The sequence below is a fragment of the Gadus chalcogrammus genome, chromosome 8, assembly GCF_026213295.1.
Source record: "Gadus chalcogrammus isolate NIFS_2021 chromosome 8, NIFS_Gcha_1.0, whole genome shotgun sequence".
Classification (NCBI taxonomy): Eukaryota; Metazoa; Chordata; class Actinopteri; order Gadiformes; family Gadidae; genus Gadus; species Gadus chalcogrammus.
Window position 1 is genome coordinate 26,427,620 of NC_079419.1, and position 71,259 is coordinate 26,498,878.

At 44.4% G+C, this 71,259-nt stretch overlaps 4 protein-coding genes and 1 long non-coding RNA gene across 11 annotated transcripts; 3 read left to right on the plus strand and 2 right to left on the minus strand.

Annotated features, from left to right (window-relative positions):
* The first annotated feature begins 6,094 nt into the window (after positions 1 to 6,094).
* On the plus strand, positions 6,095 to 12,219 carry LOC130387044 (uncharacterized). 5 transcript variants are annotated; one of them, XM_056595982.1, is made up of 4 exons: positions 8,943 to 9,037; positions 9,904 to 10,104; positions 10,188 to 10,273; positions 10,378 to 12,219. In XM_056595982.1, the coding sequence occupies exons 3-4, from the start codon at positions 10,215 to 10,217 to the stop codon at positions 11,330 to 11,332; spliced, it is 1,014 nt and encodes a 337-aa protein (XP_056451957.1). In that variant the 5' UTR covers positions 8,943 to 9,037; positions 9,904 to 10,104; positions 10,188 to 10,214; the 3' UTR covers positions 11,333 to 12,219. The 5 variants fall into 5 exon arrangements, with proteins under 5 accessions (XP_056451953.1, XP_056451954.1, XP_056451955.1 ...); XM_056595978.1 differs by having other exon boundaries at positions 6,095 to 10,104; XM_056595979.1 differs by having other exon boundaries at positions 6,095 to 9,037; positions 9,236 to 10,273.
* Positions 6,472 to 8,411, minus strand: LOC130387046 (E3 SUMO-protein ligase ZBED1-like). Its single transcript, XM_056595984.1, has 2 exons — positions 7,726 to 8,411; positions 6,472 to 7,128 (listed from the first exon to the last, which is right to left on the minus strand). Exons 1-2 carry the CDS (start codon positions 8,173 to 8,175, stop codon positions 6,697 to 6,699), a joined length of 882 nt encoding a protein of 293 aa, XP_056451959.1. The 5' UTR covers positions 8,176 to 8,411; the 3' UTR covers positions 6,472 to 6,696.
* Positions 12,220 to 26,104: 13,885 nt separating the features above from the next.
* Positions 26,105 to 37,354, minus strand: nudt12 (nudix (nucleoside diphosphate linked moiety X)-type motif 12). Of its 3 annotated transcripts, none has more exons than XM_056595974.1 (8): positions 36,977 to 37,354; positions 35,310 to 35,514; positions 34,800 to 35,100; positions 34,443 to 34,701; positions 33,893 to 34,060; positions 33,563 to 33,676; positions 29,386 to 29,585; positions 26,105 to 29,301 (listed from the first exon to the last, which is right to left on the minus strand). In XM_056595974.1, the coding sequence occupies exons 2-8, from the start codon at positions 35,498 to 35,500 to the stop codon at positions 29,191 to 29,193; spliced, it is 1,344 nt and encodes a 447-aa protein (XP_056451949.1). In that variant the 5' UTR covers positions 35,501 to 35,514; positions 36,977 to 37,354; the 3' UTR covers positions 26,105 to 29,190. The 3 variants fall into 3 exon arrangements, with proteins under 3 accessions (XP_056451949.1, XP_056451948.1, XP_056451947.1); XM_056595973.1 differs by having other exon boundaries at positions 26,106 to 29,301; positions 36,748 to 37,354; XM_056595972.1 differs by having other exon boundaries at positions 26,106 to 29,301; positions 35,310 to 35,517; positions 36,748 to 37,353.
* On the plus strand, positions 30,432 to 31,886 carry LOC130387050 (uncharacterized). The gene is made up of 3 exons (XR_008896279.1): positions 30,432 to 30,567; positions 31,211 to 31,248; positions 31,444 to 31,886. It is a non-coding gene; the product is annotated as an uncharacterized LOC130387050 (long non-coding RNA).
* A 25,978-nt stretch (positions 37,355 to 63,332) lies between the features above and the next one.
* Positions 63,333 to 65,765, plus strand: LOC130388318 (general transcription factor II-I repeat domain-containing protein 2-like). Its single transcript, XM_056597778.1, has 2 exons — positions 63,333 to 64,146; positions 64,278 to 65,765. Exon 2 carries the CDS (start codon positions 64,658 to 64,660, stop codon positions 65,513 to 65,515), a length of 858 nt encoding a protein of 285 aa, XP_056453753.1. The 5' UTR covers positions 63,333 to 64,146; positions 64,278 to 64,657; the 3' UTR covers positions 65,516 to 65,765.
* The last annotated feature ends 5,494 nt before the right edge of the window (positions 65,766 to 71,259 follow it).

Here is a 71,259-nt window from a genome sequence, read left to right on the forward strand (position 1 = left end):
GGCTCTTTCCCGGTGGGGCAAAGATTGACAGTTGGAAGCAGCTAGGTGCCTAGCTTCCCCGCTGACAACGCCGGTGAGTCTTAGGATCAATGTCCCGTAAAATGGGTAGGGCTAGTAAAAATGGCTTGTTAAAAAAATGTAAATAATAAAAGTGTAAAATCAGAGGAAAAACTATTTTAACAGTCACAAAATTTAAAAAAAGATCGTGGGCAGAGAAGCGGCGACAAAACAACGCCAGTGTCCTCTCTGGTAGCCATGAAAAAAAATAAAATATATATATATATACTATATAATATACTATACTTTATGCCATTACAATACTTATAATAGCCCTGAGCAAATTCAAAATTGGTTTAGATCAATGGTCATACCATGGTTGGCTGGGCAGCGTTTGGATGCTCCAATCGGTCCGAGAAGGGTTACCACATGTATGGCTTCCCCAAGAACCAAGAGCGCAGGAAGAAATGGATGGCAATGGTCAGCCGTCAAAACTTACAAGTGACAGGGGTCAGCAACAGTCAAAAACTATTGGCGCGTTTCCACTGCAGGGTGCGGAACGGATCGAATCGCAAAGGTGCGGATCGGGTCGCGTTTCCACCGCCAAAAGTGGGCGTGACCCGGACTTTGCCGTACCCGTTCCGGCCTCGTTCTCGGGACTCCTCCGTTGGGGTACCGAAAACGAGACGAGACGCCTGAAAGGGTCCCGGGAAATTCTAGCTACACACCCCCTCCGTTGATTGGTCGACAGAATCATCACTTCCGGGTGACGCAGGGATAAAAACAAACAAACTAGCCTCGAGGTATTATTCTTTACAATTAACATGTCGCGTAAAACGCTTGCTTGGGCGAACAAGGAGGTGGAGACGTTCGTCTGCATTCTTGGGGAGGAAGACGTTGTTTACGATGTTTACGTAGCTGCCGCGGCGATCGACATCCGGCCTACCACAAAGGGTACTGTCGGCAGTGGAAACGCGACCTCGGAACAGAGCTGGGCTATACCGCCCCCTCCCTGCCGCACATGTAACGCGGCATATGTAATGTAAGTAATGTTCACAACACTTGATTGCATTTCAAAGGGCATAATAATTCTAAGTGTAGAGAATTATGACTTTTCAATGATATTTGAAGTGCAATGGAAACTGATGTTACAAGCCTACCTACAGGTACACTTTGAACTAATTCACTGCCACAAAAAGAGAAGGGATGTTGAAGCTGAGGCCCGATGCAGTACCAACAGTTTTCATTCATCGCCCTAAGCCGAAGAGGAGGAAACCCCCTTCTGTGAGGGTGCCTCCAGAACCAAGTGCAACGGACCACACATATTTCACCAAATTAAACTTTGGTATGATCCATGCAGCTAACAATATTCCCCATTTCATGCAATTCAAGGATAGACTACACTCCTAATGCGATTGCATAATTCATATTTGTACATTCAGTTTAAGAAACAACCAGAGGTCAGGGATTCTCTGAGGATTTGCACACAATGTGGATAATCGACACATTTTTCTACCCAATTAACAATTGCCGGTAGATCCATTTATACATTTTATTGGTTTCTGATTGTGGCAGATGATTTAATTCACATTACAGAAATGATTCGCTTTAATTAATTTTCTTACATTGGAGATAGTAACAGACAGTAGTTGCATATGCAAAGGCAAAATACATATAACAGCAACATTACCTTGTAATTATTACAGAGATTGAGGGAGAAATTTAGGTGGATTTCAAGAGCGATGAAAAGGTCATGATAGGAGACAGCGAGAGCAATCAAGTGGGCCACTTTGCCAGGGGCAGGTGATTCAGGGGCAGGTGATTCAGGGGCAGGTGATCCAGGGGCAGCTGCTCCAGGGACCAGACTGCCAGGGACTGATGGGGCGACTATGGAGGACCTAATAAGGCAACTAGAAAAGGAAAAATTAATGAGAAGGAGAGCAGAGAGGGCTCTTGTAAAACAAAAAAGAATAAATTTGGCACCAAGAAAGAGAAACAATTCAGTCAACAAGAAGTTAAAACGAAAAAGCCACACAGGTTAAATTCACCGCCCATCATAATCAGCATTGTTGAAGCGGCGGCATCTGTAGGGCTTCATGTGCTGAACATATATCCCTTCCAGGATATAATTAAACAAACTGTTATTCCTACTAGCTATCGCATCATAAAACCCGTCCTTAAATCAACCTAAATGATCATAGTAATCCAACATAAATAACTAACTAAATAAAAGTTAGATTCACTACTGAACTTCGTAATTGTTGTTGTAGATACCTTCACATAGCGAAGTCGAGCTCACAAACTAGCAGGCAATCGGTCGTCTACCAAGACAAATATATATATAATTACGCTGTGCATATTCAAATAAATATCAGTATATGCATCATAAAAGGACCTCTAATACAATAGACAGTTGACAATTCAAAAGAGGTAGCTATTTAAAGGCCCACTATGCAACTTCGAGCATTTCTTCGCTGTTTTCTTGGTTTTGGCACGCACATTTCTCTACACAGCGCCCCCTACAGCTTCGTAGTAGATATTTCACAACACTGTCATAACAACTCGTTGACGACCCTTCCCCATGCACTTCTACGCAAGCCATGTGCATTTGTTTTCAAAGAAGCCGGAGAATGCGTGGAGCCATGTCCGAAGTAGATGTTCATAAAGTGTAGGCAAGGTTATACATTTTTAAAATGGTGTATTTTTATTGCAATAAACATAAATCCATCCTTTTTTATAGTTGACGGGGAGAATTTATATCCTAGATTATAATTGTTTTATCTTAGGTTGAACAGAACAATCAGTGTAAGAGGTTTGGCCAACATAATAATCTAAATAAACAAGAACCTGGATTCGGGGATTCAGTCTGTATCTGGGGGACGAGACAGACGAACAGCAAAACACCCATGGAAACAAAGGTGTTTATATGGTTGCAACCAAGCAAGCTAGAAACATACAGGGCTCACAACAAAACGGTCGAGAAAACAATTTTTACAGGGCTCACAACAAAAGCATACACATTTGTACAGAGACTATCAACATCAACAATACCACGAAGACATAGTTCACCCAAGGGTACTTTCAATTTCAAAAGGAACACAGCCGAGTCGGCGTCTGATTTGCAGTCTTCTTTTCCTTTCAGTTCACGCTATTCCTGAAAAGCTTGCCCAACGTTTACTCGTGTCTGGCCTCTCTGTCGGTCAGTCTCCCTTTTCTCTTCTTCTGTTCCTCCGACATTGGGTTTCTCTGTGTCTTTTTAGTCGGCTGATCTATGATGAATATAATAATCCCTTTAGTTACTTGTGTTTATATCGAGCCGGTTCCGTGTTTGGGGGTCTGTGCCGTAAAGCAATTCGTTACTTTGCGAGACCCGAGACTCCCGTGAGAGTGGGCGGCGGGTCGCCGGCAGAAACATATTCCTTTTCTCCGCCAAGATGCGCAAGGGGGAGTCGAAACAACGAACAATCGAACAAAAATGTATAATAAAACCATCGCAATGACTCTTAGCCTGTTATATTAAGGTAAATCAAGCCAAAAAAGTTGCATAGTTCCCCTTACACTCATGTCTGATCTCTTTTCTGGTCCATTCTTCTCTTGTTCCACCGACAGTCGCCTCTTGAGTCCCTTATCAGTCGATTGATCCATGATGAATGCAACAATTGCCTCGCAACTGGCTGTTTATATCTAGCCGGTGCCATGTTTGGGTGTGTGTCTGTGCCGTAAAGCATTTTCGAAACTACAATCTGACTACATTTTCGAGGATACTTCCGCTGCGTCACATCCGGATTGTCTCGGTCCGAACAGATCAAGTTGCATGTGCGCTTTTTCACTGGAGAGGCGACATGGGTAAATGACACACCCACCAATCGACCCAGAAATGGATGCAGAACCATCAGCATAACTCTCAACCTGCATACTTAATGAAATTTTGGCTAAAAAAGTTGCATAGTGGGCCTTTAATCAATTTACCTCAGAAGTTCCATTGCTGGAAATCATTCATTTCCAGCAATGGAAATGAATGATCTCCTACGCCGTAAAATGGTTGTTTGGAACTATTCGAGGCTCCATACCCTGGAAGTAGGCGCTACAACGGAGTCCAATGGAAGTGTTGCCACTCTGTTATATCTACCACTCTGGGTTTTTGCGCGAATCAGACGCCTGTAAGGTCACACCCACTCAGAGGAGGACTTTCCTCCTCTCCCCCATTGAAACCGATGTTATTCACCGGCCGCCAGTACTTTCTTGGAAATGAATGGGAGTCAACGGAGGCTGAGGGAGGACCTTCCTCCCTGAAGTAATTGTCAAAAGGCGATAGGGGGTGCTAATGTCCCTTTACCCAGGGAAACAAACATTATATATTCAAAGGCATTAAAGTAGTCATATTTAAGGGCATTAATTCATTACAGTAGTCTGGGCAATCTACATTTTTTATTCTCAACAATGTTAAGGAGGATCTTCCTCCCTCTCCTCAATGGAGAAGCCTCCACTGATGTACACCTAGAGTGTGCATATATTTCTTGATATGTAGCCCCTACGATAACCTTTCCCTCAAAATAGCCTCACCCAATCGCACCACTGAACTTGGCCATAGGCTCATCCAATCAATGACTTGCATGCAGGTGCCCTGGCGAATGGGAGGAGAGGAGAGGGCGGGACAAGAAGGAGATCGGCGGGAAACACGGAGAGGAAGACGGCAGCTCGGAGCGGTGCCACTGCCATGGCGGACGGAGATTTCGATATGATAGATCAGTTAAGAACAGTTTAGTTGTTGCGTGTGCTACATGTTTTAATCTGAGCTACGGAGCAGTTACGGCTTGAGTGGCGAATGGAAGAGTGGAAGACTCCACGCCATCAGTGCTGAAGATTCATCCGGTGTCAACCAGTATAGTTCGCATAGTGCGAGGCGACCGTCCTTGCTAGGTAGTGCAAAGTGTTTATTCAGCTATATTACTAGCCCGTCGCCAACGTTGGAAGCCTTGTCACGCCAGAGAACGAAGAGCCAGCCAGTTCATTGCTGCAGCCCGGGACGTGGCTCATGATCTCACCCGCTCTCTCCCTCCACCTCCCTCTCAAAAGCCATTGATACACGGTGCGTTGGGTGAGTAAATAGGCTACCCTGCCACACGGGACTCTACCATTCTCCACGGACAGCAACGCGCTCGCGATGGACATGTTCAATTGGTCAACGGTCGAGTTGGGTCTGTCTGCGTCCTGCAAGACGGGGGCGTAACTTGTAGTCGTAGGAGGCGTAACTTGCACTAGGAGGCGTAACATGTAGTCGGAGGCGTAACTTGTAGTCGGAGGCGTGTCTAGTACTTTTCTATATCGCGGAAGTGATCTGTATGTAGCAGTGGTGCGCGGGTACATAAATGACCGCAACTCGGACCTCAAATATTAGGCCTTAAATGTACTTACCGTCATGAATATCGGAAGACCCGACTTCAATGAAGATCTCGTGTGAACCGTGATTTACAACGCTTTTTGTTTACCGCGAAAAGAGAAAGATCTCGTATGGACCGCGATTTAGAAAAGAACAAGTTACGCCTCCTAGTACAAGTTACGCCTCCTACTACAAGTTACGCCTCCGTCTTGCAGGACGCAGACAGATACTATTGGAACGGTCGGCACATACATGACGTGGACAATCCGAACCAAAAGGAACATTGAACTAAGAGTGGACATTGAGTGTGGTTATGTGTATTGTGCAAAAACGTTTCTGAGGTTATAATTATATAGTAGTAGTCATACTTATGTTACTATTGTGTGAATTGTATTAATGAATATATGCTGTTGCTATTTACATGTGAGGTTCATCTGCAGTGTATGGTATTAGAGGTAGTGTTGTTGATCCAAATTGAAAGTGTTATTGAGTAGGGGTGGGAATCTCTTGGCACCTCACGATTCGATTCGAAATCGATTCAGAGGTCAACGATTATCGATTTTAAATCGATTATCGATTTAAAATCGATTTTGTAATAAAAAAAAATATTTTTTTATAATATATATATTTTTTTTAACCCATCCATTTTATGTTGAAATGCAAGCTGCATCGATTATTGCATTGCTCAAAAAAATTAATAGATGAATTACCTTTTTATAAAAGAAAAAATATCTTTGTCACAAATATGAATTTCTATCGACAACACAATAACCAATGCAGCTTGCATTTCAACACAATATGGAAGTAGCCTAGTTAAAATGTAAATACATTAATTTTTCTTTTAAATTATTAAAGAAAAAGCTGCTCTTAGTCAATGATAAGAATAAGACTTCAAACACAAAATGCCACTTTTATTTTTGATCATAAGCAGCATGTCCCTGAGAAAGAAAATAATGCTACACAATAATATGCTACTTTATGGCGCTTGCATTTTAAAGGTGCTTCATTTCCAGTTAATAACTGGTGGATGCTCATGGAATATGCAAGTTCTCATATTCATGTGACTAACATAAAATTTAAGGCAATATTCCTACCCAATCATTAGGCTAACGTAGAGCTAACTGCATCTCACACTGTATAAATAGCAAAACACAACTTGGACCAACAAAATAACATATATACATAGTTCTCAAAGCACAGAAACAAGGCAGTGTCTCTGCATCTTTAGTACACAAAAAAAAAGTTGCCAGAGAAAAGGGGGTGAAATGTGTTAACATATCTAAGTAATGAAGTGTTGTGATCTGACAAAGAAAACAAGCTCATGGCATATGCAAGTTCTTGTGTAAAAACAGGAGCTGGTCTACATGCTCTGGTGTGAGTGTGCTCCGCTGGGCAGTCACAATATCTCCTGCAGTAGAGAACACTCTTTCTGCAGAGACACTGGTGGCCGGAATACAAAAGTATCGCTTGCCCAACTTGGAGAGCAGGGGATACATGATCTCATTTTTCCTCCACCAGCTGAGAGGGTCCTCAGAGAGAGGAACTGGTGGAGCACCACGGAACTTGTTAACCTCCTCCTCAGCTTGAGCATAGGCAGAGATGGGCTGAGTTGCACTAGAGAAGGTATTCCCCAGCAGATTCTCCAACAAAGAGGATGGTGCTCTTCTCTTGGCAGGGGGGGAGCTTTGGTTCTGCTCCTCTGTAGGTTGGGTGCCCTCTGTGACTTCATGTTCTTCCACTCTTACCTGTTGCTGTAGGTAAACACAATAAGAACAGATCACCACAGTAGCCTAATTTTACATTGCCATATAATGTAAATATCTCCAATCCTAACCATATAAGAAATAAATAAAATAAAATTAAAAACGAAATAAAACAAGTCAAACCATAAATTAGGTATTAGGTTACTGTTCAATATCTATTCAATATTGTGTTTTGTGTCTCTAATTCACATATTTCATATAATTCCGAAAGTGGTACGGTCATTTAACGTAACAGACTCATTGTAATTTGAAGTCAGCAAGTAATGGCTTTCTTCGCAACGCCTGGAACTTAAAAGTTCTATTTGCTTGAAGAACTATTTATTTCTTAGCGGAAATCACAAAACGGCAACTAAATCAATTAGGTATTTTGGAGGAATGTCTTTTATCGTTTTGGCAAGTAACCGTAGGCTATAATGTTCGGGATAATGTATTGTCCGTCGTATGCTGCGCGTCGGGGTGCTGTTCGCCCCGTCGGGACTTATTTTTGGATAATAACCTCCGGACAATACATGAGCCCATATTATGCATTAAGTAGGCCAGCCTAAAATCTTACAATAATGCTACATACAATAAAATGAAATTTACCTCAAGTGATGCAGCTTCAGCAACAACTCTTCCAAATGTTTCCGCTACATCATCTTCAGAAAGGAAAGGCAGTCCCTTGAATCTCGGGTCCAGAGCAGAAGCTGAACGAAGTGTTCTTCTCTCTAGGTCAGACGTGTACCTTTTGCTGAGGTCCTCATTGATCGCCTTCTTTATATCGCGGGTAATTGATGACTCTGCAATGTTGCCCGTCGTTTCCTGGCAGAGTTGAGCTTGCAGTGGGGCAATCAAACACACAGTGGGGCTACTCTCCTCTGATATAAGCGTAGTAGCATCCTTCATTGGCTTGAGGGCCTTAACTAAATGCTCTGCATTGGCGACATCGGTCTCATTGAGAGTGCAGAGAGCAGATTGTGATTGTCCTTTCCTCACCTGGGGAGAGAGTAAAGTGGCGCAGATAGCAGGCTGCTGTTCCAAAAAGCGATCCCCCATTTCAAAGGCACTGTTCCATCTGGTGCTGACGTCTGTTTTGAGTTTGTGGCATGGCAGACCCAGCAGCTTCTGCTTTTCTCCTAACTCGTATGCGCCGACGGTGCTCCGGTGGAAAAACGAAACAATTCTCCTAATCCTGGCCAGGAGCCTGGACACAGACGGCAGCTTGAGCGCTCGCTGACAAGCCAGGTTTAAGGTGTGGGCGTAACACCTCACGTGCAGAAGCCCACCAAGTTGGGCTGCAACAACCATATTAGCGGCATTGTCTGTCACTAAAACTAAATCTTTGTCATTGAGATGCCATTCATCTGCTACCCTCTTTAACAATTCAGCCACGTTTGCGCCAGAGTGACTCTCATGCATTGCTCTTGTTTGGAGCACCAGTGACACGAGCTGCCAATCTTTGTCTACGAAATGCGCAGTAATGGTAACGTAGGACACCGTGGCAATTGATGTCCATGCGTCGCAAGTTAAAGCTACCCTACCTGCTTCCACCAAAGTCCAAAACTCTGGATTTGGTTTCACTGTACAGCGTGGGTACTGCTGTGTCAGTAAAGAATCGCCGAGAACGTAGTTTGTATCTAGGCTCCAGTGTTTTAACCATTTCCCGAAAACCCATGTTCTCCACCACTGAATTCGCTCGGTGCAAGAAGCTACTTCCGTTCTACTTCCGCTCCCTCGATTGTGATGCTCAGTACTTCCGGCACGATGGCGATGTTTTTCACCAGATGTCTACAAGACCTGCCCAAACTGACCATATCAGACGTCCACAGACTTGTCCAAAAAGGATGCGTTGCCCCCCGGAGTAAACGGGAAAAGGGGTACAAGATGTACCTCTCGAGTTATATTGACAATTTTGAAGGTAAGTTCCAAACTGACATCAGAATACGTTCACATTGTGCCATCGCTAGGTAGCTAGCTTGGTTCAGAAAACTAGAGACAAATCGCGCAGTTACTAGTTACTTTTCGAGCATCAGGTTGTTTGATCAACTGTACTGTGTTGAAAAGAAGTCCAGTGTGTTTTGATTCACATTACATGAATGACGTTGAATTCCCACAGTGTCAAATAAAGACCCGGCTGCGGGGAGGGTGACCGTCAGGGCCGTCTGCTATAGGTCCATGCGCAAACATGAGAAGCCTCACGACGTCAGAGTAGGGTGGAATACATGTGTTTAATCAGTTCAAGTTCAAGATTCTGGGGTGTTTTTGTGGCTATAGTTGGCGATGTGGATGTAGAACAACAATAATTCATCTCGAGTCTGTTTATTTTACTTAAACCTGAACTATACTTGGACATGGACACCCCAGAAACCGGTTGTTATTGCTCCTGTTCTTTGGAGCATACGTTTAAGTATGCCTTTTCATGGTGGGAACATTTGTCAGTGTGAGGTAAGAGCTGATTTTGTACCCTCAGTCTAGGCTATCGTAAATCCTCAAGTAAAGACAGAGATTCAATTAGAAAACAGGCTGTGCAGCCTAAATAAATAAAACCCTCTGGCCACAATTGAGGATTTACGGTATACTAACCTGTTCAATTCTGTACTGCTCCTGTTCTTTGGAGTACAAGTTTAAGTAGGCCTTTACATGGGTACATTAGTCAGTGAGAGGTAAGAGCTGACTTTGTATCCTCAATCTAGGCCATACTAACCAGTTCAATGCTCTATTAATACTAAACTGTATTATTTAAATAATAATAATTATAATACTAAAATCATGTTTTATCCATAGATCACTTTTGAGGACAGCACTCAGCCACAGATTCAAATAGCTGCGGCTGAGTGTTCTTGTGTGGCTGGAACTGCTCTCTGCAATCACAGTGTTGCACTGCTGTACCAGAGCACGAAATACTCTGCATTGCAACTGAAAGCAGTTCCGCCAGTCCTCAGCTGCACTGAAACTGAGCAGCAGTGGCATAAGCCCCGAAAACTGGTTAGTACTTAAGAACTAAGCAGATTGTTAATGTTATATGGATTTTTGAAATTTGATTGAAACTTTACCTGCTTTCTTGATAGGGTGTGAAACCTGGCAGAGTGAGTAATATGGTATTTGTCTCAACCAAACCAAAGTCGAGACAGTACACAGCTGCTGATGGTGTGAGGTAATATTCATTGTTAAGTACAAATATATTCTGCAGTCATTGTCAGATTGTTTTGTTATAAGAGTTATTGTTTTTTTTTAATTATGATGTAACTGTTTCAAAAGGAGCAAGCGCTACAAAGCAGTGCGGGGGGACTTGCCAGACCCAGATGTCCTGAAGGTCGACGAGGCATACCAGGACTTCATGGCAGACCTTGCACCATTAATCACCACGCTCTCCATAAGTCCTGGTGTCCCCCTCGTCAATTCCACTTTTGGGAGCGTTCAAGATGGAAGCCCTATTTCTTATCAGCACCCTGTGCCAGTGAGTAGGGTCATCATCCACCACCCAGACGCACCCTCTCCACCCCCACTGCCGTTACATGGTCACAGGCTGGACCCAAGCACATGTTCCTTTGTGTGCACTCACCAACAACAATGTAATGCAATGGCGCTTACCATCAATTTCGACATGGCAAGATCCATTGAGAGGGCCACAAGGGAACAGAGTGGTAGCGCAGAATGGCACAGCCTGAGGAAGATGAGGCTCACCTCCTCAAGGTTCCGGGAGGTGTGCCATGTCAGAGGTCACAGCTCTGCTGAGAACCTTGCCGAACGTATCCGCAAAGGTGGGGTTCAGACAGCTCTGATGAAGAGGGGGCTTGCACTGGAGCCAGTAGCTATTCAGGAGTATGCCCACATTAAAAACATCAGCTACTGGCCATCAGGATTTGTCATCCATCCAGATGCTCCCTGGCTCGGTTCTTCTCCAGATGGGGTCGTTTTTGATCCCACGGAGGCACCACCATTTGGGCTGGTGGAGGTGAAGTGTCCTAACGTGAAGAGCTACGTGGACTGCGGGTACCTGCGCATGCAGAATGGCGCCCTCCGTCTGAAGCCAAGCCACAGCTACTACTGGCAGGTGCAAGGCCAGCTGCTTATAACAGGGATGCAGTGGTGTGATTTTGTGGTTTTTGCAGAGGATGATGTTCTTGTGCAAAGAATTTATAAGGATGCTGAGGTTGCCAGGGTCATAAGGGAGAGGGGGGATTATTTCTTTTTCTATCATTTCTTAATCTGATCTTTTTTAAATGAATGTTTCATTCAAAGACCATACCTTTCGAACTGATTGAAATGAGTGTAAAACTATGTGGATTGTTGATATAGGATCATTGAAAAAGTGTTGTTCAATCTTTCCTTATTAAATTCTACATATTCTAGTGTCATCTATGATGCATCTGGTTTTCATTTCAAGTCCTTTAAAACCCAAAGCTAATGTACATACAGTGGCAAACACAGTGACAGCAAATGCAAAACACAAAATTGGCCTGTCTCAGTTTAAAGCTCACCCACCGCGACAAGGTGCAGACCATTCGGGTGAGAACACGGGACAATAAAACAGACGTAACGCAGCACAAAATAAAACATTTACTTTATTTACTAGTTGCCCATGCCTTCTAAAGGCCCATTCTGGTAGTTGACCAGGAAGCAGGCCACACTGAACAGTTCATCGATGTTCCCACATATAGATAGTGGTATGGCCTTGTCAAACAGTTTGTTCTCTTTTACTCTCCTGATACACCTCTCCACATGCACTCTCAGACGTGCAATCGCCTGTGTCTGTCTAACATCCTCACGACTCATTTGTTGTTTGTTCCTGAGAAATGCAGGCCGGTAAACCTTACAAGGAACAAGGTCGTCCACACAAAACCCTTTGTCCACCATGATTGCCATACCTGGCTTCAACAGCTTCACAATCCCAGACAACTTGAAAATCTCCCGGTCACTCATAGAGCCTGCATACAGTCCAGACACAAAGGTGACAGCACCGTGGGGTGCCATGCCAACCATGGCCTTGAATGTGGCATGAGATTTGTAGGTTGAGAAAACCTCACTCTGAAGGAGCAGAGAGGATGGTGTCTGACAAAATATTTCTGTACAATCAAGGACTACCTGTGTATCTGCAAAAGCTGCAAACTCTTTGGCAGGTGAGCTCTCACTACCTCTGGAGGAACCCAAAGGCGCTTGCTTCCCAGCAGGCAGTACAGGAAGTGGGTCCATGTAGTGATGATACGACCTGCTGTTGTGCGGTGGATGTTCTACCTCTCTGCAAGGTCCCTCAGAGGAAAACCCACTGACAGGTACATCAGGAACAGCAGAAACTCGTCAATGGGTCTCAGTTTCTGTTGAGACATATCAACAAAAACATAAAACATAAAACTAAAAACATATCAACAAAAACATACCAACAATAAACCTACCGTTGTCCTGATGCTGGCAGAGGCTGTCTTGGCGCTGGTTGTGCGAATCATTTTGTGGGTCACAGCAGGTTCAATTAGTCTCCAAAATGCCATGAAACTTCTGTAGGAGGCAAACCTGGTGTAAAAGCGCACGTCCTCATCTGATGCAGACAGACGCTCTATTCCAAAACGCTGACGAAGATTGAGATCCTCCACCTGCTGTTGAAGCTCCCTGATCTGACGACGTAGAGCTTCGTTTTCGTCTGACAAATTACTTGCCCTCGCTCCTGTTTGGGGGACGACACAGTAATCATGATCTGGAGCCATTCCAGTCTCCATCTCCGAGTCCGAGTCTGGCTCTGGGGGGGGACTCTCGGCCCGCGGACGCCGTTCCCACACACTCGGTCTGGGCGCAGGTAGCTGGTATCCGTTCCAAGAAAATAAAACTGGTATGGCTCCCTTCTTCACCCTCCTTCGTCCACCGACAGTCACATCAATATCAGTCTGCTTAAAATGTCGACTACAGACCCGGGTGTGCTTGGTCGGCATGAAGTCATCCCTACGGATTTTCTGCTTCCACTCAGCCCGTACCGCAGCGTCAACGGGGAATGAATGGAAGCTAACTGTTTTGTTGTACTTCGATGAACAGGTACACAACGGCACACAGCAATGACGTACAGTGTTTCCCACCTGTTGAAAGCTAAGTCGCTTCCCTTGGCTCATTGTGAAACTGATAAACTAACTAATTCGCTCTCTGGCTGTTTTCGTGGTCGCTGTCAAATCTGGATGTTTAGACCGGAAGACCGGAAGTGCTCAGCATCCTATACAGATCATTTCCGCCAACGGTCGCCATATTGTGCACAGAGCGAATACGGCCTTAAATCCACTGCAATAAACTTTGCAATGGATTTAGTTATCCGTTGTGCCCTCTCCGAATTCGGTGGCAGCTGTCCCAGTGCCTGTTCTATAGTCACCTGGCTGCTGGGTCTGCCATCAGGAACGGGTCCCTTTTTACCTCCCAACTCTGGGTGGTGTCGCGAACTGTGATTGTACAGGTTGGTGGTATTTCCGAAGTATTTAATCTGACTTCTACAGACCTTACATATTGTGTAGGTCTTGTCCAACTTGCCATTATTCTCATAGAATCCAAAATGCTGCCATACGGCAGTTTTCAAAGAAGCCGGTGCAGGACGTATAGGTCTAGGGCTTTCCATGGCAGACATTTTGGTGCCGCTTAAACTTTGTTTATAAACATTCAACATGTGCGTTTAGTGCGCTTGGCGCGCATGCGTGTATAGCGGAGCAGAGAGGAGAGTTTTCTGTTGCGTTCTGCAGCGGGCGAACAGAATGTTGCAGCAGGCGAACTAATTTCATTTTAAAAATTCTGATTATGAACCTTTCTGAATCGAGAACGAATCGTTCTAGAGAGAATCGATTAAAATCTGAAAATCGATTTTTTTCCCCCACCCCTATTATTGAGCCAGTAGCCACTCTGGTGAAGTGGATGTTGATGTACAATTTTGGGCGTTATATGGTGGTTACATACATTTGATTTATAAATGTATTCTTTTATTTCATTTTATTTATTTTCCTATTTTACCTAATATCAGAAGACTAGTACTTAGTATAATAAATAACCACTCGTTTTTCAACTGTTACACTATTGCTTTTATTTTTCCATCTTCACTGAAGTAGGGGCGTCTCATCCTCTGTCCTTAAAGTATAGTGGTTAGGGGGAATACAGGGTAAGACACACCGATACTTTCTGATATTCCGTCCTTTAGGTCTTCAAGTTCAAGTTCAAGTTCAAGTTTATTATAGCCATTTCAACAGTATATAAAATACAGTTGATAGGAATTTGTTTTGGTGTGCTCACATGTATTACACAGCAACATAACAACACAACATTACAAGACAGAAAGCCAAAACGGCACATAAATAACAACAAGAGTACAACACTTAACACACATGAAAAACACACAATGCATGGTTCACGGGGAATGACAGCAGTAAAGTACCGTACAGTGGTGCAAAAACTGCAAGTGAGGTAGACCATGAAGATCTTAAAGACCTTAAAGTGCTTAGTGCTTGTTCAAGTGGCGTATAGCTTGTAGATAGGTACTATCCCTAAAGCGTGTTGTTTTGCTTGTGATGCTTCTGTACCTCCTCCCTGATGGTAAGAGTGTGAATAAGTGGTGTGCTGGATGAGAGGGGTCAGAGATGATCTTCCTAGTTTTCCTGGAAATTCTGGTGTCATAGTGCGAGCCTATGGCAGGCAGACTACAACCAATGATTTTAGAGGCCCTGCGTACTACCCTCTCAAGCAGTTGTTTATCCTGGCTGGTAGCACTACCATACCAGACCAGGAGGGAGAAGGTGAGCACGCTTTCGATGGCTGCACGATAAAAATGGGTCATGCCTGCCTGACTTACCCCAAACTTCCTCAGCTGACGGAGGAAGTATAACCTCTGATGGGATTTGGAAATAATAAGACTAATGTTGAGGTTCCATGATAGGGACTGGTGGATAGTGGTGCCTAAGAAGCGGAAGGAGGAGACCCACTCCACAACTTGGCCATTAATGGAGATGGGAAGATGCTGGCCTGCCTTTTTCCTATAGTCAATAATGATTTCTTTGGATTTGGTTGTATTTAGTATAAGGTTATTGTCTTCACACCACTGCACCAGCTGTTCAACCTCACTCCGGTAGGTAGATCCCTCCCCATCAGATATGAGGCCTATGACAGTGGTGTCATCTGCAAACTTTAACATTTTAATAGATGCAGAGTTTAATGTACAATTATTAGTGTACAGTGAAAATAATAGAGGTGACAAGACACACCCCTGTGGGGCGCCAGTGTTCAGAATCCTTGGTGATGACACATTATTCTTGATTTTAACACACTGTTTCCTACTGGACAGGAAGTTTAAGATCCACTGACAAAGTAGAGCATCAACTCCTGCAGCCAGGAGAAAATTGTACAGTCTGACAGGAATGATGGTATTGAAAGCCGAGCTAAAATCAATGAACAGTACACGAGCATAGGTGGACTTAGTGTTCAGATGTTGCAGAATGAAATGTGTGCAAAGTGAAACTGCATCGTCCACTCCCCTATTAGCCCTGTAGGCAAATTGGTGAGGGTCTAGCGTGATGTACGTCAAGTACCTACAAACTAGGCACTCAAGTACCTTCATAACGACAGAAGTAAGTGCCACAGGCCTATAGTCATTAAGACAGGTTATGTTTCTTTTCTTGGGCACTGGAATGATCATAGCGGATTTAAAACATGCAGGTACCGTTGCTGTGTTAAGAGACCAGTTGAAAATGTAAGTGAGTATGGAGGCAAGCTGGTCTGCACAGCTCTTTAGAGTAGCTGGTGTCACACCATCAGGCCCTGCTGCTTTATTGATTTTCTGATGCCGTAGCAGTCTACGGACATCATGCTCTGGGATGGAAAAGGTAGAGTGCCCATCCAACAGAGATTGTGGGAGAGAACAAGTCTGGGCACCATTGTTCTCAAAACGGCAGAAAAAGTCATTAAGTCGCTCTGGCAGGGAGGAGTCACAGTCAAGAACGTGATGTTTTGTCTTGTAGTCAGTGATCGCCTGTAGGCCTTGCCAGACACCCTTAATGTTGTGATCTTGGAGTTTGTTTTCAAGTTTGAGTCTGTAGTTGGCTTTAGCTGTATTAACTGCTTTCCGGAGTTTGTATTTAAGTAGTATGTATTGCTCTTTGACCCCACATTTAAAAGCGTCATTTTTCTCCTTACACAGGCGCTTAACTTCCTTAAACCAAGGCTTGGTGTTGCTGTAGATAGTAACAGACTTGGTGGGGATGCACACAGACTCGCAGAAACAGATATAGGACATTACGCAGTCAGTGAAAGTATCTATATCATCCTGATTCTCAGGTTTAAAAACATCCCAGTCAGTGATGTCAAAACAGTCCTGCAACATATCTATAGCCCCAGGGGAGCTCCTCTTAACCCACTTAGTCATTGGCTTAGATGTCTTAAGTCTCTGTCTGTATTTAGGAACAAGAAATATGGTGTTGTGGTCAGACTCACCGATAGGGGCTCTGACTAGAGCCTGATACGCCTCCGGTATGGAGGAGTAGCACTGGTCTAAGGTTTTGTCCAGCCTGGTGGGGACGCGAATCTGAGGCTTGTATCTGGGGAGAGTTTACTGCATGGAGACGTGATTGAAGTCACCAAGCACCAGGACGGTCGAGTCTGGGTTGGAGTTTTCCACAGTGTGAATGTGGTCGGCTAATTGTTGAGTGGCAGAGGCTGCCGCTGCGCTCGGTGGGATGTAGACCGCACAAAGGATGATGGAGGAGATTTCCCTTGGCGAGTAGAAGGGGATGCACTTCACTGTGAGATGCTCCAGATCAGGCGAGCAGCTGGACGATAGAGTTTTGGTGTCTGTACACCAATTCTGGTTGATGTAGACGCCAACACCACCGCCGCGCTGCTTCAGCGAGTCACTGGTGCGATCCGCCCGATGAAACGTAAAGCCCTCCTGTTGTTACGCCGAGTCCGGGATGTTAGTATGCAGCCAGGTTTCTGTCAGGCAAATGGCAGCACAGTCTCTAAAATCCCGTTGGAAGAGGATGAGGGAGGTGAGCTCGTCCTTCTTGTTTGCTAACGAGCGAACGCTGGATAGAATGAGGCTCGGCAGGGCTAGTCGGTGACCCCGATGTCTTAGCCGAGCTAGTGCTCCACCTCTCTTGCCCCTCTTCCTCGGCTGGTGTTTTGGTCGTCCTCGAGGGAAATTAGGTGGTAAATCCAGAACGGGAGAATGTGAGAGCGGCAGGTTGTCCCTTATGCGAATGAGTTCGGATCTGTCATACCGAATAAGCCCATTGCATGATTCCATAAGTACACAAAACAGTATATAAACAAAACAAACAAAGAGCAACACCGAGTCGCCATAGTACGGCGCCATCTTGCGCATGCGTATCAGAGACATTGACCGTGACAGGTTAAAATCCTAAAGCCTAAGCTATTGTACAACTGAGCAGGTAGAGCAGAGAGGGTCTGGGGGTTAGGGACCTAGTTCCTCTGACTTCCAGCCATTCAGGGAAGAGTGATTTACCCCTTCCAAGCGGACGTAGGTCCCGTCCGCTACACTTGGGCCAAGCCGATTCATACCTCCGGATCCGGACGAAATTCGTCCGTCCGTACCAAACGTTGTCTCCGGGACTACCCTTCATACCTCCGTCCGGTTTCAGCGTTGTTATGGATGTTACGCAATACATCCTCTAGAGGGCATTGACTGTCATGTCACAAATTAACGGCATCGACAACCGCAAACATGGCATCTGTAGAGGAGATGATTTTGCTTTCTGTCATCCGAAATCTGAAAAAAGAAGTGCAAAAAGTGTAGGCCTAGGTGGCGGTGTCATGTGACACCCCTCACCAACCCGCAGATTATCTCCTCAAAATGTTGAGCCATTTTTAAATGACCAGTTACAAGTCATTGCCAAAGCAGGGGAACAATACAATAAAAAGGTCAGGTATATAGTATAATATAAGTATCAAACGTTAAATACAATATATATACATATCAGATATTGTACTACTTTTCGCGAACGGTCTGACTTCTGACTATACTGCCACCTCGATTTCCGGTGGTATTGCTCAGTTTCTCCCGGAGCACTTCGGATTCGTAAGCTCAGAGGCGACGAACCCAATGACGGACGAAACACCTCCGGGACCGGACGAAACGGTCCGCATCTGTATTTAACGTAGGGTGTGAATGGGGCTCATGTCGTCATTTTGCGCCATGATGGATTTTCCGCCATCTTGGTTTATGTCAAAAACCTTAAATGCATCATCTATCACAAATGTTGTCCAATCATCTCGAAATTTGGCAAAGATGATCATCAAATGGACTTATCAAATTCAAAACTGTTTGGCCGTGAAAAACAATCAAATTCATCCGCGAAGCCGCCAAACAGGAAGTAAGCCAATTACTCAGCAGCCCTTTGACATATCATAACCAAACTTGATACATTGACCCATGGGGACACTCATTTCATTTGGTGACCTTTGACCTCTAGGGGGCACTGTAATTAATGTCAATGTGTTTTAACTCCTCTCTCTTCACATGAATATGTTTCAAACTTATTTTCAATGTCTGGTGATACTGTCAGACCTCCCCATGTAGCTAATAAATTATTCCCAATGGCAACATCAGAATTTGGCAATCAATAGTACCTATCCACAGTCCAAACAAATTGTGTCCAATCATCATGAAACTTGCCATATATGATATTCAGACCAAGCTGGACAAAGGGGTGAAAGGCCTTTTTAAAATTCAAAAATGTTTGGCCGTGACAGCCAATTAAACTTAACGGCAAAGCCGCTAAACAGGAAATAAGCATCTAGCATCATAGCCAAACTTGGTACATAGACTCATGGCATCATTCTGGGGACACCCAAACTATTTGGTGACCTTTGACCTCAGGGGAACGTCAAACAGGCAGTAAGCTCATATCTCTGCAAGGCCTTCATGTATCCAAACCAAACTTGGCTCATAGTATTATGACCCTATTCTGATGCCCAAATAATGGTGTCATTTGACCTCTAGGGGGCGTTTTTAGCAGCAAGTCTGTTCCAGCCCTTAGAAAGCAACTTCAATGTATTTTCATTGTGATAACCATTTGCCAATAGCTTTCATTGTCAGTACAATTATATCTAATCATATGCATTTTATCATGGTCATAATATGCTGTGTTATATAAGACTGATAACATATCAATCATATTAAATCATCCTGTCAATCTGACATACATCTTACAATCAGAACACTACTTAATTTATATCAATGTTAGTTGCGCTGAACATCGCTCATTACAGGGTAGACACTGCACTCGTGTGGCGACAAGCGCTACTGCATGCATTTTGCAACAATGACTTTATTCACCATTCCGCCCACTTACATTATAAACTGCAATTCTTTCTGGATTACATGCTTCATGAACCACCTCAAGAACGGATGCTTGTTAGGGGTCCAAGCCAACAGGTTGGATCCCTATTGTTTTTGTAAGGATTTTTATTATTCCCAGCTAGAAGTGATACCACAGCCCAAACCGTAAATGGTGCACACACGCCAATTGCATGACTAGATCCAGGTACGTGAGGTGACGGCAGACGACCAAATCCAGACATGCCGGCCACTAGGTGGCGCTATACCAAGGAATACGCGTTTGGGGCTATAACTCCCACACCGAACCTCCCAGAGTCCAAAAACTTGTACACACATATTCACTGGAGTCTGCTGCATCTTTTGGCATAGGCCACGCCCATTTGCGTCAATTAATATTTTTCGCAAAATCGCGAAAACCGCAAAACAGTTTTTTCCCTACTCCTCCCACATTTTTTGACCAATCAACACCAAACTTTGCACACGACATCTTCAGACGCACACGCAAAGAAATTATCGGACAGTTTTTTGATCCGACCGTCGACGACGAAACGGTAGCGTTTTGAATATTGGTATATTAGCTAAATTAGACGTGGAAAATCAAAAATCCAGAAAAATCCAAAAGTAGACATCGGAATTTTCGGAATATTTCGCCATTAGGGGGCGCAATAAACGAGGAAATTGTATATCTTCTTATTGGCCAAAGGAATGTTCTTCAAACTCAAAGGAAACCATCAAGGGGCAAACCCGAGTCTATATAAAAAATATGGCCAAGAATTATTAATGTGGGCGGGAGTTATTTGGCAAAGGAAAATTGTCTTTGGAAAATTTCGCCACAAGGGGTCGCAAATAAACGACGAAATAATATATCTCCTAACTGGCCAATGGAATGTTCTGAAAACGCGTTTTGGGCTATAACTCCCACACCGAAGCTCCCACAGTCAAAACCTTTATATCCACAGATTCACTGGAGTCAGCTGCATCTTTTGGCATACGCTGTTTCTCAATTTTTGAACACATGCTTCGCGTTGTGCCGGCGAAATGCACACTTCTTGTTCTTCTTCCCGCCCTGAAAGTGGTACCACAGCCCAAACCGTAAATGGTGCACACGCGCCAATTACATGACTAGAACCAGGTCCGGCACCGCTACTCAGATAACAAAATCCAGACACGCCGGTCCCTAGGTGGCGCTATACCAAGGAATACGCGTTTGGGGCTATAACTCCCACACCGAACCTCCCAGAGTCCAAAAACTTGTACACACAGATGCACTGGAGTCTGTTGCATCTTTTGGCCTAGGCCACGCCCATTTGCGTCCATGAATATTTTTCGCTAAATCGCGAAAACCACAAAACTGTTTTTTCCCTACTCCTCCCACATTTTTTGACCAATCGACACCAAACTTTGCACACGACATCTTTAGACACACGCGCAAAGAAATTATCGGACAGTTTTTTGATCCGACCTTCGATGACGAAACGGTAGCGTTTTGAATATTGGTTTATGAGCTAAATTAGACCTGGAATAACAAAAATCCAAAAAAATCCAAAATTAGACATCGGATCGAGTCCAAATTTTACACACATGTTGGTGCCAACCTTACTGTCGTCCGTTAAAAAATTCGGAAGATTCCGCCATTAGGGGGCGCAATAAACGAGGGAATTGTATATCATCTACAGAATTTCGCCGCGAAAACGCTACACTGACTTCTCGCTACTCCTACCACAGTCAAATCCTTTGTATCCACAGGTTTAGGGTAGCGTTTTAAACACATACTTCGCGTTGTGCCGGCGAAACGCACATTTCTTGTCGCGTTGTGCCGGCGAAATGCACACTTCTTGGACCCCTGCATAACTGCTTGCAGTTCTAGTTAAAATTGTGTCTCTGTTAGGGATAATATACCCCTATGTATCCATGTGATTTGTTCTGTCAGGCAGACAATAATGTGCCCTTACCATTAGGTGGGGTCAATTTTCCATTTTGTAAAGATTGACGGTACCCGCATAATGCTATAGTTCATTCCACCTGCTTTCGTTATTACTAATTACTGAGACGATCATCATGTAGCCCTAGCCGATTACGTCTGTCCAGCAGAATTAGTTTATTGAGTCCTTTTCTGCTTGACCCCCACTTTGCTGCTGGCAGCTATATTTTTTAGCTTAAATTTATTATTTCATCTAGTTGCTGCTCTTCTATTTATCTTGTAAATTGTATATTTAGGGGTCCAAGCCAACAGGTTGGATCCCTATTGTTTTTGTAGCGATTCTTCTTATTCTTCCCGCGGTGAAAGTGGAACTACAGCCCAAACCGTAAATGGTGCACATGCGCCAATTACATGACTAGATCCAGAATCGGCACCGCTACTCAGATAACAAAATCCAGACACGCCGGTCCCTAGGTGGCGCTATACCAAGGAATACGTGTTTGGGGCTATAACTCCCACACCGAACCTCCCACAGTCCAAAAACTTGTACACACAGATGCACTGGAGTCTGCTGCATCTTTTGGCATAGGCCACGCCCATTTGCGTCTATGAATATTTTTCGCTAAATCGCGAAAACCGCAAAAATGATTTTTCCCTACTCCTCCCACATTTCTTGACCAATCAACACCAAACTTTGCACACGACATCTTTAGACGCACACGCAGAGAAATTATCGAACACTTTTTTGATGCGACCTTCGACGACGAAACGGTAGCGTTTTGAATATTGGTTTATTAGCTAAATTAGACGTGAAAAATCCAAAATCCAAAAAAATAAAAAATCAGATATCGGATCGAGTCCAAATTGTACACACATGTTGGTGCTAACCTTAATGTCGTTCGATAAAAAATTCGGAAAATTTCGCCATTAGGGGGCGCAATAAACGAGGAAATTGTATATCTTCTACAAAATTTCGCTGCGAAAACGCTACACTGACTTCTCGCTACTCCTACCACAGTCAAATCCTTTGTATCCACAGGTTCAGGGTAGCGTTTTGAACACATGCTTCGCGTTGTGCCGGCGAAATGCACATTTCTTGTCGCGTTGTGCCGGCAAAATGCACACTTCTTGGACCCCTGCATAACTGCTTGCAGTTCTAGTTAGGGGTCCAAGCCAACAGGTTGGATCCCTATTGTTTTTGTAAGATTTTTTTTTATTATTAGTGGTCCAAGCCAACAGGTTGGATCCCTATTGTTTTTGTAAGGATTATTATACTTCACGCCTTGAAAGTGGGACTACAGCCCAAACCGTAAATGGTGCACACGCGCCAATTGCATGACTAGAACCAGGTCCGGCACCGCTACTCAGATAACCAAATCCAGACATGCCGGCCACTAGGTGGCGCTATACCAAGGAATACGCGTTTGGGGCTCTAACTCCCACACCGAACCTCCCAGAGTCCAAAAACTTGTACACACAGATGCACTGGAGTCTGCTGCATCTTTTGGCCTAGGCCACGCCCATTTGCGTCCATGAATATTTTTCGCTACATCGCGAAAACCGCAAAACTGTATTTTCGCTACTCCTCCCACATTTCTTAGCCAACAGGTTGGATCCCTATTGTTTTTGTAGCGATTCTTCTTATTCTTCCCGCGGTGAAAGTGGAACTACAGCCCAAACCGTAAATGGTGCACACGCGCCAATTACATGACTAGATCCAGAATCGGTACCGCTACTCAGATAACAAAATCCAGACACGCCGGTCCCTAGGTGGCGCTATACCAAGGAATACGCGTTTGGGGCTATAACTCCCACACCAAAACTTGTACACACAGATGCACTGGAGTCTGCTGCATCTTTTGGCATAGGCCACGCCCATTTGCGTCTATGAATATTTTTCGCTAAATCGCGAAAACCGCAAAAATGATTTTTCCCTACTCCTCCCACATTTCTTGACCAATCAACACCAAACTTTGCACACGACATCTTTAGACGCACACGCAGAGAAATTATCGAACACTTTTTTGATGCGACCTTCGACGACGAAACGGTAGCGTTTTGAATATTGGTTTATTAGCTAAATTAGACGTGAAAAATCCAAAATCCAAAAAAAGAAAAAATCAGATATCGGATCGAGTCCAAATTGTACACACATGTTGGTGCTAACCTTAATGTCGTTCGATAAAAAATTCGGAAAATTTCGCCATTAGGGGGCGCAATAAACGAGGAAATTGTATATCTTCTACAAAATTTCGCTGCGAAAACGCTACACTGACTTCTCGCTACTCCTACCACAGTCAAATCCTTTGTATCCACAGGTTCAGGGTAGCGTTTTGAACACATGCTTCGCGTTGTGCCGGCGAAATGCACATTTCTTGTCGCGTTGTGCCGGCGAAATGCATACTTCTTGGACCCCTGCATAACTGCTTGCAGTTCTAGTTAGGGGTCCAAGCCAACAGGTTGGATCCCTATTGTTTTTGTAAGAATTTTTTTTATTATTAGGGGTCCAAGCCAACAGGTTGGATCCCTATTGTTTTTGTAAGGATTATTATACTTCACGCCTTGAAAGTGGGACTACAGCCCAAACCGTAAATGGTGCACACGCGCCAATTGCATGACTAGAACCAGGTCCGGCACAGCTACTCAGATAACCAAATCCAGACATGCCGGCCACTAGGTGGCGCTATACCAAGGAATACGCGTTTGGGGCTCTAACTCCCACACCGAACCTCCCAGAGTCCAAAAACTTGTACACACAGATGCACTGGAGTCTGCTGCATCTTTTGGCCTAGGCCACGCCCATTTGCGTCCATGAATATTTTTCGCTACATCGCGAAAACCGCAAAACTGTATTTTCGCTACTCCTCCCACATTTCTTGACCAATCAACACCAAACTTTGCACACGGCATCTTCAGACGCACACGCAAAGAAATCATATACAGTTTTTTGATCCGGCCTTCGACGACGAAACGGTAGAGTTTTGAATATTCTTTTATTAGCTAAATTAGACGTGGAAAATTAAAAAACCAAAAAATTCCAAAATTAGACATCGGATCGAGTCCAAATTTTAGACACATGTTGGTGCTAACCTTAATGACGTTCGATAAAAATTTTGGAAAATTCCGCCATTAGGGGGCGCAATAAACGAGGAAATTGTATATCTTCTACAAAATTTCGCCGCGAAAACGCTACACTGACTTCTCGCTACTCCTACCACAGTCAAATCCTTTGTATCCACAGGTTCAGGGTAGCGTTTTGAACACATGCTTCGCGTTGTGCCGGTGAAATGCACATTTCTTGTCGGGTTGTTCCGGCGAAATGCACACTTCTTGGACCCCTGCATAACTGCTTGCAGTTCTAGTTATTATTAGGGGTCCAAGCCAACAGGTTGGATCCCTATTGTTTTTGTAAGGATTATTAGGGGTCCAAGCCAACAGGTTGGATCCCTATTGTTTTTGTAAGGATTATTAGGGGTCCAAGCCAACAGGTTGGATCCCTATTGTTTTTGTAGTGTTTCTTATTATACTACCTCCCCCTGAAAGTGGGTCCACAGCCCAAACCGTAAATGGTGCACACGCGCCAATTGCATGACTAGAACCAGGTCCGGCACCGCTACTCAGATAACCAAATCCAGACATGCCGGCCACTAGGTGGCGCTATACCAAGGAATACGCGTTTGGGGCTATAACTCCCACACCGAACCTCCCACAGTCCAAAAACAAAAACAGATGCACTGGAGTCTGCTGCATCTTTTGGTCTAGGCCACGCCCATTTGCGTCTATGAATATTTTTCGCTAAATCGCGAAAACCGCAAAACTGTTTTTTCCCTACTCCTCCCACATTTCTTGACCAATCGACACCAAACTTTGCACACGGCATCTTCAGACGCACACGCAAAGAAATCGTATACAGTTTTTTGATCCGACCTTCGACGACGAAACGGTAGAGTTTTGAATATTTGTTTATTAGCTAAATTAGACGTGGAAAATCAAAAATAACTAGAACTGCAAGCAGTTATGCAGGGGTCCAAGAAGTGTGCATTTCGCCGGCACAACGCGACAAGAAATGTGCGTTTCGCCGGCACAAAGCGAAGCTTGTGTTCCAAACGCTACCCTGAACCTGTGGATACAAAGGATTTGACTGTGGTAGGAGTAGCGAGAAGTCAGTGAAGCGTTTTCGCGGCAAAATTTTGTAGAAGATATACAATTTCCTCGTTTATTGCGCCCCCTAATGGCGAAATTTTCCGATTTTTTTATCGAACGACAGTAAGGTTAGCACCAACATGTGTGTAAATTTGGACTCGATCCGATGTATAATTTTGGATTTCTTTGGATTTTTGATATTCCACGTCTAATTTAGCTAATAAACCAATATTCAAAACGCTACCGTTTCGTCGTCGAAGGTCTGATCAAAAAAGTGTTTCATGCATTCTTTGCGTGTGCGTCTGAAGATGTAGTGTGCAGAGTTTGGTGTCGATTGGTCAAGAAATGTGGGAGGAGTAGGGAAAAAACAGTTTTGCGGTTTTCGCGATTTAGTGAAAAATATTCATAGACGCAAATGGGCGTGGCCTAGGCCAAAAGATGCAGCAGACTCCAGTGCATCTGTGTGTATAAAGTTTTGAAGGTGGGAGGTTCGGTGTGGGAGTTATAGCCCCAAACGCGTATTCCTTGGTATAGCGCCACCTAGTGGCCGGCATGTCTGGATTTTGTCGTCTGCCGTCACCTCACGGACCTGGATCTAGTCATGCAATTGGCGTGTCGGCACCATTTACGGTTTGGGCTGTGGGCACACTTTTAGTGCTGGAATAATAATAGGAATAATCCTTACAAAAACAATAGGGATCCAACCTGTTGGCTTGGACCCCTAAAAATAATAAACACTACAAAAACAATAGGGATCCAACCTGTTGGCTTGGACCCCTAAAAATAATAAACACTACAAAAACAATAGGGATCCAACCTGTTGGCTTGGACCCCTAATAAACTAGAACTGCAAGCAGTTATGCAGGGGTCCAAGAAGTGTGCATTTCGCCGGCACAACGCGACAAGAAATGTGCGTTTCGCCGGCACAACGCGAAGCATGTGTTTAAAACGCTACCCTAAACCTGTGGATACAAAGGATTTGACTGTGGTAGGAGTAGCGAGAAGTCAGTGTAGCGTTTTCGAGGCGAAATTCTGTAGAAGATATACAATTCCCTCGTTTTTTGCGCCCCCTAATGGCGGAATCTTCCGAATTTTTTAACGGACGACATTAAGGTTGGCACCAACATGTGTGTAAAATTTGGACTCGATCCGATGTCTAATTTTGGATTTTTTTGGATTTTTGTTATTCCAGGTCTAATTTAGCTAATAAACCAATATTTAAAACGCTACCGTTTCGTCGTCGAAGGTCGCATCAAAAAAGTGTTCCATGCATTCTTTGCGTGTGCGTCGGAAGATGTCGTGTGCAAAGTTTGGTGTCGATTGGTCAAGAAATGTGGGAGGAGTAGGGAAAAAACTGTTTTGCGGTTTTCGCGATTTTGCGAAAAAAATATTTATTGACGCAAATGGGCGTGGCCTATGCCAAAAGATGCAGCAGACTCCAGTGAATATGTGGGTACAAGTTTTTGACTGTGGGAGGTTCGGTGTGGGAGTTATAGCCCCAAACGCGTATTCGTTAGTATAGCGCCACCTAGTGGCCGGCGTGTCTGGATTTTGTCGTCTGCTTAGTCCAAACAGATCTGGATCTAGTCATGCAATTCGCGTGTCGGCACCATTTACGGTTTGGGCTGTGGTACCACTTTTAGGGAGGTAAGAATAATAGGAATAATCCTTACAAAAACAATAGGGATCCAACCTGTTGGCTTGGACCCCTAATAATAAACACTACAAAAACAATAGGGATCCTACCTGTTGGCTTGGACCCCTAATAATAATCCTTACAAAAACAATAGGGATCCAACCTGTTGGCTTGGACCCCTAAAAATCCTTACAAAAACAATAGGGATCCAACCTGTTGGCTTGGACCCCTAAAAAAAACACTACAAAAACAATAGGGATCCAACCTGTTGGCTTGGACCCCTAAAAAAACCTTACAAAAACAATAGGGTTCCAACCTGTTGGCTTGGACCCCTAATAACTAACTCCCAATGCGCTGCGCTCGTGAGCAGTGACTAACACGTGCGTGCTGAGCATTATGGTCTCACCGTTAGAGTCTACGTATAACAAATTAACATGGCCTGGGACCTAAAGAAAAACGGGCACAACATGCTCAAACAACGCGTCTTGTGTACATTGGTGAGGTGAGCGCGCAGCTGCCTGAGCGAGCGTGCTTTCATGTTTTACGGTCAAATTCAATCTCCTCTTTTTTACTCCAGCTAAAGTTGTTAGTTAGCAAGGCGAGTAGGAGCGCAATCTGCAGGATACTAAGCGCAATAACATTTCTAAAAAATAAATAAAGAAAAGGTTGTAATCTGCGTCTTTTTGGCAGATGTTGATTATTTTCAAAAAGGCTATAATCGGCCGATTAAATCGGCAGGCCGATGAATCGGTCGGGCCCTTATAAGTACCATTAGTACAACATATGCAGTATGTTTCTATGTTCTGCTCATATATCCAGGCGTTGGTGAGGAACATCTTGAATATCGAAGACTTTTTTTTGGGGGACAAACATCCCATCAAGATCACTGGAGGTGCACTAGAGGCCAGCGAGTGTACCGACGCCCCTCCAGCTTTTCTAGGAGAGCTACCCCTCTCCCAGGAATACGTGGCCGCTGCGCAGGTCATAGCCATGTCCTCGCTGTATAAAATAAGTGCCTTCTTTCCCAAGCCCGGACTACATCGCCAACAGCCTCGTCGCCAAGGAAGCACTTTCTGACAGGATGCAGACCCTCATTCAACGACCCCTCCTACGCAGCTATTTTTTTCCCCAGGAAGAGGAAGTGACCTCACAGCTCAGCAAGTTCCACAACTCAGAGGTTTTCAATCTTTGTTTAGGTGAGGTTCTGCACCGCGCAGGGGTTCCTCTGATGGTCTGCGAGGGAGATTACATCCTCAGCTCAAACTTCACTGAGACCAGTCCTTTTGGGAGCTCCTGTATCCGAGTGGCTGGTGCTGATGTACAATAGAACAACCACACTTCTTGATACATTCTAAAGCAAAGATTCAATTTTTTACCCTGGACACGATTATCTTCCACCTGACTGAACCAGGATCATATATACTTCTCCTGGCGCAGTTTACAATTTGGTAAAAAAAAAACATATTAATTGAAATAACTCTGCTAAACTGGGGATTCTGTATTTGCGGTTTGGTTTTAGAGACAGGTTACTCTTAAATATTGTAATTAAATAATTTTAAATGAACTTATAATTATGAACTGAACTCATATTTGATCAATTCTTCCTCTGCATTGAAGGTATCCTAGCTAGGAGCAGTGGGCAGCCAGGTTAGTGATTGCAGCATGCAACCATTTTATTCAGGAAATTGTATTTTTATTACATCGGCCATAACTTGGAAATATCTGACGTCCTTGGACTTTTAAAAAAAGCAATGGCTGCTCTGGAAAGAACTGTGTCATTTTAATGTTATATTCAAGTCTGGAAGTGCTTGGTAGCTGATGAGGTCCCACTTGGACCGTCTGCCCTTTAAGGGAATATCTGCAATGAATGTGTCCAATCAAAACTTTTGATTAAACTTAATCCAGGCCAATGTTGGGTTCAGGTATTCCATAGTGGTTATGTGTTTTGGTGTTGCATGTTGTCCTTTGTATGAAGCATGTTGGAGGTTGACTGTTGTATTCATGTTGGTGGTTGTATGCATGTATAGGATTGTAGCATGTTGCTGTTCATGTGTAGTATGTGAGGTGTTAAAGGTTGGAGTTGCAGCCAATCCAGTGTTTGACGAGCTGGTGGGCGATGGTCTGTTGAGGAGAGAGGAGGAGGACGGGACTACCTCCCCTGAAGAGGGCATCAATCACCTGAAAGACAGAAAACATGTTCACAATCACAAGCACACTGTTTTGTGTGCTTGTGATTCATCAAGTTTTGAGGAAGTAGCTGACCTTTTGCCGTGGAAACCAGCGTGCCTCTTCGATCTCATTCTCATCCACTTTGATGTCCGTAGACAGTGCGACGGCCAGGCAGCCAATCATGAGGGAGGAGGGGACGGGCCAGGGCTGACATGCCACATAGCGCACAGACCCCACCTTCACCCCGCTCTCCTCCTCCACCTCCCTCCGCACAGCACTCTCCACACTCTCTCCTAGGGGAGAACTACATGTTGATACTCTTCACTCTCCTAGAGGAGAAGCACATGTTTATACCTCCTGCTCATAGCCTGGCTATTGCCTTGACCAAGCTCAATCGCATTGCAGATTGGTCTTGGGAGGCTGCTGTCATTTTCTTCAGCACAAGAGGCGTCAACGGGCCTAGTTAAAATGACTGCACGTAATTGTCTGCTTGCCGTCGCTTCCCTGTCGTCATTGATTTAAACCAGCCAATAATGTGCCAGGGGGAAAAGCCAGCTTCTTGATTGGCTCCCGCAAAAGCGTATCGGAAGCAGAAAGAAATGTATTGCTCCTCTCCTTTCAAATCGCCGGCAGAATGGACTGGGGGTATCCAGTCTATCCTGCTCACTCTCCCCTAGGAGAGTGAGAAGCATAGACTGGGTACCCCCCAGACCAAGATCTTGTTATCTGCTGTTGGAAAGTGTCCATCGGTCCACACTCAAGTTTTAGATCGTTTTGGCACTCAAAACTATCTAAAACTTGAGTGTGGACCGTTGGACACTTTCCACCCTCAACAGCCGCAGTTGATTAGTACTATACAGCGCTAAAATAAATACAAATAAAATCGATAGAAATTGATTGATTGTAATTTAAATGGAGAGCTATTAAAATGATGGGCGAATTATGGAAATGATCAAGCAGAAAGAAAAAAAACCCAGAAGAAGAACCGTCAAACTGCAAACTCATTTCCGGTCAAGTACCCCTGACTGCAGCCCGCAGACGGAGCCCACATGGAGGGGGCGGGCACTCAGTCCACATGGAGGGGGCGGGAACTACGCCCACATGGAGGGGGCGGGAACTTAGTCCACATGGAGGGGGCGGCCACTCAGTTCACATTGAGGACTGGTCAAACAGCATTTCTGATCCCGTTTCTGACCTGAAATTAGCTGAAATGTACCTGAAATTACCTGAAATTAGAGTGTGCCCGCCCGAGCGAGTGATGCCTAAAACATGCAAGTAAGTGAGAATGTCAAAATGCTTAATATATTTAGTAATATTCATGCAATTCGGTATTATGTCTTGTTACTTAATCGTCAAATCCCGCCGGCGAGAAAGTTTGAAAGCTTAGAATCTCAGGAATGTCAACCAATGTCAACCATTCGGTGGAATAAATATGTTTAGTGAATATAGATCAAATATATCCTAGTGTCTTAGGTCAAAATAGCCCCCCTCACCCTTCCCCACCCTTGGTGCATTCTTACTTTATCGTCGTTGTGGATATCCTTAGCAATGAGTTGATACTTCATGTTGGGTCTTGAAATGTTCATAAGAGTCTACAGAAATCAAATATCAATATTATATTAGTCTAATTACATTGTGTATATGCACAAGCCATCTTATACAAAGCAGCCGAAAAATAGAAAACCGAAAAGCTGCAATGTTTTTTTGTAGAAACTGCTTTTATGTTTATACTGATTTTCTTTGACTTTTAGAGACACCATCAATATACAAAGTTATAGCCTACATCATGGCTGATCTATTGCACTACTAGGGCCTACTTTTACTATTCCATTGTATTAGCCTATTAGCCTCAACATTACAGACAACAATGATTGTTGTCTGATTGTTGTAAAACAGATTGAATCTGTTTTATTTCCAGACAAAACTGAAGACCAGGAACTGGAACCTGGGAACCTGGTATGTAATATGTGTGTAATGCTGGAGGTTGTATGTATAGCCAGATAAAATAGTCTGATGACTAGTTGAATAGTGTTTTTTATCACTGAAAACTCATCAGTAGGCCTAGTAGTAGCCTTTGTTTGCATACCATTTTGTGGTTTTGGGAGAGTAGGGTGTCAAGTAGACACAAATAATTTTTCCTTCTTCTTCAAGAAAGATGATGTTGTCCTGAAAGACACAATTCAGGCAGCAGCATGGTGCCAGTTACAGTCCTTCAAGGACAGCGTTTCTCTCCCAGAGGTCATTGGGATGGAAGGTTGGGAGCAGATGGCAGCATCAACACAGCGCAAATCCCATGACGGCGGGGATGAGGAAGAAACGTGGAAACCATTCCAATTCTCATTCAGATTACATACTGACTATGAACTGTTCTGTGTGGAGATGATGGACAGGAGAAACCTGAAGGTGTTTGCCTCTTTTGAGTCAAACACCTCTCCCCCTCCCCGTGACGCCTGAGCCACACGACTCCAATGTAGTCTGATGATGCAGCATAATGGCAGCGCTTGGCAGCTATGGCGGCGGTGACGGCGATGTCGGGCGACAGAGAGTGAAGCGAGAGTGGCGTCCACCTCACTGAGGAAGGCGTCAGTGTGTTCCCCCCCCCCGTTGAGACTTTGTTTGTTCTACTCTTTATTGATTTATCTTTTATGTTAATAGTTTACAATCTATTTTTTGTAGTTGTTATTTTTTAATTGTTTTGTTGAATAAAAAGACAGTGGTTAGTGCTCCTGTGATTGGTGTAACTTAATGTGCTTCACACATGTAGCTTTTCATTATGTCTATTGAGGTACATTTTTTGCCCTTAGATGTGGTCACTTCGTTATTCCTCACATTACATCTGTTAAGGTCATACCTTTGGGTCCCAGTCTTCATAGTTCCCCAAATCTTATTTTGGCTCTTACTGGGCCTGTAACTCTCACAGACAGACGGGTACAGGAGTTCGCACACGTTGCATTGTTTACTGGCAAGGGTGGATTATCGCACGGGCACACCGGGCACATGCCCAGGGGCCCAAGGGCGGTGGCGGGCCCTAAGCCAGAGCTTTGTGTGAAGTCGCTGTTAGTAACTTTTAATGTTGCATTGTCGAAGAAATCAGAGAAATACAAAAATTCAAGCGAAAACAGCAATAGTATTAATACTGAGTAAAAAAATAAAAGATCACTAGGGGGCACTATTTCAGTTAGTGAATTTGAGACTGGTCACGAACAAGGCACTGTGATTTAAACATGGAGCGTGTGGAACGGTTGTAACGTGAACTCTTAAGTGGAACCTAAATAGGTCCAGTGGAACATCTCAGCAAAAAAATAAATAAACAAGAGAAAATGTATTTGCAAGTCGTTTAGGCTATGCTTAACTTTATAATAGTTCCATGGTACGCAGCAAGAAAGATACCCAGTCACAATTCTCCCGTACCATCTGTTTGTATAATTTAATTAACAGCATGGACTCCCGCTAGCTTAACATAGTATTACCGTTTACTCTTGCATTAACAAGAGCAGCGGAAATCTGCTCAATCGTCTCGATTTGGACTGAGTGGCCGCCCCCTCCATGTGGACTAAGTTCCCGCCCCCTCCATGTGGACTAAGTTCCCGCCCCCTCCATGTGGGCGTAGTTCCCACCCCCTCCATGTGGACTGAGTGCCCGCCCCCTCCATGTGGGCTCCGTCTGCGGGCTGCAGTCAGGGGCTTCTCTTTCCGGTAGGTGCGCAAAGGCTGTTTTGACAGTGCACTGCAGAAAGGAGAGCACTGAGCCTATAAGTAAGTGTACTGTAGGGGTAATTAAGTGCACTCAATGTAAGTGCACTTACGTAAGTGCTCGATTTCAGACACAGCATTAATTACCTCCTCTGTTGTGTTGCTAGTGTTAGTTACCTCCTCTGTTGTGTTTTTTGTGTTAGTCACCTCATCTGTGGTGTTGTTTGTGTTAGTTACCTCCTCTGTTGTGTCGTTAGTGTTAGTTACCTACTCTGTGGTGTTGTTTGTGTTAGTTACCTCCTCTGTTGTGTTGTTAGTCACCTATGTAAATGTAAATGTAAATGGACTGCATTTTTATAGCGCTTTTCTAACCATTGGCCACTCAAAGCGCTTTACAATATTGCCTCACATTCACCATTCACGCACAGACAGTGGAGTCGCTCTACCTCCTGAGCTACTGCTGCCCTGTGTTTGTTATGTTAGTCACCACCTCTGTTGTGTCTTTTGTGTTAGTTACCTCCTCTGTTGTGTTATTTGTGTTAAGTTACCTCCTCTGTGGTGTTGTTTGTGTTAGTTACCCGGCTCTATGAAGCCAGCCAGACAGGAGAACATCCCAGTGGGGAAGACCTTTTTGCGTCCCAGCAGACACTGCTCCCCATCCGGGTGGAGGACCAGCATGATCACCACTGGGTCTGGGTCAAGGTTCAATCACAACACCAGGAGGTCAAAGGTTAGACACCACATGAAAGAATAGGGCGGGGAGGAGTATTGAAAAGACTGGTGTGATCTGTGATAACAAGATCAAGCCAGTGCATTAAAACTATCTGCATCGTACCACAAATCAAACCACATCATGCAAAATTAAACGAACTACAGTGGTGAAAGAAAAAGAGCATGGGTCTTATCACCGACGCGAGGGTAGCTGGTGTTGTGGACCCCTTGCAGACTGCTACAGCTGGCATTGGTGCAGGTCCTCTTGTACCCCGCCTCCTCTGACCTGGAACTGCTCCCACAGGTTGGGCAGAAGGCGTAGCGACTGTGCCACGCCAACACCGCCCGTGCCTGCGCTAAGATACCTGGGGGTTTGAGGTCCAGTTACAGAGTATAACTGAGAAGAAGGTCAAGGCAAGTGATACTTCACTGTTGATTAGCTACTGCATGTGTACCCAGGGTCACTACCCCCCTGGGTCCCTATGCCGTGGGTCTCTAGCCCCCGGGTCTCTATACCCTGGGGCTCAACCCCCTGTTTCTATACCCCCCTGGGTCTCTACCTCATGGGTCCCTTTGCCCTGGTTCCCTACTTCCTTGGTCTCTACCCCATGGGTCCCTATGCTCTGGATGCCTATGCCATGTATCTCTACCACCTGGGTCTTATTCCCTGGGTCTATCATAAATAAACTAGGAATCCCTATTGAAGAACATGTCAGTTAATAAATAAAACATTCTACTTCTACTGACCTGCCTCGTCCTGGCTGAAGTTCAGCAGGTCTCTGTTGGGTCTTCGTGCCCAGAAGAGGTCCTTCTCCCCACCCAACTTAAGCAAAACCTCTGGATCCTCTGTGGAGTTGATGGCAAACCAGGCAGGAGGCTCACTGGAGGTCTCAGGGGAGGAGGAGGGACGTCTCCTCTCCACGCCCAGGAAGACCAGCACTGAGCCTGGCTTGAGCAGCAACTCCTTTACCAGCGAGGAGGAGAACCGGGACAAGCTGGTCTGAGCCTGTTGGGACCAGAAAAACTTCTGGTCTCAGTCTGTTGGGACCAGAACCCAAGACAACCAGCCCCTCTATGTCTCCCTCCGAGGACCCGACTACCTACCCCAGATCCTGTGCTGGGCTCCAGACTGTGAACCAGAGGGCTGAGTTCGGAGAAGAGCAGGAAGACGGAGTCGGGTTGGTTCTGTTTGTCCTGCTGCCACGTCGCATCGCTCCTCCTCTCGCTTAGACGGTCCAGAGGCTCGGCGCTGAAGTAGATCTCCTGGCTCGGGTCAGTGGTCGCTAGGATGTGTTGGGATTGGTTGTCCATCCCCGCCAACAGGTTGCCAATGTGCGTGTGACCCCAGAACTTGGCGATGTCATAGGCTGTCTGGGATGAGCGATTTACGACCAAGCGATCGGCCCTAGAGGAAGGAAAGGTGGGGAGCGGTCGAATGGGAGAGAGGAGATTGTTCAAAGTTCTAGGGCCACTTGGTCCAGTGGCTGATTTTAATTCTTACTGTATGCTTTGATTGCTAAAGTTCAGTTAAAGCACAGTGTCAGCGTTAGAGCAACATGAGTTTTGAACATTTAAACTTTTTTGGTTTGGGTTATAGAGGTTTGCGGTTCGAACCCGTGTGACAGCAGGGTCTCTGTTACGGTGTAGTGTCCGTTGCGGGCGGCCAGCATCAGAGCATTCCAGCCGTTGGCTCCGGGCCGGTCGAGGAGGGAGGCGCAGCGGGAGATCAGGCTCGAGACCGCCGCCACATCCCCCCTGGATGCTGCATCCACAAACCTCTCCACCATCTCCTCCGTCATGTTCATCCTCACACTCTTGACTACTGGAGATAAATGGAAGGACCGTTTTCAGTTAACACGTTAACTTCAGCATCGTTCATATATTACAGGATAAGTAATTTGATTTTGATGAGCCGCAAACGACGTTGCACAAAAATCATTGTTGGTCATTTAAGAGTAGTACAACTGTCAATAAGGCTGTGAAGCGTTCTCCGAATACTCAACATGTTTCCACAGACTTCTTGACAGAAAGTTGCACATACATGACGCACAATGATTTTGGTAAACCCTAGGCATGCCGATATAAACGGGATGACCCAAGCTGCCCCTAGATGTGCAATATTGGGGATATTAACACCATTAAATACAATCAGATAAGACTTATATGTTCAACAATAGGGCACTACATGGGGGCTCTCTCTAGCCCCCTCTTACAGAGTGTCTACATCCAGGAGGTAAAGCCAGTTATGGTAGCAACCTTAAGTTCAATGTGAGTGACCCCTGTCTATTAGGTGTGTAACGATTCACCGATACGAATCAGTATCTGGTTGTATTAAAACAGATGCGACCACATCGATACGTGGGCACCTGAATCGATTATTGAAACGTTGCGAATCGGTTGAGTGAAGCTTTAGCCTGATATCAAGACAGCATTGTCCACTCATTTCATTCCGTTTCCATACGGATCCAGAAAATGAAACTTAAGGAAGCGGGCGGATCCGTGTTTGTGCTTGTTTGCGCGCGCGCCCTGCGTCTCGCGAGCAGGGAACAACCGGAGAAGTGAGTGAGCGAATAGCAGCTATATGAAAAGGGTGAAACGAGTTTCCGCGCACCAGCGAATCTGAAATCAAACGTGTCGAACCCTTTTGGCACTTATAAGGAGGGGGAAATTGACAAAAGCTTCGCTATTTTTTAAATTGCGTAGGACATTGATCAAGTCTATAAATAATGAAATAAATGTGTCTTCCATTTTTCCCCCATGCCATAAAGACATAAATATAAAACCCTAAGATTCCATGGTCCCTATACCATAGCCTACATGTATTTGAAAGTAGGCAATGTCTCTTTTATAGAAGGATTATTTTAATTAATAGAAAATGAATGCGTTAACGGTAAACGGACATCAACTATCAGATTGATATTTTATCAAATCGCACCGGATGTTAGAACATTGAATCGAAACGCATCGTTCCATATTAAAATGTATCGTCCCTGAATGGTAGCACATGTATCTAGATACGTATCGGATCGATCTATAAAGGAGAAATGCTCACCCCTATCATTCACATTCGTCCTTTGACGACTGGCATTCTCACATTGGATGACGGACATTTAAAGTCGAAACTCTTTCTTTGGGTTAAGTTACGTAGGCTACTGTGGTTTTATATGGACAAACGGTAGAAAGATAATACATATTAAAACCAAGGCGAGCAGCGATGTTGGAGCAACATTTCTTCAAATTAAAATATGTCAGCAAGATTACATAGACCGTAGATTAATAACCTTGACGTTGACTCCGTCAGTCTGACTCCTCGTTGGGGAACACTGTGGTGTTGTATAATGTTAGTTGCATAAACGGGCTGTGTGGCATTCAAGAGCGATACGTGTTGCTGCCGGTGTTACACACTAGTTCCCAAACTGTCTGGTTCTCGCCGGCGTGCATGTGGCGGGCACGCGCATATTTACCCAGATTTCACCTGGTTAATCGGAAATTCCAACAAAACTACCTTTAGTATTTGTCGTATCTCGTTATTGTTTTGAATAGGTTTGTCTTACAGAGTACTACATTAAAGCACCTAAAACACTTGATTAAATTAATTATTTGTTATATTTCTTAAAAAAAAACGGACACTAGCTGGATTAGATCACAAAAGTATAGGTGAGGGCGTTCTATTTCATGTAGCCTGCGCCGCCTAGAGTGCTGCGAGCATAGATATATATAGAACACTAGATACGCCACGCCCCTCTCAGCCGCGGAGCCGCCATCTTGTGTGGGTCTTGAGTAGGTATTCTCAGACTGTCAGACAGCCATAGATATATATGTTCACAGCTCATTTCTCAAAAAAAAACAATGCCAGTTCATTGTGCTGCTTTCAAGTGTGTACACCGTCGTACAGTATACAAACCAGATCAGAGGAAATCACTTTATAATTATATATAGTTATATATAACTATATATGAGAGTTATAAGCTAAATGGATAAGATATTTACTTTTTGAGAAATAAAATGTTCATCTTAGTCCAGCAGAAACATTTCTGATAGTAGATATAATCAGTGGCAAGTTAAATGTCATGTGTTAAAAAGTGTGTTTCTTGTATAACATAGAGGAAAAAAAAAATCTTACTACCACTTAAAATCAAACATGGAATATCAACTATGATGTTTTTAGTGTCATCCACTGAGCCATCACCGCTCAAATTTGCTACATCTTTGTATGAATTTTCCATATGGTGTAATGCACTAGACAGCGGGTTGACCCATTCAAGATGGCCGCCGCGGTGGCCGTCAGCCGACCGGAGCTCAACATTGCCGTGACGTATCTAGTGTTCTATATATATCTATGGCTGCGAGTGCTGCCTAGTGTTTGTAGCGTTCAGAGTTTGGAACGACTCGCTAATGTGGAAGCACTTCCGCTTCCGCTTTTTAATATTGCGCCAGTGTTAAATATTTTAATATTTTAATTTTTGAAATTGTTATTGGCGACAGTAGATTGTTTTAACACCACCTACTTACATATTTAAACAAATCAATCCATGCAAAATATAGCCTATCATTACCAATGTTTGTAATAACGCCATTTAAAATAACGGCGTTAGGTAACGCCGTTATTTTTTCAGTAACGAGGTAATCTAACTAATTAATGTTTCCGTCGTCACAACACCGTTACCGTTACTGAACGTTAAATGCGGTGCGTTATTGATTGAATAAAATTAAGTAGCCTATCCAAACGCACCCCTGGCTCCACACACAAACTAGATATAGATATATTTTTTAACAATACTGCTTTTAATGCTGTGGGGTATTCCACGAACTAACAAACACAGAGTTAACGCTGAACTCTAGGTTGATTGACCCTGTGCCAACCAGAGCTGTCGATTCCACCGCACGGGTCATGCATTAGTTCAATCAACTCGGGGTTGGTTAACACAGGGCTGGCGCGTCCACGCCAAACCTATAAAGACGATATGTATGGATCATGGAAACCCTGATCGAAATGGCGAAACGGGCCGCTTATTTAAATGAAATGGAACTCCAGGTTGAATCGGAGCAGCGGGGGCGGTATTGCGTTCGCTTTACCGCACCGTTGTAACGAAAAGAGAGCTGAGCCGCAAGGCAAAGCTCTCGATCTACCGGTCGATCTTCGTTCCTATCCTCACCTATGGTCATGAGGGCTGGGTGACGACCGAAAGGACGAGATCGCGGGTACAAGCGGCCGAGATGAGTTTTCTCAGAAGGGTTGCTGGCGTCTCCCTTAGGGATAGGGTGAGAAGCTCAGCCATCCGTGAGGAACTCGGATTAGAGCCGCTGCTCCTTTACTTAGAAAGGAGTCAGCTGAGGTGGTTCGGGCATCTGGTAAGGATGCCCACTGGGCGCCTTCCTTGGGAGGTGTTTCAGGCACGTCCAGTGGGGAGGAGACCTCGGGGAAGACCCAGGACTAGGTGGAGAGATTATATCTCAACACTGGCCTGGGAACGCCTCAGGATCCCCCCGTCAGAGTTGGTCAATGTGGCCCGGGAAAGGGAAGTCTGGGGCCCCATGCTTGAGCTGCTCCCCCCGCGACCCGACCCCGGATAAGCGGATGACGATGAGGATGAGGATGAGGCTTACTTACCAACAGAAGCTCAGTTAAATCTTTTGCCAAAAAAGGCAACACTGGCTCATCTGTTTGGTATTTAACAAGAAATGGGTTAAAACTTCTCGCAATGGCGAGGAAGAATTGAAGCTTTGCCATTAAGAGTGCATCTCTTAGTGCTGCCAGGATGACGTCATAAGAGGCCGTGTTCGGTTTTTGGACCTTCTTCTCCTCAGCAGCATCAACATACTTCTGAATCATGGGCCAAACTTCCAGGAATCTCTCTGCAACCGGCACATTTTCGACCCATCTGTGGCCGCAGAAAGAGAGGGGAAAGCAGGATGATCCGGTTATGTTGGTGTAGTCCTCTCTTCGGGCAGGAACGTTGTGGAAGAGAAAATGGAGCGCGCGCAGGAGTTTGTCAATTTGCCAGGCTGTGAAGCCTGCCTTCATGGCATTGTGGAGGGTGTGCAGTCCACAGCTCCCAACCATCAGGACTTGAGAACCTCCGTACAGCTCAGCATGCTCCTTTTGAAGGAGATCCAGGACTTTGAAGTTCACATTAGGGCCATCCATTCCAACTGAGAGAAGCTCCCTCATGTTGAGTTGTGCAACACATTCCTGTGAATTATCACACAGAAGAAAGTTTGATTAAATAACATTGAAACCACATTCAATATACAGACAGTAATACTGTATATGCTTCAAATCAAACATTTAGCTTTACTATCCTAAAGTAAAACACAAGTCAGGTGTTGGAATACATTTGACAGTGATAGATATTAGGCCTATATCAAGGACTGCTTTGCCAAAGTTAGATCATTGGTTCTCCAAATGTGGCTCACTGTAAACAAAATCCCAATAATGTAGATCTGACTTTATCTGAGCCATGCTCAACCTTCAGATTAAGCATAACAGTTTGGCTATAACACTTTTTAATTAGACACTTTTCCAATATTGTGTTACAGAAATTCAACGATAGGCTAAATAATAATAATAATAATTTAATAATAATAATAAATAAATACAATTATCAAATATCCATGAAAATGTTAAAATGCAAACAATGTCCCCTATGTAACCAATAAGTGTAAGTAAAATAAAATAAACTTACTTTGATGTGCCGCAACAGATCGTCAGCTCTTCCATGTCCCAGGAACTGTGAGCCAAAATATCTGGACTGTACACAACCATCTTCCAAAAAACGAATGTGTATATCCATTTGTTTTTTCTTTGACGACTGGTTGAGGCTCTCATCAAACATCAGGACGTACGGTCCAGCATGATTGATGGCCTCAACCAGTTGCTTCTTAAAATAGGGGGCAATGCCAAATTTGATGATGTAGCCGGTCTTGTCCTTGGCCAACGCGAACGATTTTGCGATTTGGGAGTCCGGGAACATCATGCGGAACAGCTCTCCTATGTTATCGTTTGACTTGAACGAGTGGTGTTTTACTGCTAAATCTAAACACCACAGTACCTCGGCCTGCAGTGTAGAGGTGGCAGCGCAGAGCATCTGTGTGCTGGTCGTAGGAATACTGGCGGTGGATTGCGGGGCGGGAGCAGACGAAGTTGAGGGAGCAGTGGAGGTTGAGGGCGTAGAGCTAGCAGTCGTGCTAGCGCAAAACAGCGACAGCGGTAGCTGCGCGCTACGTCCCCGCATCCTGGCTCGGTGACTGGCAGACTCCATATGCGATTTGACCGCCTTCACCCCCATCCAGGTAATATTAACGGTCTTTTTGCAGACACTGCAATACGCCTCTCGGCTGTTGCCAGCTACTGGCCTAAGCCAGTCTTTAAAGGCTGATTCCTCCAGCCAGAGGTCTGAAAATTTACATTTACCCATTTTGATGCGAACTCACGGAGAGGTTTGGTAGCAAGCCAGCCGGGCGGGTACCCAAACTGACTTTAACGCGCGCGCGGGGTACACGTGAATCCTAGGTCACAGGTCCTACTCGCAACATAAAAATATATTCACGCAAGTTTATTGAAGAAGCTAGGCCTTCACGTAAGTAACATTAATTGAAAAAGGCATTGGTCCAGTTGGATTAGGGTTCGAAAATTTACTACCTCGTCAGATGACGTTTACTACTTTTTACTACTTTTTACTGGCTTTAATTTGGCCTAATTTAATTTACTACCTTTTACTACCTTTTAAAAACCCGCGGCAACCATGGTGTGTGTGTGTGTGTGTGTGTGTGTGTGTGTGTGTGTGTGTGTGTGTGTGTGTGTGTGTGTGTGTGTGTGTGTGTGTGTGTGTGTGTGTGTGTGTGTGCGCGGGCGGGCGGGCGTGCGTGTTGTAATAAAATGTGTTATCTAACCTATTATTATTATACGAATCCTCTTAATACATAATATATATATAGTGGTCAGCGTATTATAGTGATGGGAATACGGAAAACAAGCCCGTAGCGGCTGAAAGAAGAAAAAAAGAGAAGAAAAACAGCGTCCCAACCTGCACAGCTATGCCGACTGACTGTAAGTATTCATATGAGTGTATTATATTATGATTATATCATGACTATGACAATGTGTATCCGCGGGCCATATCTGACTGAAGCATAGTATATCCGCAGTGATTTATGGTGGTGAGACCGTGAAACAGCAGCTGGATCCACGTGCAAGTAGGTTGTTTTTATAGCAGCGTATAATATACAGATCCCTCTCACTCTCTCTCTCTCTATCATTATTATTATTATTTGCTATAATATATTCATGTAGAACAACCGTTAAATCGTATTTTCCTGATGTGTAACAGGTTCCATGATATTCGGTTAAATAATCAAAGAACGATACTCGGCGATCGGACCAATGTGGGTGCCAGCTGTAGTTATGGTAAGTTATTAGTACACATGCTATTAGTATACGTGTATTACATTTATTTATTTAAAAAAAGAACAACCATCCCTAACCCCTGCAAACTTTTGTGTTTATTGATTCACGTATAGTGCCTACCGTGGATAGTGTGAAACAGTGGACCCCTGGAGCAAGCCGCTTATCAAAGAAAAATCTCAAAAGACCGAGCCGAGGATTGGCGCTACCCTGCTCCCCGCTGGCAGTGGAGCATCCCCGAATTTCTTATAAAAAGGCTTGTAAGGACGCCGCTCATAGTGCTTTAACTCCAGAGAATTTTAACTTGGTTCTCCATGCAGTCATAAACCCTAAAATCGTCCAGCAAGGGGGTGGATGGTCTGAGTCCAAACAGCCTGTGATTGAGACGTCTGTTGTGCATGTATCTGAGCCGCCTACAGAGACCGTCACCGTACAGCCGGATGGAACCATTCAGCATGGTAGGAAATTAAAGAAAAAAAGTATATATGCTGTAGAGTGTGATGACCATGAGGGGTGTGATACTGATTATGTCGATTTCTTTTTCTATTACAAACAGCCCTTGGAGTCCCCCAGTATGCACCACTACCAGAACTGACCGCTGCGGATCTAGAGGGTCTTGACGACCTCCCGTCGTGGACCTCATCGCTGTTGGAACAGATCGACTTCACTCCAGCTCATTGGATAGACCCTCCAGCTACGTCCGTAGGGGGTACCACCAGTGCAGAACCTGTAAACCACCAGCCGGCAGACCCCACCTCTGGATCACTACACATCATCCAAGACCCTATCCAAGACCCTCCGTGCATTGTGAGTCCCTACGCCTACGATGCAGTGGCGACGCTGCTACCAGTCGGCTCAGCGGTTGTTGATGAACACATTTCGGTTGGGCCATGTATTAACTGTTGTAAAGAATGTGTTGATAAATTAACCTTGGCAATTAAGGCTGCTGATGTAAATTACATAACCATCAGTCGTCAGTGTAAACTGGGTGCGTTGGCTGGTAAACCTATTGACCGCAGATTTCAGGATATCGAAGAGCAGACGAAGCAGGCACTCCGTGCCATCAAGGCCGATCTAGCGCGTGATCGTCGTGCTAATGCATCCCAGAAAGCCGAGCTAGTGCGTAAGGGTCTTGCTATTGAATCCCTACAGCGTAAGCATTTGGATGTCAAGGCAGCTGTGCGTGTTAACACTCTGGCTATAGAGAGGAGCAGCGCCCTGGAGGGTCCAAAGGCAGCTAAAATCGCTCGGAAAATTTGGCTAATTGAATCTACGGGGCGGGATAACGTCAGGGTCTACCAGTCCATGTGTGCCGAGATGACTGTAATTAATGATGCTCTGGATAAGCTTACGATGAATTGATAGTATTTGATTTGTTTTTTTTTGTTTTTTTTGGTATTTTCTTATATATTGTGGAGAGGATATCTTTTGTTTTTTTAAACTGCACGTAATAAAACTTTTCTTTTAATACCTGACTAATTAATTTTTTTTTATCTATTGGCATAAACACTATAGCTGAACACTATGCATAAAGCCACTAGCCCTAGAAAAAGGAAATTCAAATCTGTAGACGGTAATCCCAAGAGGCGGCGTAGATCTCATAGTGGGGATAGCATTATGGATGTTGATCTTGAAGAGTTGGTAATGAGGTACGATGCATCCGTCGATACGTCTCATTTGCTGGCTGTAGGATGTGTGGGGGGTGGGGGCATGTGTGCAGAAGATGGTTTAGACATGCGGGAAATATGTGTTGACATAGATAGAACTAGGCGTGTGTTAATTGCAGCTGATGCGTGGGGGCATAGTATGTCAGATGCTCTAGACAAGGCTGCTAGGATAAATGTTTCGAACGAGCCAGGGGTAGATGACGGGGAGGGGTGTGGGGGATTAGATGTCCCAGGAGATTTAGACACACGGGATGTGTTGTATGCGTTGGCAAACACCCGAGATGTACTTAACACTGTCGGAGGGTGGTTGGCTAGTGCACAAGAGAGTCTAGACATAGCAGCGCAGATAGACATAGCAGCGCCGATAGATGTATTGCATGTGTCGCAACGTGATGAAGGGGATGGCGAGGGTTTTCAGGAACCCCTGGCTGCTGCGGGGGGTAGGATTGGTGACTCTATAGAGTCGAATATACAGGACGGTGGCGGTGGTGGTAGCGGTGGTGTGGGGTGTGGCGGTGGTGGTGATGTTGATGGCTATGGCGGTGGTGGTGGTGATGATGGCTATGGCGGTGGTGACGATGGTGGTGATGATGGTACGCCTGCGCCTATGGTGGCGGGGGATGATGGTACACCTGCGTCTATTGTGGCGGGTGATGATAATGACGAGTTGCATACTAGATTATTTCCCCACTTTAACGGTTTTGAGGTTAGACAGTCCATTGATCTGAGAAGTATATCCCTTGTAAATTTACAAGAGGTCCCTGATTTGATCAGGGAGAGGTTGTCGGGTGTCATAACAAGCTGCTCACAAAGTACAGCCGACGGTAGTGTCTTAAACGTTGTTCTGAGAGGGCCTTCATTGGCTGCTGATGTGCAGGCTGTGCTCGTGGCAGGTGATGATTACAATGCAGATTTGTTTATGGACCATATTAGCCAAGTGATACAGAGTAACGACACAGGTCTGACGGATGATGTGCTAGAGCTGGTGGTCACAGGTGTCCATAACAAACGGGGTGGGGTGCGTTTGAAGTTAAAAAACATTCCCTATGATGAAATCATATACAAGAAGAAATTAAGTCTCTACACCCCTAGTAACACACAGGACAATTTGTGTGTCTCACTATGCATGACACATTTTATGCAGGAGGGGGTAACCGGGGTCGACACAGCGTCCGAAGAGACTCATTTGGAGGCGGCTCACAAATTACACAGGGAGCTGGGGTATGGTCCAGATCACTCTGTGGGTTTCTCGTAGGGCTGGGCGATATGGACCAAAAGTCATATCTCGATATCTTCAAGCAGAATATCGATATAAGATAAATATCGATATTTGTCGAAGGGGGGGGGGGGGGGGGGGGCGGCAGCGGCGGCGCGCTCCGTGCGCAGGGGGGGGGGGGGGGGGGGGGGGGGGTTTCGGAATTGAATACAGTTTGATGGTTGAATAAACCGTGGACTAGACACTGCCTCCGCCTCGTATTAGAGAACATTATAATATATAACATCACGGCCAAAAGCTTTGTGCGCTTCCAAAATATTATGAACCGTAACGACTGCGTGGGGGGGGCGGACATGACATGCTATTTTATGTATTCTTTAAGATAGGTATTAGTGGGCAACTAACACAGTATTCAAAGACGTTCCCGAAATTCTGCCGTGCAGCCACAGTACCACATAGCCTTTAGCCGTGTTCTGTAAATATTCTAGAACCCACGGGAGGCATGTCGCAGTTCATGTACTTCAGCGAGTCAAAGCCAAAGTTCCTTTCCCCCAATTCCTTCTCAACCATGGCTCAGATAACCCCCAATACAGTCTCGGGAAATACAAGAGACGTCAAAGAACCGACAAGAAACACTTGCGTTATAGTGTGTGTGTTCACACACACATGTGGCGCTCGCACGGTCGTGTCTCATTGGCGGGCCAACGTCTCTGGGCGGGCCAGGCAGAGTAAGGGGAGGAGCTTAGATGCTTTGTGAAAGACCAAGACATTCCAAATCAGCGCGATTGAGCCTCCGTACATTATAATATATAATGTCACGGCCAAAAGCTGTTTGCACCTCCGGAATATTATGGACAGAATTGCAACCCTTTGGTTGCGACAGTTTTTAAGCACACTCCACAAATTACGTGATTTTGTAATTCGTCAGACAACTTAGATCCAAACCATTTCCATACTATGGAGCCGTTGGTCTTTCGCTTGCAAACAAGCTCCTCGGAGCTGCATGCGCAGGCGGACTCCATAGCTGTGTTCGAAATCGTTCCCTATGACAGATATAGCGCACTATATAGGGTGCTCGCCATTTTGTAGTGGTGTTCGAATTCTCAGTGGTTAATTTCATGCACAATATAGTGCACTTAAAATACCCAATGGATTGTGAACGATTTCGAACACGGCTCATGTTTCAAAAAGTGACGTGAGTCAGTGGAGGGGGGGGGGGGGGGGGGGGCAGGCAGAGACTGTGTGTGAGCCGGAGGCAGAGCGGGAGAGACATGAGTTACGAAATAGCAGGCGGCAGTCGCCGTTCGAAACTGGTGTTATTTGGAACAAATGTGCTGTAATTTCAACGCAAATTAAATTATATCGATATTGACGATATGGTCTCGTTTCATATCGCGTTTGAAAAAATATCGATATAATTTAAATATCGATATATCGCCCAGCCCTAGTTTCTCGGATGTTTCCAAATTTGAGAGACATCTAGATGTTAAAATCCTGATATTTCATCATAATGATGCATTCAAGAAGCTGGAGATGTTCCAGACGCATACGGACCAACATCCTAAAACAATATGTGTCAAGTTGTCCGTGGTTTTTGCTGTTTTGTACTTTTTCCCCAACTTGAAAGAGGAACTGACATCTATTGGAGGTTTTGGGAAAACTGGATTCTACTCAAAATGTAATGACTTGAGTCCCAGGCAGTAGCTACGTTTTCACTTTTCTTTCCTTTTTATTTTCAGTTAAACAGTAGCTCGCTATTTTCTCTTAATAATAATAATAATAATAATACATTTTATTTAACAGCGCCTTTCAGGTCACTCAAGGACACTTTACAAATTTAAAACAATTTAAAACAAGGGCAAACAAATAACAAAACAATTAAAAGTGCAAGTAAAAAACATGCCAACTACAGTGAAAATGCTATCCTGAAAATCCTCTATCCTCTTGCCATTAACCTTTAGGTAAAAAACCTTTAAAGATAAACAGAAACATAGAAAACACACATGAATATCAGCAATACACACAACAATAAACCGACACCAACATGTGCAAAATAATTGACTTTCTCAGATATAAATTCTTGTACAAAATATACTGGAATTTTAAACTTAAAAAGTACACAAACAACGCAGAAATTACATTTTTCAATTGTGGAACATTCAATAATAAAGTATTAAATGCATAAACCATCACTTATACAAAAATGGCTACTGCAGCCTCACCATCACCTTATTTCTAACAAGTGACAACTTAGTTTACAGTTCACGGTATAGGCAGACAACATTAGCATCCCCACTTGCAACGAATGCTGCGGTTGGAAGCTATTAATAGCACAAACAACGTTACCGGAGCAGCGGCAGACTTTGATGGAAAAGATCGGAAGTAGGCTACATTCTCTTACCGGCTGCTTCTCCAGATTTCAAAGATGTTCAGTATGTACAATACAAGAGTTTTTATTACACGCATTTGCTGTGGTTTTCTAACAGCTCTCTTGTTCTCTCTCGTGCCTCCTTGAAGCTCAATTAAAACACCTGCTGCTCGTGTCTGCGTCGCGTGTATGACGTAGCTTATTTTTGCGTTGGTTAGAACTTTGCGTCAACCATTAGTTGAGCTGGTGAGTCCTTCCGCTCCCAATTTAAAATTAAATCACTATTTTTTGTCCGTTCATTTCTTCTTTTTTTTCAGTGTATTTTCTTAAACCCCAAAGTAAAATTAAAACCACAGTTTGACTCGACACCTCCCACTCGATCTTTCCGGTAGACATACTGGGAAGGTCGCCAACTCAAAGTCAAACTCAATTTAAAGAGATCTACCGTCAGTGAGTCACTTGTTCTTCAACAGGCAACAGAACGACCAGTCGCCGGACATCTCTGTGAAGGATAGTAGCTTGGACCTTCAAGTTTGGCCCATCAGTTTTTGGTTTCTTCACGCTTCCAGGTCTAATCACAGGAACACTGTAGCTTGGGAAGACCCTGACATTCACATCCCTCACAATGCCTTTGCCGTCTGGATTTGTGCTGATGACTCTGCCAAGCTTGAACTGTCCCCTCATTTCGTTTTGGTCACACAGCCAGACGATGTCCCCAACAGCGACATTTCTCTCTGTGATGTGCCACTTGCTTCTCACGAAAAGGTTGGGACCAGCCAGCTGACTCCAGCTCTTCCAGAACTTGGTCACTTCAGATTGCATCGCTCTGAGCCTTTTGTAAGGGTAGCTAGTAAAGTCAAAGGTCTTGACGTCTCCACTTTGAGAAGCTCGTCCAAGCAAAAGGGAATTCGGTGTTATATACTGAATACAATCTAGGGGTAGTGCTTGGGAAATTTGCGCCCTCTTGTGCAGCAAGGAAAAGGTCTCGCAGCACATCCTTCCTTTCTTGGACAGAGACGACTCCGGTTAAATGGACTGCCTCCCACTTTGGTCTATTCGGGATCCGGTTTGGTCCAAGGAACCTTCTAGCTGCCCTCCAGATCCAAGCAATGGTCTTAACAAGTCTGGTAAGGCTGCTGAACCGTTTGATGTCCACAAGGCTTTGGATTGGTGACCCTGCGGGTGGTCTCTGTTGATCTACTTGGACATGGTCCCCTTTCCGTCCTGGTCCCATTGCCTGGGCCCTCGTCAGAGCAGCGACAAAGGCTTTCTTTTGCAGTTTGTTGATGCTCTCTCTGGCAGCAGTAGCAATTTCTTTTGCAGATTTGATCGGCCACTCACACACAGGAAGGCTCAGGAACTCTGGACCATTCTGCCACTCTGAGTCTTCCTCAAGTTGTTTGGGGCCGCTTCCTTTCTTGATTAGATCTGCAATGTTCTGCGGACCAGGGATCCACCACCAGTCCTGGACTTGTGAGTTGCTTTGGATTTCTCCTATCCGATTTGCAAAGAAAGTTTGATAGCCATAGCTCTCTCTTTGGATTGCGCCAAGAACGGTCTGGCTGTCGACAAGATGGAACCACTTCTCAACTTTGATTTGGCTGTGCTTTTCAAAGTACCTCTTCAGGCGGGACGCAAACACTGCTCCACATACCTCTGATTTCACAGCATCGCCCTTCTGATCCTAAGGGGTTAGTTTGGCTTTAGACTCCACCAGCTTGATGATGGGGCCTTGATCAGAGCTCCACCTCAGATACATCACTGCTCCGTAGGCATGCTCGCTCCCATCTGAGAATGTAACTGCCCACGGCTTACCGGTATGGCATGAAGGAGTTAGAGCCCTGGTGAATTTGACCTTGCCGAGCTGGACATATTGTTCAAAAAGCTCAATTGCATCTTCCCTTAGGCCCTCTGAGAGCGCTGTGTCCCATGTGTCTTTAGCTGGGCAACTTTTGTTTTTTTGCCTCTTGGAATGCTTGGCGCACCAGGATAGCTCCCTTCTGCTTTGCAGGCGTCACCAGGCCACTTGGGTCATACAATCCAGCCACCTGACTGAGCAACTCTCTTCTTGTCAGGGGATTGGGAGTCTGAGGCCTAACCTGTTCTTGCAGGAGGTTCTGACCAAGCCGCATCTTTTGCTTCCTCTTTGAGAAATGTATGGAAGTCATGACATGAAGCCTGTCTTCCCCAACAATGTAGCCAAGGCCGAGTGCCTTATGGTCATCATCACCCATTTGATTTGGGAGGACCAAGGTTCCCTCTTTGGCTCTTGCGCTGTTGTCTGGCTCGTCCTGCCTCCCACTTTGCTCAGAGAACACCCACGGCTTGAGCTGAAATCCTCCAGCCTTCAGGATGCTCTCGACGTTTGCAGTGATGGCTCTCAGGCGGTCAAGGTCATTTTGCGATGTCAGGACATCATCGACATAGCTGTCCTGCTGGAGTACCCGGCGCTCCTCCTCAAGGTGCATGAACTGAGGGAGGTAGGAGGTCTCTCGCATTGCAAGCTGTGCGATACACCCTGCTGGCTTGTCTCCAATGTTCACCCTGGTGACAGCATACTCTCCCAGCTCCTCGTTCTCAGAGTCTCGCCACAGGAATCTGTGGAGGTGCACCTCACGATCCTCAAGCCACACAGAGTTGTACATCTTTTTTATGTCACCCAAAGCAGCGTACACCCCACCTCTGAACTTCAGGAGGACTGCACGGATCGGGTTGAGGACGTCTGGACCTTTCATCAGCATGTCATTCAGGCTCACACCTCTGAATTTCTGGCTGCTGTTCCAGACGAGCCTCATTGGTGTCGTGATCGAGTGTGGATTTGGAGCGATGAGGTGGCTGACATACCATACTGGCCCGGTCCAGTTGGTAATCATATCTTTGGAGAGCTTCATTGCAGCACCTCTAGCGACCATGTCATGGACTTGGGCAGCATAGGCAGCTTTCCATTTGGGCTCTTTTGCAAGATGTTTTTCTGTTCTGAGGAAAGTGGCCTCAACAGCTCCCCTGTTGTTCGGGAGTGAAACTGGGTCTTCTATCCAGGGGTACTTGGCATGCCAATGCGGATCCTTGCTGTGGCAGTCACCTGCGACGTACGTGAGTCCGTTTCTCACTACCTCGAGTTCCCGTTCCTAAGCAAGGGTCATCTCTTTCCCACCTGGCTGGCAGTTTCTACATTGACAGCCCCCACACCTTGGATCGCAGGCAGCGCCAATACTGTCCCATCTCCACCATTCCAGGAAGTCTTGCCCAGTTGTGAAGGTGGTTGACTCCTGGATGTCGTGGCAGATAAGACTGTTTGTTTGCTGCTGCTTTAAGATCCTGGCGGGGAGTTCCTCATATTTACTGGCGGCGGTCCTCATTGACCTGGCGAAGTGAGTGTTGGATGTGTGGGCTGACACGGCGATGCTCTCAAACAGGTCTGGGTGAGTCCCTCCAACGGTCTTCCCCAACGGTCCGTCCCACAGCACAAGGTCTTCAACAACTCGAATTCGCTGAGGTGCCAGCTTACCCTCTCTGTGACTAATCAGCAAGCTTATCTCCTTGGGTCTTGTGAGGTCATCGGCTGGGATGTCAGGAAAGAACTTTTGCAGTTGTCTCGCGGTTACACCCTTGTAGACATCTGCAATGTTGTCCAGTCCATAGCAAATCAACTGGTGGGATTGAAGGGTTCCTCTGGGAGTCTCTACTCTGATCTTTAACAGGTACCTCTTCGTTTCCACGTGAGCCTTCATCCCCCCAACCCCATGGACAACAAGGGTGATTTCCTCGCTTCTGAGGTTCAGCTTGCTTGCAGCTTTGTGGGTGATGTAGTTCGTGTCCGATGCCAGGTCGATCAAGGTCCCGATCTTCTGTCCAGCATTGGCTGTTACTTCAAGGAGCATCATTATGACCGGAACTCTTGTAGACCACCTTCAATGAGAAGGCTTGATGGCTTGGTGACTGTGCTGAGGGTCTTTGAGGCGGCGTTCTAGAAGGCATCCCGACACTGTTTTGCAAGCTCTGGGGAGAGTTTTCTTATGAAGTCCTCCTGGTCAGCAGTGTACTTTTCCTTTGCTTCCCCAGAATGGCGTCTACCCCTGTTCTGGACAGCACTGCTTCTTTCATCAGCATTTGGACACAGGTAGTAGTGAAGATCACGACCATCTTTGCAGTCTGGATGCCTACAGAGAAAGGTGGGTTTGCAGAAAGCCAAGTCATCATGGATTTCGAGGCACCTCTCACATGCCCCTAGCTCCTTTACGGCAGCATTCCTCTCTGATGGCTTTAGGGCTCGAAATTGCTTGCAGAAATACAGCTTTGCTCTGTGCTTCTCATCACCACAGATGACACATCCTGCCTGGGCACCATCAGACTTTGTGGCTCTTGTTGTGGCGTGTCTTGAATCAGATCTTGCTTCTTTTCTTGGTTCCTCATCCATCAGTTGCTCGTAAATGAACTCTTGCTCTTTCAGGAATGCCAACAGACTGTCAAATCTGTTGTCTGGGAACACAGCATTCTGACTATCAGCCACATAGACAAGCCATTCCTTCTTCAGATTTTCAGGAAGCTGGACTTTATGACCAACGGATTCTTGATTGCCCCTGTGTCTCCCAGGTCACTCAAATCCTGCAATGCCTTCTCAACTGCTTGAATCAATTCCACTATCTTTCGTGGTTGGTGACTCCTAACAGCTGGCATTTTCTGCAACTCTTCCACAATGGCGATGGCGGTTTGGTTTCCATAGCGATTTCCAAGGACACGGAAAACGTCTTCTGCGGTGTTGTAGGTGGTGAGCCTGAGGTCTCTGGTGATTCTTTCATCCAGGCTGTCCAGCAACTGGAATTTCTTCACCTCTCTTGAGCCTGTGGGTTCACTTTGCCTTTGCAGCGCTTCCCAATCTTTCCTCCATCTATGGAAATCTCGTTTAACGCCAGAGAACTTGGGGAGAGCTATTGGCTTTAACCTGATTGTGGGCATGGTAGGATTTAGGGGGGCAGTCCACGTCTGTCTTTTATCCTCTTCTTTCAGCTTTACCTGTATGAATTCAGCCTTCATAGACACAAGCACAGGAACTGTGAGGTCTAGCTCTCTAAGTCGGTCTTGGATGACTCTTTTCTGATCTGATGGAATCCATCGCTTCCAGCGATCATGCAATCCTTTTGCCGTCTTTGTGAGGTCTTGCAAGTGGTTGAGCATGAAATCATAGGCCTCTTGTTTCGTACTTCGGTCTACTGCAGCAGTGCGCTTGCACTCTGACTCTGCGACTTCCAGTGACGTGAAAACCTAATTGGCGCCAGAGTTGGACCACAGCACGTTTTGGACAAGATGTTTGATTTCCTTCAATTTAGATGCACTTTCAATGGCAGTGTTTGTCAGGTCGGCCTTTTGCTGTTCTGTTAACACTGCTTCTTCTTCAGCGCCCAGCTCCGCCTCTTTGTCAGCAATGAGCTTGGCTTCCAAGTCATCATTTACCTCTAAGACTTTTTCAGCAGCTTTAGAGAGTGCATTAAACCCATTTTCAAGCTCCTGCTCAGAGAGATCCTCGTAGGTCCTCTGCAAGCTGTTGGCCAGACGAGAAAGTGCTCTCTTCGCCACTGTTCTCTCCATTTTCAGCTCCTCCGCCATCTTTTCCCTGTTGCAGGTGACGCGTAGGTGACAAGATAAGAGTTTGTTTGTTATTTGGATTTTAATCCGTCTTTGATTTTCCTTGGTTCCAGTTCCTGGACTCCTCGGTTTTTTACTGTCAAGTTGTCCGTGGTTTTTGCTGTTTTGTACTTTTTCCCCAACTTGAAAGAGGAACTGACATCTATTGGAGGTTTTGGGAAAACTGGATTCTACTCAAAATGTAATGACTTGAGTCCCAGGCAGTAGCTACGTTTTCACTTTTCTTTCCTTTTTATTTTCAGTTAAACAGTAGCTCGCTATTTTCTCTTGCCATTAACCTTTAGGTAAAAAACCTTTAAAGATAAACAGAAACATAGAAAACACACATGAATATCAGCAATACACACAACAATAAACCAATATACTGGAATTTTAAACTTAAAAAGTACACAAACAACGCAGAAATTACATTTTTCAATTGTGGAACATTCAATAATAAAGTATTAAATGCATAAACCATCACATATACAAAAATGGCTACTGCAGCCTCACCATCACCTTATTTCTAACAAGTGACAACTTAGTTTACAGTTCACGGTATAGGCAGACAACATTAGCATCCCCACTTGCAACGAATGCTGCGGTTAGAAGCTATTAATAGCACAAACAACGTTACCGGAGCAGCGGCAGACTTTGATGGAAAAGATCGGAAGTAGGCTACATTCTCTTACCGGCTGCCTCTCCAGATTTAAAAGATGTTCAGTATGTACAATACAAGAGTTTTTATTACACGCATTTGCTGTGGTTTTCTAACAGCTCTCTTGTTCTCTCTCGTGCCTCCTTGAAGCTCAATTAAAACACCTGCTGCTAGTGTCTGCGTCGCGTGTATGACGTAGCTTATTTTTGCGTTGGTTAGAACTTTGCGTCAACCATTAGTTGAGCTGGTGAGTCCTTCCGCTCCCAATTTAAAATTAAATCACTATTTTTTGTCCGTTAATTTCTTCTTTTTTTTCAGTGTATTTTCTTAAACCCCAAAGTAAAATTAAAACCACAGTTTGACTCGACAATATGGTTGTACCTACATGATAACCATTATCACTGCATAGAGAACCGGACGGCTTTCTTTGGTACACGATATGTGTGTATGAGAGCATTCTATTCCACAAATGCCCGGTCCATTGCAATGTGTGTCTGACAGTGTGCGATAGACTAGCAGGTCGTACGATAAAGTGCAAGGACTGCAGTCGTATATGCCGCTCGCAGGTCTGCTACGCCACACATAAGAAACATTCTGCCGTACATAAAATGGTACCATGTAAAAAGATCAAATACTGCAATCGTTGTTGTAGACAGTATATCATACCGCAGAAGGTGTTGGATGAGAAGAAGAAGAAGAAGAAGGGGGAAGGAGGAGGATGATGATAATGGTCATGTATGCAGCTTGACAAAGTGTCATCATTGTGGGGAATCTAAACTCAGTGACGGAATGCATGAATGTTATATCCAGCCGTACGATCACCTAAAGAAACGCAAACGCAAGGGCAAGCGCAAAGGTCGGGGTAACCGTTATACGACGGCCGCACCTTCAGATGACGATGATGATGATAGCGGTTCATCTGATAATTACATATATTATGATTTCGAAACGCGTGTTCATAATGGCCGACACGAAGCAAACTTGTTGCTGCTAAGACGTCTGAAGGCACGGAATGGTATGCTAGCGGTGTAGATTGTGTGGAAAAGTTTGTGAGACGCTACAGAACAGGGGAGTATATGTTGTCTACGTTCATTGCGCACAACGCATCGGGCTTTGACAACTATCTCGTTCTGGATTACATGACCAAGCAGGGTATTAAACCCTTTTTAGTCATGAAGGGCAGCAGAGTCGTTTTGATGTGCGATGAGGCCTACAAGCAGCGATGGGTCGACTCATTTAGCTTTTTGCCCATGCGATTGGCTAATGCACCGGATGCGTTGGATTTTGACGATATGGTGAAAGGTAAATTTAACACACGGGCCAACGAGTCTTATGTCGGTGCATACCCTGAGATCTCATAATATGGTTATGATTCCATGACTAGCGATCAAAAGACATATTTCGCTATATGGTACTGGGGCCGTATTCACAAAGGATCTTAGGGCTAAAAGTAGGTCCTAACTGGCGAATTTAGGAGTAACTCCTAAAAATAATGGGCGTGTCACTCTTAAATTTAGGACTCCTAACTTTTTTCACTAAGAGCAATTCACAAAGTATTTTAGGACTAAAAGTAGCACCTAAGTCTAGGAGAGCTTAAAAGTCCTCAAGAGGACTCCTAACTCAGTAAGACCTATTCACAAAGAATCTTAAAATGCCTGCTAGACGAAATGTTAGGGTATTCAACTTATTGTGGAGTTAATGCGCGATGCAATAACATCCCCGACTAACAGGAATAATCCGATTAGTCCCGAAATAAAATGTTATAAAAATTATAAGTTATAAAAAAATATATATAACTTATAAAAAATAAAAATAATTGCGCCATCAAAAGACGAGGACGTGTTCGTCAATAGTGGGAAAGAAAGTGCATTCCATCAACACGCAGGTTGTTTTTGATGCAAATTTTAACATAGCCTACTGGATGTTGTTGGAAAGTGGCCTGGATCTTCAGCTACCCATGATTCGCGCATTTTAATGGTGAGCGGTCTGAGGCAGCTTTTTGAGATGTACCAGTTGGGTGTCACTTGCTGGGTGACAGTGACTATCCATGCAAGACGTGGCTCTAGACACCCTACCTTAATCCACAACCGGGAGCACAGTTAAAGTGTAACATGTAAGTGATTACGCAGATTACGCTTAGTCCTATGAGTAAAACACATCGTATTGGCTCTTTGCGAGCACACAAACATACACGAAATGTTGTGGAGAGAGGAATTGGGCAGATGAAACGTCGGTTTCATGTCCTCCACGGCGAAATACGCCTCACCCCAGAGAGGGCAAGCACAGTAATCACTGTATGTGCCATTCTACACAACCTTTGCAAGCGGAGGAACATTCCACAGCCAGATGATGATGATGATGATGGCGATCAACATTACAAGGAATTTGGCCGTGTGGAACCGAGTGGCTTTCTCTCTCTCTTGAACGTGCAGGCTACAACGTCATTATCGTGGTCTGCACAAAATTGTCATCATGCGTGTATTCTGCTAACTGCACTATAACTACTTAATAGGAATTCATTTCTAGCCTAGGCTATTTCCTTGTTTTTCGGTGATTCAGTGGGCTCGTCTGAACAACCAATCACCGAACTGACCGCTTCTAAACTCGTGCACGAGAATTGACGTAATCCATAGCAACGGCGCGTCACTCTTAGTTCACTCTTTGTGATTTATCCTTAGTAAGAGTAGGTCTCAGCGGCTTTGTGAATAACTTTTAAGAAAAAACTCCTACGTAAAATGTTTTAGCGCGAGTTAGGAGCACTCCTAGCGGTAAGATAAAATGCTTTGTGAATACGGCCCCAGATCTGTACGGCACAAAAAATTTGACCTTCAGAAACAGCTGCGCAATTACTGCGTCAACGATGTGAGGATCCTGTCCACGGCGTGTGGGATCTACAGGGAGAATTTCATAGAGTGTGCCACTATAGACCCCTTCGCCTATGCCACTCTGGCTTCGGCGTGCATGGCCACCTTCAAAAAGTCGTTCTTGCAAAAAGACGTCCTGGCATTGACCTACGAGGGGGTCTATCAAAAAAAGCAAAAGTCGTTCTCATGTGCATCCATCCAGTGGCTTGAATATCTATCCCACTCCAATAACCTAGAGATTCGGCACACTCTCAACCACGGGGAGGCTAAATATGGACCATTCTTCCTAGATGGATATACTCCAGCTATAAACACAGCCTATGAATTTGCAGGATGCTTTCATCATGGGTGTGAACATTGCTATAACGCAGGCCATCAGAACCCTGTCATCAAAAAGGCCTATGGTGAATTGTGTATGCAGTTTCACCTCAAAGTCAAGGCCCTCAAAAGAGATCATGGTCTAAGAGTTGTGGTCATGTGGGAGTGTGAGTGGCACAGACAGAAAAAGACCAATGCTGCAGTGCAGGCATTCTTGGCAACTCTGAAGATACAACCTAGGATTGATCATCGCGACTCTCTCTATGGGGGCCGCACCAATGCCATCAAAATGTACCACAAGGCTGAGCCCAGTGAGAAAATACGCTACTACGACTTTACCTCTCTCTACCCCACAGTACAGGCTCGCTGTCCTTATCCTGTAGGGCACCCCCAGATCATTTTCAGGAATTTTGGTCCTTTGGATGGGTATTTCGGCATCGTCAAATGCACTGTTGCCCCCCAGATGTTTTAACCATCCTGTGCTCCCTTACAGATTTCATGGGAAGCTGATGTTCCCCCTCTGTGGTACATGTGCCACTGGGCTCAATCAGACAGACGCATGTCATGCCAGCAAAGATGAAAGGGCTCTGACAGGTACATGGGTGACTTTTGAGTTACAAAAAGCAGTTGAAAAGGGTTATGTGATAATCCAGATGCATGAAGTATGGCACTACCACAAGCGGTCGAAGACTCTGTTTAAAGAGTATGTCAAAACGTTTCTCAAGCGTAAACAGGAGGCTTCAGGATACCCCAGCACAGTGGATACTGAGGAGAAACAGCAGTTGTATGTGCAAAACTACCTGGCTAAGGAAGGCATACAGTTGGATCACGACAACATGTGCGTTAACAAAGCCATGCGTAAATGCAACAAGTTGATTCTAAACAGCCTGTGGGGTCGCTTTTCGCTACGCCCAGACCTACCCACTTGTGAGCTAATTTCTGAAACTGAAAGGTTCACCCAGCTCATGTTCAGCGACAGCTATCACATTAGTCACTTTTGCTTTGTTTCTGATGATGTGGCCCTTGTACAATGGAAACACAAAGATGCCCGTCTCAAAAGGGCTCGGGATGTTAACGTGATTGTGGGGGCTGTGACTACCGCCCATGCCAGGCTCATGCTCTATGACCTTCTAGACAAACTACAGGAGCGTGTCCTCTATTGTGACACAGACAGCATCATTTTTGTTTCTAAGGATGGTGATTGGGTACCCCCTTTAGGCCCTTATCTGGGCGACTTGACCGACGAGATAAATGATGGCGACCTGTATGGTACCGAGCAAGAGGATTACATTAGCGAATATGTCTCAACAGGTCCTAAAAGCTATGCTTACCACACACGTCACCATAAGTCTGTAGTCAAAAGCAAAGGGGTGACTTTAAATGCAGCAAATGCTAAAGTGGTCACCCAGCAGCCAAAAAATAAAAACGCTACTGTGGTTAAACGGCTTAGGGTGGTTTACAACAAACGCATTCTGTACCATATGTATTTTGGGGTATTCATATTGTGATAAAAGAAATTCAAATCACATGTTAAATGTATATGTATCATAATGTATCTGTATATACTTTTTATGCGTCATGCATTAATGATGAATGACGAATATCGTATGCTAAATGTTTTGTGGATCATGCATGTGTTAATAAAGAAGGTTAACTGTCAAATGTTTCACGGTTCTATGGTCACAAGGCAGCCGTCCGTCAGAGGGGAAGCACACAGACCGCGGAGATGGCTGTTGTACACACTACGTTTGACCCTAGCACCCGTTCAGCATGGTAGTACCGGGACCATCAAACAGCGGCAAAACCTACTTTGTCAAAACAGTCATTGAAAATATGGATTGTTATTCTCAGAAAAGATTGAAAGTATATGTTTATTCATGCTGGCAGCCCCTATATGATGTTTTGCTTAAAATAAGGAACATTCACTTTATAGAAGGGATCCCCAAATCTCTATGCGATGATGCAGTCTTACCAGTCCATACTAGAAATCTGCTCATTATTGACGACTTGATGAACGACGCATGCAATAATTTAGAGGTTCAGTACGTTTTTACCAAATATGTACACCACCGTAATCTCAGTTGTATGTATCTGGTCCAGAATGTATTCATGCAGGGTAAAACCAGCCAAACAATTAGTCTAAATACCAATTACATGGTTTTGTTTAAGAACCCCCGTGACAAATATCAGATTATGCTAATAGCCAAACAGATGTTTCCGTGCAAGACAAAATATTTTCTAGAAGCCTTTAACGATGCTACCGACATGCCTTATGGCTATCTGCTTGTAGACTTTAAAGCCATGACCCCTGACAACATGAGACTTAGGCCCTTTCCCATTTCTTTGCTACATAGAAAATCTCAACCCTAGCCCTCGCTGTTGCGCGTTCACGCGCCGTGGAGTCACGTCCCAATACTGTTTAAATGTAGCTTAAGGGGTAGGGGGGAGGGCTAACATCCCCTCAAAATTGAGATTTTTGATGGGCACCCTCAAAGCGCTTCAGTTCTGACTTGCTCCCACAATACCTTGCGAGAAAACGGAAAATCAAGAAATATCCTAGACAAGATGGAGGACGCAAAGATGCGACAGGATTGGAAAAACACAAATGTTAGTATTTTCTCTGTAATTAACTAGTAATTATTTTATTAATTATACTCTGCAGCCCGGCCGCGAGCTTCGAAGCCCGGCCGCGGACTCTCGGAAGTCTGTGGCCGATTTTCGCGGAAGATCGCGAAAGTCCCCGGCCGACTTGCGCAGGCCGCCCGACCCCGGTTCTCGGCCGGGATGCATGCCAGATCACGAGCTCTGCAGCCCGGCCATCGACCGGGCTGCAGACCGGGCTGCAGACGGGGCTGCAGACCGGGCTCATACGACCGGGCTGGATATCATGTCGTATGATATCCAGATCTTCCATGTTCTAGTGACTCCAGGTTAAAAATAAACTTTACTATACTAATATATTATATTAGATTAGATTAGATTAGATTAGATTAGATTAGATTAGGCTTTATTGATCCTTTTGGGATGACTCCCTCAAGGAAATTGATTGTCCAGTAGCTTACAGAAAGAAACGCAACACAATATTAAATTATATACAATATAAGATAAACAATACACTCTAAGATAACTATAAAAAGTAAAATAAAAAGTAAACAGTAAACAATAATTATAATATAAGATAAGATAAACAATAAACTCTTAATTGTGAAGATCTGCTCTAAGATCACTGGCATCCAGCTCAAGAGTATAAGTTCATTCTGGAACAAACAAGCAGTCCAGAAAGCTAAATGCATTATCAGTCAGCCTGACCATGTCCTCAGTAAAGAATTTAAACTAATGCCTTCAGGGCGGCGCTACTGTTCAATCAGGACAAGAACAATGAGGTACTCCCACTCTTTTATCCCTGCAACCATCAGGTTACTAAATGATGACAAAAGTCAGGAGTAGGTGGAGAGCACACCAGTGTTGCTGGGTGTTTCCGGGGGCAGGGTGGTTGTTACTGACAGGTTGAAATGAATTGTGAGTTAAATGTGTGTGTTGGACTGCCTTTGATATATGTTTTTTGTCTATCTCCTATTGCTATTTATTGTATTTATTAAGTAATTTATTATGTGAGACGGGAAACTGTGAACGAAATTGCCCATTTTGGGATAAATAAAGTTTTTCTTTATTTAGTAAACAGTAAACAATAAACTCTTAGCTAATATAGAAAGTAATATTAGTAATATTATTAGTTATTAATTATTAATAATCTATAAGTAATATATACCTACTCATATATATATTATATTAGTAATATTCTATAAGTATTATTATACTAAGATATTATATTATATTAGTAATATTACATGGTTAATCAATGTATTTTTTGGCGGTACTATATTGTGTACATAGCTATTATATATTGTACATAACATATGGCCATATCAACCAGTTCTGGCATATAATTCCTAATTCCTTCTTATTCGTTTTCTTTCAGGACTTCGTTGAGTCCACTGCCACCAGCCCCCCCCACCTCTCCCTCATGCTCCTCCACCCCAGGCACCTCTTCCACCACCCCAGACACCCCTTCCAAGAGGAGAGTGCCAGGGGGCAGGCGAGGCATGAGGAGAGCGAGGCAAAGTTGGCGAAATGGTGGAGAAGATGTGATTCTCCACCATTCTCTCAAAAGCTGAGAGAGAGAGTGTGTGTGTGTGTGTGTGTGTGTGTGTGTGTGTGTGTGTGTGTGTGTGTGTGTGTGTGTGTGTGTGTGTGTGTGTGTGTGTGTGTGTGTGTGTGTGTGTGTGTGTATTTTTAGGTGTGTGTTTGTGTGTATTTTTAGATGTGTGGTTCAGTGTTTCTTATTTAAATAAAGGGTTTCTTCTAAAGTGTTCTTGTTCTTAACCGATTATTATCTAAGGGGGCACTCACACTAGGCCTTCTGGCCGTGGCCGTGGCTGTTTTAGCACCTATCCGTGCTCAAATCTGCCAGTGTGAGTGTGGCCAGTCTGGCAGGCCGGGCCAATTACAAAATATAAATACCATTTCAGGTTAAACATCTTTACAATGGGTCTTGCTCGTTGCCCGAGACAATGGCAGCCAGTCTGTCTCTTGTAACATTACCAGGGGTCTGGTTATCTGCTAGGGGGCACGGGGAGGCCATGATGACGTCACAGGGTAGGGTTGTCCCATTTGGTAGTGGATCGGTTAGGGTAGCAATGAGGGGTAGCAATGAGCATGAGCAATGAGGGTTAGGGTTGAGATGTAGGGTTGAGACAGTGAGCAAAGAAACGGGATTGGGCCTTAGAACAGATATATTGTCGGACCGGCATGTTGTATACACTCAGAGAGCAAAGTGATTAGCCAAAAGACCATGTCCTCACGTATAAGCAAAAATCGAGAGCGTCTTCAGCAACTATATAAAGCACCTCCGGCACAGCGTAAAGTTATCCTCAGGACGGCCAACACCGACTTTATCAACTCACTGTGTGAAATAGCCTTGAACATTTTACAAGGCAAAATACCGTTGACCACCCGTCAGCATACGAAATTGCGTAGACGAAAGAAGGACCTCAGGATACTAGCCAATAAAAATGTACTAATATCTAGAAAGAAAAGACTAATCAATCAGACTGGTGGATTTCTTTTACCCCTGCTGTCTGTGGCTATACCGTTGTTTACAAGCCTGTTCTCAAGAGGAGGGTGATTATAATGGATCATACGCACAAGATGTATCTAGTTCCTCAACATCAACTCGATGCCTTAAAGCGGGGGTCGGCAATAGGCGGACCGCGGTCCGGGTCCGGACCCAACTGACGTCCTCTCCGGACCGAGACACAATTACAACAATAATATTAATAATGCAATATTTTTTTTTTATATATATAATTTTGACCAAGAGATTTTAACAACTAATGTTTGGGTGACTTTTATAAACCCGTTAAATACATTAAATTAACTATAACTTTATGGTAGGCTATGTTTTTGTTTAAACCTTATAATGCCAGTAGCCAATCAGATGATAGCCTGCCCTACGAGCTGTGCGACTGGTGCACGCAAGCGCTGCAAAATTGACAGAAGAAAAGAGTGCCTTCAGTTGAGAGAGAAAGCTTCATTGCAGTTCAAGAGAAAGATGGCGTGCTCTAAGAAGAGAAAGGTAGATTGTGAGAACAGAGCTTTTAAAGAGGAGTGGACAGACTTATTTATGTTCATTCTGCCTGCATGCAGCTCTAAGCCTGTGTGCCTGATCTGCTCCGAGACAGTGGCGCTCATCAAAAGCAGCAATGTAAAACGCCACTACGAAACGAAGCACATAGAATTTGACATAAATTACCCTCAAATCCGAAGTGCGTGCACAAAAAATTAAGGATCTTAAAGCCCAATATGCCCGATCTACAAACATGTTAACTTATTCATTCACTGCCCAACAACGAGCAAACGAGTGTTCATTCCGAGTAGCATGGATTTTGGGTGTGACATGCTGGCTCCATGCATGCAACATGAACCGGGGAGACCACGCTATTTTCACAATAATAAGTAATTTATTATATAATAAACATAACAATAAGAAGTGTGGTGCAAGTCAGTATAAATGTAAGTAACCAAAAAGGTAATGTAAATATCAGTCCAGGCTCTTTATACTGTCACCGGTCCATCCCACACCTGCCGACAAACTCCTAATCAGGACCGGAGCAGCCCCACATCTAACTGTAGAACACAGCCCTACCTACTTCTAAGCTAGTCTTCGGTGTGCCCATAGCAATTTGGTTACAAGCAACCCCAGCGCTTCCGACACACCAAAAATAACAAACAAAAACAACAAAGGCAAAACAATAAACAGCGGTAAGCGCTCTACTCCTAACGCGAGGACTATCAGTTGCTCCAGCAGATCTAATCTTCCAGCCTTCCATGGTAACCGCCACACCTGCACCCAATTGAAGCTACACCTAGCCTCCTAATTGGCTCTACTCCTCCCCAGCAAATCAAACAAAGCAATCCATATCAACCAAATAACCAATTAATCCAAAATCTCAATTTATCATTTAACCAACTCAACTAATTTAGCGCGGGTCTCCCCCAATTCCATTTAATGCCACTGCCCAGGCAATTCCTACCCGTCAGTACAAACAAAAAGCCAATTTGACAAAAATTGCCAATCCAAAACAAGTGGAGGAAAATTTCCTTTACCTTACCCACTTCCAGAAACAGATCCCGGACGAGCCCCCATATGTGACATGCTGGCTCCATGCATGCAACATGAACCGGGGAGACCACGCTATTTTCACAATAATAAGTAATTTATTATATAATAAACATAACAATAAGAAGTGTGGTGCAAGTCAGTATAAATGTAAGTAACCAAAAAGGTAATGTAAATATCAGTCCATGTGAATACAAAGGAAGACAAAGGAAAGCCAATGCTGGGAGGAGGGAGAAGCCACGTCTGCTGTCTGGGCAGGCTCTTTATACTGCCACCGGTCCATCCCACACCTGCCGACAATCTCCTAATCAGGAGGGAGAGAAACACAGGCACACACAGCAGGGGCGGGGTCAAAGACCCAACTGGGTCGTCACATGGGTCAGAATAAAAAAGCTTTCACTGATGCAGAGGTTGTGAAGGAGTGCATGAGTGCCGTGGCTGAAACTTTGCTAGAGGGAAAACAAAAGCAGGACATGTGTGAGAAAATCAAGCAAATACCTCTGTCAGCATGAACAGCCACAAGAAGGAGTGAAGCATTATCCCAGGATGTGCTAGCACAGCTGTATGAGGCCATTCAAAAAGCACCCTGTGTGAGTTTGGCAGCAGATGAGTCTACTGATGTGACTGACAATGCTCAGCTGCTTGTTTGTGTGAGGTGAGTTGTACAATTGTGTCAGTTCATCCATTCCTTCATTTAATTAATGTAATTCATTTAATTAAATCATTCCATTCATTCATTCAATCATTCATTTAATGCACCATTATTTCATTTCATTCATCATTCAGGTTCCTGAACAAGGACAAGAAGATGTTCCAAGAAGACCTGTTAGGATTAACAGCCCTGAAGACCAGCACAAGAGGAGAGGATATCTACTTGGCCATAAAGGAGATGCTGAGGAAGAGGGGAATAGACCCCAAACAAGTGGTTTCAATAACCACAGATGGAGCTCCTGCCATGGTAGGGAGAGAGAAAGGAGCAGTGGCAAGAATGAAAGAGGACAATCCCGAGCTCATCTCTTACCATACCATACATCAATCAGTCCTGTGTGCTGCCCTGTCAGATGAGTATGCTGAGGTGATGACCTCAATGATGAGAATGATCAACTTTCTCCGGGCATCTTCATCCTATCAACATCGCATGCTGAGGGAATTCCTCCGAGAAGTTGATGCCGATTATGATGAGCTCCTGCTCCACAATGATGTTAGATGGCTCAGTGCTGGAGCGCTTTTGGTCCATTCAAAAAGAGATCTCAGCTTTCTTGGCACAGCTGAAGAGCCAGAAAGCAAAACCCTTTTCTCTTTTTTTAGAAGATGAGAGGAAGATGCACATTGTAGCTTTTTTGGTTGATATCACTTCTCATCTGAATGGACTGAACCTGAAGCTACAGGGCAAGGACAGTTCAATTGGTGACCTCATGACAGCTGTCCGCTCCTTCCAGAGGAAACTTGAGGTGTTCAAAGAAGACCTGCAGGGAGAGTGTGCAAACTTCCCAACAGTGAAGGAGGTCCAGGGTGAGAGAGATCAGACTCCTTTTGTTGACTTTCTTGACAAGCTGATTGTCAACTTCAGCAAGCGTTTTGACAGCTTCAGCTTTGGACAGCAGCTCACCCTGTTCATCCAGAACCCATTCCTGATCACAGATATGAGGGGATTCACACAGGAAGTCAAACAGCTCTTCAGGTGGGCAAACGCTGGGCCTCTACAAATGCAACTGGTAGATCTGCAAGCAGATGTGGCGCTGAAAGAGCATTTCCAAAGAACTGACCCGGCCAATTTCTGGCTCCAACTGGTATCTGAGACAGCCTACCCAGGTCTGAGGAAGGTAGCCCTGCACATCCTGACCATGTTTGGCTCAACATACAGCTGTGAGGCCGCTTTCTCCACAATGAACATAATAAAAAATGAATATCGTAACAAGCTCACTGATGAGCACCTACAGATGTGCATGAGAATGGCCCTGACACCACCCCAGCCCAGATTTAAAGCCCTGGCAGGAGAAGCTAGAGCTCATTTCTCACACTGAGCAAGAGCGATAAGTTTAGCACAGTCATATCATTTTTTTATTGTTAAGTTCAGCTCTTAATTTTAAAGGAGCGTAGGTTTTTTATTAAGCCCTCAGGTTTTTATTTTCTATTTTATGTGCAGTTGAATAACAAAAATTTAAATTACAATGTTTAATTGTTATGTGGAAATAAGTGGTATTGTTTGTTGGATATTATTGAATGCACTTTAACACTTATGTGGCCCCCTGCTGGACAATATGTTTTAGGTTAATAAACACTGTTGAAATATTATGAAGTGAAGACCTTCATTTGATCTGATAGTCAGTTGTTGACCAAACAGACACTGATACTACTAGCGCCTTAAGTACTTATATTGGCTATATATGCCTCTGAATCATAATGCACACCTTGACTGTTGGTACATAAAACACATGCAGTCCTATATCAGTGAAAACAACAGTCATAAAAAATGTGTGATAGACCCCCGGACCCAAGCCTGAGGATTTTTTTTGAAACTGGACCCATTAGGATTTTAATTGCCTACCCCTGCCTTAAAGCATACCCACCCCAGGGATTCTGTTAGACAGACTGCTGAAAATGAGCTGGATAAGGCCATTGCGACGGTGTTGAACACTCCCGATACAGACCTGTATGAAAAAGCTGCCAGGTACGGCGCTCTCCTGCAGCGTTATCTATCCATGGTTAAGCAAGGGCACCGTGAGCATGGAGAATTAACTCTGTCACTTGCGGATGGGGGCCCTGTTCATACATCTGCTATGGAGCAGCGTGGTGATGATGATGATGCCAGCGGCGATCATATTTATAAGGATATAATGAAACATATACCCGTCAGAAGCAAGAGCAACACCAGACATATACTGGACTCTTTAAAGAAATCTAAAAATGTCTCATGGTCGGGACAAGGGGGAGCTCGTTTTACAAGGCGACACTATTAAGGGGTCCCATATGTTTGATCTGTTAAAGAATGTTACCGCCCCTTACAATGTTGCGAATCTGTCAGACCACAGGGCTGGAATGTATTTCTGAAATCTTTAGCCAGTAATAATATACCACTATCGTCTATCCCTAATAAACAGCTCCGTCAAACTGTAGTCATGTATAAGCATATGCCCTCAACTAAGGGCTACAATGTGACGGCAGCCATGCCTGTCTCATCTGGTAAAAGGAGGAAACGCAATCAGACATTGCCATCTATTAAATTCCCTGGAATGCATATGGCTGGGTGGTTACCATTTTAAATTTCTTATGTATCTTTATGTATATGCTATAGACGTAAAAATAAAGAAAAACAGTACGACTAAAATGTAATCAAATCATTGTTTTTTTTTATTATCATAACAAAACAAAACAGAAAAAACAACAACACATGTTACATGTTACATCCGCATATACCTGACTGCACACATAACATATCATGTTCATTACAGACACTAGGTTGTACACGGCTACCAAAGTCATAAACCTTTTCATCATTACGGGGTAGATTACCCCCGTACATTTTCAAAAACTTTTGATAGGATACACCTTTTTGCATATTAAACAAGAAAGAAACACAATGGTGCCCACATGCGGTACTTGATGGATCTTGGACCTGTTGTGTAGAACAGGGGTTTTCAAAGTGTGAGAGAGTAAGCCCCCCCTCAGAGAAAAAAATTCAGCCGAGCCCCCCCCCCCCCCCCCCAAAAAAAAAAGTTCTAAAGACCTGTGTTTTGAAAGCTATCTTAATTATTTTACACATTTTAAACATCTCTGATCATAATTTTAAAACATTTGAAACATATTTTTTAAACATTTGAAACATATTTTTTAAACATATTTTTAAAAATTTTAAACATATTTCTGAAACATTACAACTTCTTTGTGCGTTTTTAAACACATTTCTTAACACAATTTAACAACTTTATCTAAGCATGTTTTAGCTTAACCTTTTTTAAATACATTTGAACATCTTAATCTGTGTAAACTGCCAGTTTACACAGATTAATTCAGGGTCCCCGACTCTGAACTGAATTTTCAGAGTCGAATCAGATCTGCCTTTTCAGTCCAGAGATTCGACCATTCGGCGGGGTTTGTTTACCGGCGTTGCTATGGTGACCTAAATTATTAAAAGCAACTGAAAACGATGCCGGTTTGAAACTAAAAATGTGATTCTGAAAAAAGTATAAATGCTATCAAAATTCCGTTTGGATATTCAAGATACAAGTGTGTAGATTTGTTCAATGGTTTGAACGATGGTCAACGGTTGAAAAATGAATGATTTACGATATCTAGAAGTAGGTGTATCAGAATGGGCTGACGTCTTCAATGAAAACAGCTGAAAACGAAGCGGTATGAAACTAAAACTGTGATTCTGAAGAAATTTGAAATGATATCGAAATTCTGTTTAGATGTTATTGAATATACAAGTGTTTAGATTTGTTAAATGGTTTGCACGAAGATAAACGGTTGAAAATTGATTTAGTTAGGTTACTTCTACAGTTGAAGTACGATTGATGATTTGAATCATTGACTTTCCGGTTTTTCTTCGGGTTTATTTTTTTCTCACGTCGCGCCCCCCCTGAAGAACTCTGGCGCCCCCCAGGGGGGGCGCGCCCCACAGTTTGAAAACCACTGGTGTAGAATGAACTACATCTATACAGTGCTGATCGAGAAAACGCTGTATGGTCTCAGGAAACTCAGTATGAGGGAGGGTTGCCGTAGGAGTCGAAAAAGTATCCCTGTCTCTCAGTCGTAATATATATAGCTAGCCAATGGGCACCGGCCATATGTGAAGGTTCGGTGTTGATCACCAGCATTGCAGGCCTCTGATGAATTTTCCGGGGTAGAAGATTACATGGTAACGCACCAAGAAAATAAGCCTTGTGTGCCATTTTCTGACACACTGCTGTTAGCTCTATAGTATTCATATCGCAACGTCTTTTCAGTAATAGTCCAACAACACCTGCCGTCTATTTGATATCTCTATAACAGAATCATAAACTGCATAACATATCAAATTGACTGTTGTAGCCAACGCTGCTCTGAATCGCGCTTCTAGCCTCACATTCCCTGTTCTGACTAGCGATACATGTTGTCCACAGCCCTCGTCCGCCTCAAGGTTGAAACAAAATAATGCATCCCCATCCCCAAATTCCTTATGATTAATGGCTATTTCTCTATCTTTGAGCTGACGACCTGTAGCCTGAATGAGCTGAAAATATTCTCGGGTAAACAGACCGTTTCTAAAGTCAGGTTGAAAGGGTTTAGCAGGATAGGCTTGACCGTCGCAGTATAGGGATAAAAACTCAATGCCGAAATGCTGGAATCTGAAAGGATTCCTATCATAACTCCCTGTGAATGCTTCGTTATTCACAAAACCTATAATAACCATCTTGGGTATTTGTCCTAGAAATAGATTATCCTGTGTGCATATTCTGCTGCCAGCAGCGATGGATACATTCTTTAGACACACCCTATCAACGGGGTATTTGACGTTAGCTTGGTTTAACGCACGGGCATGGGCCAGCTTGATGCCGGGTGCTATCGATACCTTTTTAATGAAAACATTTGCAGACACTATAGATACACGGTATTCCACAGCACCATCGGACATGAGACAGAAATCATTTTTGCTCTAATGAATCTCATGCCAAGATCAACTCCGTTAATCAACAGTTTCTCCTGAAAAAACATATCGACGTGTATAGGGGATATCAGCTCAACTATACGACTTCGACCCTTATATTCACTCCTAGTCGTTAAGCCTAGATTGAGGCCTCCAGGAAGAATCTCGTCCATATGACCGTGCGTGTCTTTCTGGAATAGACCACAGCCAAATTGGGTGTCTAATGTCCCGTTTCCATAGTTTAGCAAGCATTCTATTATGCCTCTGTACGGATAGGTGTTTGACGACTGGGTGATAAGCCTATCACCCAGAGTAATATCTACTTGGGAGAATAACGTGCATCCTGGATAGTTAATCAGTCCCACGGCTGCCGCAGCAGCCAAGTCTGTTCCATCAGGATTAGTAATCTTGGCAGGTGTCAATACGTATGGTTTAGATCTATATAGTCTTCGCTACTGGCCGGTACAAAGAACTCTATGGGTCCACCATCTGTTAGCGCTGATAGCGGGGGTATTTCAATATATGTACTTTTTTCTATCGGCAGTGAGAAGAGGTCCAGTTCGCTCTTAATGCATTCGTCGGACGTGCTATGTAGCAACGCCATTGTTATTCAGCCCCTGCTATACTAGTCTAAATTAATATATCATTAGCAGCCCCTCTAAAACGACGGTTTGCCACCTTCCTGATCCTTTTAGGTTTGGCTCTTTTTTTGATAGATGCCAATCTTTTATTCTGTATACGACGTCGTGCCGGTGCACGGGTACGCCCACAACCTATAGGAGGATACTTTGTTGCTCTTCTGGCATATACCCTCATGCCTGACCGCTGCTGTTTGGGCGTAGATGCAGCATGGGCTATGTTGGTCATAACATCGCCTATAATATGTCTAGCAGCAGTCTTCAGATGAGGCTTTGCTATGCTAACCCCTCGCCTAAATAACGGAATAGCCATTCTAAAGAGGCTGCGGAACATCCCTCCGATGCCAGCGCCATATTGTGTGCTGCTACCCTCATATCCAGGCAGCCCACTCCCTGCTTGGTTTAAATAATACCGAACATATTTGTTCTCGTCGTAAGGTGGTCTATACCCCCTCATCCCTATAGATAGAGCTATGAATTCTGCTGTTTTACAGGTCTAAAATGCAGCTTGAGTATCACTTTACCATATGTGAATTTTATATTTGTATTCTGGTCAGACTTTAGATCAATTTCAATATCTCCAAGAGGGTCTCGGGCTACGTGTACGTAATGCGGCTTGTCGAACATGTGAATGCAGTGTCTCCTGCTAGTGTCGGTTATATTAATAATCCTTAGCAGGGGGACATAACTATCTCCTACCAACTGATGGTCGACAATGTCGCTATATATGAACATGTTGTAACACCCCCCGTGAATATCGGTGGGGTGGGGGGCGTATGCTGCATACGACTTATGGGCTGGTTGCTTGACCCCCAGCATAGCAGCCAGTTTTCCTCTAAAGACGATCGCTAGGTGATCGTCTCCTTCTACATATACGCGGTTTCTAATACCTTCATGATGTAGTATAACGCTACCGCCGGTATCATATTTGGCCAAAGTCTTGTTGATTTGTAGTAATAACGAACCGATACTATCATAAAGCCCACCAACTAATAGACATGATGTCATATGACCCGTTTTACCATTGGTAACGGTTATCGTAGCGTCCTCGGTAGGAAAACTATGCCAACTGCATGGGTACTGAGCTTCAATAAGGCCTACTTCATAGGGCTGCTTGGTGTGTATAGCTTTTGCTAATTTAGTTCTAAAATTCCATATCTTATTTTGCGGGTAGATCCCTACCGAAGCATTACTCGCCAGAGTCACATAGACACCCCCAAACACCTCCTTATCCATCGTACACTCTGGCTATACTGGGTTGTATGTCTCTTTACGCGTCGACTAGTGTCTTTTCAGAAACCCATGAATTGAATGCATCCGGCCATCCCAACCATTTGACATATAATAGATTCTTAGACCCCGCCCTTTTTCTATCTATAATCTATTCTATTTTATACACTTTGTTTTTAGAAACTATAACTTTTTGTAGCTCTTTCTCATAAAATGTTCCCTGGACAGGGGCGCCTGCATAGTCTTGCAGCTTGTAGACTGGAGGACACCT

Bases quoted from the DNA above. Each gene is read 5' to 3' on its own strand.
- LOC130387046 (XM_056595984.1), bottom strand. From the start codon at position 8,175: ATGGGGGATCGCTTTTTGGAACAGCAGCCTGCTATCTGCGCCACTTTA. The intron at 7,129-7,725 runs GTAAATTTCATT...GTTTACCTACAG, and splicing joins CTGAAGCTGCATCACTTGAG to CAACAGGTAAGAGTGGAAGA.
- LOC130387044 (XM_056595977.1), top strand. From the start codon at position 10,215: ATGGTATTTGTCTCAACCAAACCAAAGTCGAGACAGTACACAGCTGCT. The intron at 10,274-10,377 runs GTAATATTCATT...CTGTTTCAAAAG, and splicing joins ACAGCTGCTGATGGTGTGAG to GAGCAAGCGCTACAAAGCAG.
- nudt12 (XM_056595972.1), bottom strand. From the start codon at position 36,805: ATGTCCGTCATCCAATGTGAGAATGCCAGTCGTCAAAGGACGAATGTG. The intron at 35,518-36,747 runs GTGAGCATTTCT...ATTTATCTCCAG, and splicing joins GACGAATGTGAATGATAGGG to TAGTCAAGAGTGTGAGGATG. The intron at 29,586-33,562 runs GTAACTAACACA...GTTCTCCCCTAG, and splicing joins GGCTGGCTTCATAGAGCCGG to GAGAGAGTGTGGAGAGTGCT.
- LOC130388318 (XM_056597778.1), top strand. From the start codon at position 64,658: ATGCCGATTATGATGAGCTCCTGCTCCACAATGATGTTAGATGGCTCA.